Source organism: Dasypus novemcinctus, chromosome 13, assembly GCF_030445035.2.
Source record: "Dasypus novemcinctus isolate mDasNov1 chromosome 13, mDasNov1.1.hap2, whole genome shotgun sequence".
Classification (NCBI taxonomy): domain Eukaryota; kingdom Metazoa; phylum Chordata; class Mammalia; order Cingulata; family Dasypodidae; genus Dasypus; species Dasypus novemcinctus.
The window spans coordinates 48,862,386-48,934,474 of NC_080685.1; the positions used below are offsets into that span (position 1 = coordinate 48,862,386).

At 37.7% G+C, this 72,089-nt stretch overlaps 1 protein-coding gene and 1 long non-coding RNA gene across 2 annotated transcripts; one reads left to right on the forward strand and one right to left on the reverse strand.

Annotated features, from left to right (window-relative positions):
- Positions 1-6,899: 6,899 nt before the first annotated feature.
- LOC131280921 (uncharacterized) lies at positions 6,900-9,775 on the reverse strand. Its single transcript, XR_009188625.2, has 2 exons — positions 7,798-9,775; positions 6,900-7,065 (listed from the first exon to the last, which is right to left on the reverse strand). It is a non-coding gene; the product is annotated as an uncharacterized lncRNA (long non-coding RNA).
- A 34-nt stretch (positions 9,776-9,809) lies between these two features.
- Positions 9,810-40,386, forward strand: GORAB (golgin, RAB6 interacting). Its single transcript, XM_058310107.2, has 5 exons — positions 9,810-9,961; positions 17,406-17,760; positions 20,261-20,362; positions 23,042-23,182; positions 38,986-40,386. The coding sequence occupies exons 1-5, from the start codon at positions 9,901-9,903 to the stop codon at positions 39,434-39,436; spliced, it is 1,110 nt and encodes a 369-aa protein (XP_058166090.1). The 5' UTR covers positions 9,810-9,900; the 3' UTR covers positions 39,437-40,386.
- The last annotated feature ends 31,703 nt before the right edge of the window (positions 40,387-72,089 follow it).

A 72,089-nucleotide genomic window follows, 5' to 3' on the forward strand; every position in this document is an offset into this window, starting at 1 on the left:
TCTTGCAACAAATCAAAAGACTAGGGGAAACAGATATGGCTCATCCAATTGGGCTCCTGCCTACCATATAGGCAGTCCAGGATTTGATGCCCAGGGCCTCCTGGTGAGAGCAAGCTAGCCCATGTGGTGAGCTGGCCCATGTGGGGTGCTGGCTGACATGGAGAGCAGCAAGATGATGCAACAAGAGACACAGGGGAGAGAGAACAAGAAGATACAGCAGAGCAGGGGAGCTGAGGTGGCACAAGAGAGTAATCACTTCTCTCCCACTCCAGAAGGTCCCAGGATAGTTCCTGGAGCTGCCTGATGAGAATACAAGCAGACACATAGGAACAGAGAGCAGAAGGGGGTGGGGGGAGTGGTGGGAGGTGGAGAAATAAATAAAATAAATCTTAAAAAAAAAAAAAAAGACTAGGGAGCAGATGTGGCTCAAGCACATAGGCACCTCCCTCTCACATGGGAGGTCTGGGTTTGGCTCCCAGTGCCTCCTAAAAAAGAAAAGCTGACAAACAAGCAGACACAATGAGAAAGGAGCAGATGTGGCTCAAGTGGTTGGATACCTGCCTGTCACATGGGAGGCCCCAGGTTCAGTTCCCAGTGCCTCCTAAAGAAGAACAGACAGGGAAGCGGACTTGGCCCAGTGGTTAGGGTGTCCATCTACCACATGGAAGGTCCGCACTTCAAACCCTGGGCCTCCTTTACCTGTGTGGAGCTGGCCATGTGCAGTGCTGATGCACGCAAGGCATGCCATGCCACGCATGGGTGTCCCCCGCGTAGGGGAGCCCCATGTGCAAGGAGTGTGCCCCAGAAGGAGAGCTGCCCAGCGCGAAAGAAAGTGCAGCCTGCCCAGGAATGGTGCCTCACACACGGAGAGCTGACACAACAAGATGATGCAACAAAAAGATACACAGATTCCTGTGATACACAGATTCCCTTGCCACTGACAAAAACAGAAGCAGACAAAGAAGAAGATGCAGCAAATAGACACACAGAACAGACAACTAGGGAAGGAGGGAAGGGGAGAGAAATAAATAAATAAATAAATCTTCTTAAAAAATGCCTGGAAAAATATATTATAAAAAAAAAGAAGAAGAAGAACAGACACAGTGAGCAGACACAATGAGCAAAGACAACAAGTAGACACAGGGAGAAGACAATGAGCACACAGACAAAGGAGCCATCTCGAGGCGGGGAGGGGGTGGCAGGGAGCAGACTACCAGCCATGCAAAGAAGCAGGAAAATATGAATCATGATGGAGAGAAAAAATAATCAATTAAAACTGATGCTGAAATAATGTTAGAATCAACAGTCAATGCCATTAATAGTTAGCCCTACTTGTAGCAGCTTGATATTATGAATTTAAAAAATAGATAATGGATTGTGTTTGTAAACTAGTATGTTCCTCTGGGCATATTAGGTTGTATTAGATTCAGAGGTTTCACTTTTACTTTATTAAATCAAGATTAGGGCTTTTATTTGACCACATCATTAGGGCATGAAGGGTTGAGTCCCGATTCACTTGGTGGGGATAAAACAGACTCTCACATGGAATTAAATATACAGAGAAGAACACAGAGAAAGAGAGACAGCACATTAGACATGGCAGTGGCCCCAGGAAGAGAGATGAACCTGATAGTGTACAGCTGATCTTATAAAGTGACCAGAACAGCTGAGCCTGGAAAGAAATGAGCCTCAGGGAAAGAGATGAGCCTTATGCCTGCCTACAGCTGCAACAGGAAGAAGCTGGGTTCACAGAGCCTTAAGAGGAAAGAGGAAGGCTGAACCCTGCAGACAGTGCCCATCATCTTGCTTCAACATGTGGCAACAGAGTTTGGTGAGGGAGTAACTTTGAATTGGACTCTTTAAGGCCATGTAACTGTAAACTACCCCCCAAATAAATACCCTTTATTAAAGCCAACAGATTTCTGGTACTTTGCATCATCACTCCTTTTAGCTGACTAATACAGAATTTGGTGCTGGAGAATGGGGTGAGATCACATTCTGGGCCATAAAACAAGTCTCAATAAATTTAATTCCAGTCATGCATAGTACTTCTTAGACCATAATGGAATTAAATTAGGAATCAATTCCCAATCAAATATTTGGGAAATCATCAAATATTTGGAAATTAAATAATATAATTCTAAATAATTCATGAGTCTAAGAAAAAAATAATACAGAAAACTAGAATTAAATAAAAACACAGCATATAAAAATTAATGGGATAGCACCAAACACTAACATTAGAAAGGAAGAAAGGTTTTAAATCAGTGGCCTCATATTTCCACCTTAAGAAACCATAAAAAAAGAACAGTAGTGAAACCCAAAGTAAACAGAAAAAAAAAAAAAAAAAAGAGGTACAGGAGCAGTAATAAATGAAATAGAAAACTAATAAACAATGGAAAATTTTAGCAAAACCAAGAGGTGATTGCTTGATAAAAAGTAATAAAAATGATTAAACTCAAGGGAATAAAGAGACAAAACAAAAAATTCCTGTATTAGGAATTAGATACATGACATCACTATAGATTCTATGGGCATTAAAATAAATAATAAGTGTGCTGGGGGTCCCCAAGACCATCCTCAGATTTACTAGTTTATTAGAAAGACTCACAGAATTCAGAAAAGTTACTATATTCCTGGTTGGAATTTTTTAGTTTCACTTCAGTAGGGCATGACCCAGGGCAGGTCTTAATCATCTTATGTGTTCTTTATAAATGAGAAATAAAAATTGCAGACACGGGGAAAAAAGTGGAAGTGACAGAGAAAAGCCTTCAGAAGTTGAAGTCAATGAGTCTAGGAGAGAAGAAAGCCACAGATAGAGCAGCCCACAGCAAAACTAGCAATAAGGTCTGGAGGAAAGGGGAGAGATGAGCAGACATAGTCATATGCCTGATCATCCACAGCTAAGCTCAGGGAGAAAGTGAGCCTGGAGAATAAGGCAGAGACCAGCAGAGTTGCCATTGTGCCCTGCCACATCACAGGAGTCCAGAATCACTAGCTGCTGACCTTCAGGGAGAGAGCTTCACCTTATGTATTGATTTGAACATTTTTCCCAGCCACAGAATTATAAGTTTTTAACCTAATAAATTCCCATTATAAAAGCCAATCCATTTCTGGAAATTGCATTGGAAGCCTTTAGTAAAATAAAACAACAAAATGACTCCCTATTTTCCACCACCACCCCCCAGCCCATGGTAACCTATAATCTATTTTCTGTCTCTATGTTTTTGCTTATTATAGATCTTTTATTTACAATTTGTCCTTTTGTGTCTAATTTCACTCAACATGACATCTTTGAGGTTCACCCATGGTGTAGCATGTGTCAGAACCTACTTCATTTTTATGACTAAATAATATTCCACATTAAGTGTATGCCATATTTTATTTATCCATTCAATTATTAATGGACACTTGACTTGCTTTCACTTTTTTGCTCTTATGAATAATGCTACTTTGAACATTAGTGTACAAATATCCATTCAAGTCCCTGTTTTCAATTCTTTTGTGTATAAATTAAGAAATGGAATTTCTGTGTCTTATGGTAAATCTATGTTTAACTTTCTGAGGAACTGCCAAACTTTTCTATAGTGGCTGCACAATTTTACATTTCTACCAGCAACGCATAAGGGTTTCCCTTTCTTTGTATACTTGCCTACACTTGTTATTTTCCATTTTTTCAAATAATATATACATCAGTGAGTGTACAATGGTACTTCATTGTGGTTTTGGTTTGCATTTGTCTTATGGCTAACGATGTTGAGCATCTTTTCATGTGCTTCTTGGCCATTTGTATATCTTTGGAGAAATATCTATTTAAATCCTTTGCTCAATTTAAAATTTTCTATTAATTATCCATTCTGCTGATCTCTGACTTTTGTTTGGAGAATTTAATCCATCTACATTTAAAGTAATTACCGATAATGCAGGATTTACTTCTACCATTCTGTACTTTGGTTATTGTAAGTCACTGTGATGGTTAGGCTCATTTTTCAGGTTGGCCAGTTAATGGCACCCAGTTTTTTGGTCAAGCAAGCACTGGCCTAATTGTTACTGTGAGGATATTTCATGGACCTATATCATTAATAAGTTGATTGCATCTATGGCTGAATACATCCACCATCAACTGAGGAGACTGCTTTCAGCAATAAGAGATTTCAATTGAAGGTCTTAAAAGGAGAAGTAATGATTTCAGCAGTCAGAAAAGAGAATTTCCATCTCCTCTTCAGCCTGCCAGTTTCTCCTGGAGAACTCCTCAAAAACATTTATCAGAGTTCTCAGTTTACAGCCTGCCCTATGGAATTTGGACTCATTCATCCCCCCAATCATGTGAAACAATTTTATAAAATCTCATATTTATAGATATCTCTTGGTTCTGTTTCCTTACAGAACCCTATACAGTAATATACCTTTTAATATATCTCATTTTTTCCATTACTGCTTATGTGCTTACTTGATCTTTTGAAGTGAACCCTTTAGAATCCCTTTTCATTTCCTTTTTTTTAAATTAATTTTTTTAGATATTTTCTTTTTAGCTACCACTGGGCATAAATTTAACATTCTAAGTCTATGACAATTTTGTTTGATAACAACTTCAGTAGTATACAAAAACTATTCCTATACTCTTCCGCCCTCACACTTTCATGCTGTTCTTGTCTCAAATTACATTTTTACACATTGTGTGCTCAACACCAAAATTACTTTATGTGCATTTGTAGTTTAGATCATGCAAGAAGTAAAAAGTAGAGTTATAATGAAAAAATGCAAAAGTCCTAGCATTTATATTTATCCATTTAATTAACTTTACTGAAGATCTGTATTTCTTCATGCATCTTGACGTACTTTATAGTGCCCTTTCCTTTCTACCTTAAGAATACCCTGGAGTATTTCTTTTAGTGAAAGTCTAATGGTGACTAACTTCCTCAACTTTGTTTATTCAGGAATGTGTGAATCTCTCCATCATTTTTGAAGGAAGTTTGCCTATAGACGTCTTCATTAGTAATCTTTTCTTTAGTGCTTTAAATATGCCATCCCACCGCCTTTTCAGCTCCATGGTTTCTCATAAGAAATCAACAGTTAATCTTAGTTAGGCTCTATTGTAGATGGCCAGTTGTCTCTTGCTGTCTTTGGCATTAAGTAGTTTGATTATAACTACTTAAGTGTGGATCACTTTGTGTTTATCCTGTTCGCATTTCTTTGAGTTTCTTGGAGGTGTGTATTTGTGTCTTTTGTTAAATGTGGGAGGTTTTCAGCCATTGTTTCCTCAAACAGTCTTTCTGCTCCATTCTTTCTTTTCCTTTTTGGATTCCCATAATACATATATTTGAATGCTTGGTGTTATCCCACAGATCTCTTAAGCTCTGTTCAGTTTTCTTTCCTTAGACTGGAAAATTTCCATTATCTTATCTCCAAGTTCACTGATTCTTTCCTCTGCCAGATCCTATCTGTTCTTTAACCCCTCTAGGGAATTTTTATTTTAGTTACTGTAACTTTTTGCACCAGTATTTGTTTAGGTACTTTAAAAAATTTCTATCTCATTGAAATTCACATTTTATTCATGTATCATTATCCTAATTTCCTTAAGTGCTTTGTGTTTTCCTCTAGCTCTTTGAATTCTTTTAAGAGCTTTTCTTTAAAAGTTTTTGACTCCTATACCCAATGTCATCATCTTTATTGATTTATTTTGCTTCTTTGCATGGACCACTTCTTCCAGATTCTTTGTATACAATGTGATTTTTCTGGTTGAAATCTGGATATATGAATATTCAAATGTGTCAACTCTGGAAATTAAAATCTTTCCCTACTCCAAGGTTTGCTGTGTTTCTCTCCCTGCCCACCCCTCTTCTTATTGTTGAAGGCTATAATAATCTGTCTGGTGATTTTTTCCAAACAATTTACATAAGGACTGTATTACTTGACATATACAGTTACTGAAGTCTCTGTTCTTTACATTTGCTTTCAGTTAGTGTTTGACGATTATTACCCTGAATCTCAGGAGCTAAAAATTTAAAAAAAGTAAGAAGAAAACACTTTTCCCTATATTTGCAGATTCTGTGCTTGTGCTGTCCTTTAGTAGTGGCCTAAAGAATAGCCCAAGGCAAAAGCAGAGGGTCCTCTTAAGTATTTTTGAGCATGCATCTTGCCCTGGACATGTGTACATGGCCTGATCAATTTCTCCTTATGCACTGAGAGTATAAAACAAACTTCCCCCAGGAAGTTCAGAGTCTTTCTTACCGGTCCTGCACACTGTTATATATCTCAACTAATAATCTTTTGCCCCAGGCAGCTGTGGACTGATTGTTTTCTTATGGTGTTTTAGCAGCCCTATCAGTTGCTGTGTATGTCCACAGAAAGTTCTGGGACCAGTGAAACAAAGAAAAATGTCCTGGATCAGTACTTCAGGCTGCCACCTCATGGACTGGTACAGACTGATATGAACCCCAACATGTATATAAGGGTTATTGTGCTCATTCTGGAAACTGGGACCAGGGATTCACACTGGGAACTCAAACTGTCACAACACCAAGCTCGAGAGTGGATGGTGGAAGGACTAGTAAAAGTACCTCAAGGTTTTCCTACCCTTTTTAAGTTAGTATTATTTTTTGCCTAGTTACTACACCCTTTTAATACTTTTCCATAGCTCTGAGGAAGTTGATTTTGCCAGTATCTGCTGGTTTTCCAATGTTGCTGTGGGATGTGAAACCTGGGAATTTTTCAATCTACCATCTTGCTGACATCTTCCTCAACCTATTTTAATGATGTTTATTAACCAATGCATTCAGAGCTGCAAGTACCCAATAAATAATAAATGGGTTCAATGTTATTCACTGTCATTGAAATTCACACTAGAAAGTAAGTAATCTCAAAATACAATAAATGTGTAGATGAATTTCAAGTCAATATTTGATTTAGAGAAGCTTACTCTTTAAATATATGAGTGCTTAGTAGGCATCAATATTCTGTTACACATTGGCTGAATAAAAGATGCAATCCACAGGGAGATGTGGCTCAAGCAGTTGAGCACCTGCTTCCCACATGGGAGGTCTCCAGTTCAATTTCCAGTGCCTCCTAAAAACAAAAACAAAAACAAAAGGACTGACTTAGGAGAGCTGATGTGATTCAAGTGATTGAGTGCTGGCTTCCTACATACGAGGTCCCAGGTTCAATCCCCAGCCTGGTACCTCAAAAAAAAAAAAAGATTCAATTCTTGAACTTATGGACCTATTGCCTAATTGAGAGAGCCATTACCTAAAATAAATAAGTAAACAAATTTTAAACTGTGATTAGTACTATAAAAGCAATAGAGAACATAGAAATGGAAAAATAGGGGTGCTATTTGGATAAGGTTTTCAAAAAAGACTAAGTAAACATTTAAGTAAAAACCTGAAAAATTAGAAGGAACCAGTCAGATAAGGAAAGTATTATCATGGACCAATGGACCATTTGGGAAGGCTAATTTGGATGGAGAGTAGAAAGTATGGTTTAAAGAGAAAGAAAGCCCAATGGTCACATAAGACTGGTAGGTAATGGTTGTATCATGCAGGATCATGTAGGAACTGGGATTCTATTCAAAGCATGATGGGAAACCATAACAGTTTTAGACATAATTAGATTTTTATTTTTAAAAGATTATATTATGCTATGGTCGAGAATCAACTGGAGGCAATAAAATAGTCTAAGTTGTCACACATAGTCCTCATCATGCCATAAACACATAAAAATGCTGAATATATAATAATATATAATATTAATTTTTTAATAAAAATCTCATAAAGCAAGCAAAAGCAAAGGGTACTCTACCTGAATATAGGCACTGGGCGCTAATATTTCTACATACATCTGAAGATGAGATGGCTGTAATGAAGTTGAGAACCTGGAAGTGATGGCCCATTTGATAAAAAGAGGATTGAAAAAGCCAGCCTATCAGTGAAAAGCAGTAAGGAAGTCTATAATCTGTAATACGATTTTTTTTATAAAGACAGCTATAAAAAATTGACACCCGAGGCTTGTATTATATATGAGAATGGCATCCAGATTTATACCCCAAGTAGAGAATTTTACCTGAAAACAGGTTTTAGGGCAACTGATACTTCTAAGGCCCAGCAAAACCACAGTGTAGAGACAGTTTCTCAACCTAGGGCACAGAAGACTCCCACATAATAAAGAAATTCTTTTAAGATAAGCTCCCAATAAAATATTATCCATCATTTGAAGAAACCAGCCACCTTGAGGCAGAGCCAACAGAAACAACAAACAAGATTTAAAACCTTGCAAACTGGAAATTATAATTTTAAACAGATGGTTTTTATTATTGTTTAACATATCTCACCCACACTTTGGTTCTCATTCAGGGCCAACACAAAATCTTTTAAAAGACCACAATTTCCACCTCTATTAAGATTATTTTTAATTCTTGAAATTCACTCAAAGTGAGCGAAAGGAAATTTAGATACATATGAATTTCAACATGAGGCACACAAGGTAGTTTAATATTGTGATTAGGTGAGCTAGAGGGCTGTTGTCTGTAAATGGAAAACCGGACTGCCACTGATCGCTACCTATTTTGGAGCTAGAAAATCTATATTTTGTCTATGTTCAAAAAAATGAAATTGTCTTCTCCAATCCTTTCGGATAGCATTTTAGTTTTTAAATGTTATGAAAAATGACCCTATGTTTAAAATGAAGCCTCTGTGACATCCCCAATTTTCAAAAATCACTTTAGGTTTAAAAGCCCAGAGTTTACAAGGGAGATTCCACATGTCCTTCACCTCTGATCACCTAACTAAACCTGAAAAATTCACTTCAACTCTTTTCCCTGGGTATTATTTTAGTTTTCAGTCTACTCCCTTTTTCAATATATAAGAACATGTACACACTAGAGGCAAAATTAGTTTTTAAATGCAAGCCAAAAAAAAATTTTTAATGAAAAGGTGACAACGACAGGATGGGGCTGAGCTCTTTTAAATCATTTTTGCAAAACCTGCTTAAAATGAGGAAAGAGAAGCCCGCAGAGGTTAAGTGTTCAAAGCAAACCAGAACTCTGAAATCTTTGAATTTCGAATCAGGACTCAAGGCAGGAGAATTTAAGAAATGTTTCCCATTCTCCGCTGATGTTTTATACAATCTTCTCCGAACATAGTAACATGCCAGAAACTTAAATTCCTTAGGATAAAGGTTGCAGGTTAGCGAAAATCGTTTACAAAGAAACATCAAGGAAACAACCCACAAACAAAAGAAATCTGGGGTACGCCAGGGCCTGCGCGAGTCTTGGGTATGCAGAGAAATCTGTTAAACATGCCTGCTCCCTTTTACTAACTATTCCCCAGCCCTCTTAAGTACTTAAAAGGCTAAATGTGATCACTTTCTTGAGTTATTCTGAAGGACTACTCCAACGCACTCTTCTAATCAAACACACGGATTTTAAACCAATTCACACTATCGACCGCACGTACCCATCAACGAAGACCAGATACAAAACTCCGCCCTACAGATTTTATACAGGACCCCCTAGAAGCAGTTACGCCTGCCTCTTTTCGCTACCAACTCGTAGCCACTTCCTAACTGCCTGTTTACTTCACCCTATCCCCATCAACATTTACCCCTTGTCCCTTGAATCGATTAACCCAAGGAGAATGAGAAACAGGGAGATAAAGCAGAACCATGTCAGAGGATATAAATGTCTGCTTGGCCAAGATTTCTTCACGCAGTTTGTCCGGCACCGCTGGAGGCAGCCTCCGAGGCAGCCGGGCTCACAACACGGGAGGGGGACCTTGTGTCCGGAGCCCGAAACGCTGATTGGCTGACCGGCCGCGTCCTGGTAAAACCCGGATGAGCCTGGGCAGTCGCGTTGGCAGTGTGGGAGCCGAGGCTTGGGCACGTCGGGGTAGCTGGTGGCGAGGGTGAATGGCGAGGGGTTGGGCCGGCTTCTCTGAGGAGGAGCTGAGGAGGCTAAAGCAGACTAAAGGTAATGGGATGTGCGTAGGTTCCATTGTTGAGTCTGTTAAGGGAAAGAAAGGAGGACTGGAGTTTTCAGAGGAGAAGGGGGGTGGGGGAAGAGGGTGTGTGTGTTGAGAAGGGAACTTCGGGGTGGGGAGACACAAAGAAGGAATTTAGGATTGAGGGTGTTCCATAGTTGGAGATAAGTGGGAGCACGGGGGGAGGAGCAGACCCAGGCAGCTGGGGTCTCCTTGTAAGAAAGAAGGCTCAGGAATCTATTTCAGGGATTTGACTTTCTACTGTGAAAGGAATGGAATTTGGGAGAGTAAGTGAGCCTAAAAGCCTAAATGTCCCCTATAGAGAGCATTTTTTCATGGATCAGTGGCTGAAAGGTTTGGGATCAGTGTAAGGGAAGGAGGAGGGGCACACACCATATTAGAATTGTGATGAACTTACACAAGCAGATAATGACTGGAAAAAGGGAAGCATAGAGCTATGAATAAACGTAAAAATTGGGTGCGGTGCTTTATCATAATATATCTAGAGTATTATATACTTCGCTAGATGATTTTTGCAGTACTTTGCAACTCCGAGAGTCAACAAACCTAATAGCTCTTTGAGTGGTTAGATGTGATATATATACGTGTATGTGTGGTGTCTGGGTGTGTACATCCCAGACTTAGGAGTAAGCTAAAAATTTTTGCTTCCCCCTCCTGCTTAATGAAGTAATCATTGAATGGGCTTATCTTTTGAGGAAGGAATTAAGTTTGCCTAAATTTTGGAGGGAAAACTATTAGTGATAAAAAACCATGCTTTGCTATTCCATAGAGATCCTTATGTTAAGCCTGGTAGTGCACATCACTTCTGTGCACAGTTTTCGCCACTCTTTATACCATAATTTATTTTTAGTTCTTTCTCAGAAACACTTTGGCACTGTTTAAACAGGCATAGAAATAATTTACTTTGCTGTAAGGTCAGAATACATTTTTATGTTCTAGCCTCTGCTTTATACCTTGGAAAGAGTTTCTCCGTAGTGTTTTTTTTTGGTTTGTGATCATATGAATGATAGTGATAACTATCCTTTTGATTAAGTATATTTATAGTATCCTTATAATTTTTGCACCTGGTCTAGGAGCTTTGATAGGGTTTACTTTGAAAGAAAATTAAATAAACCTTGCCATTCCTTTTATTAGAGTTGTGAGAATACTGGATATTGCTCAGGTAGGTTGTGCTTTTTTAGCGTAGATGTGAGATTGATCTAGTAGGGCTGACAAGTGGAAAAGGAAGTAAATTTGTAATGTAGAGCAATGTAATTTATATAGGTGGGGGAAATTTTGTCTGGTCCAAAAGCCTTTAAAATGTCATGAAGGTTATACTACAGTGTATGGTTAATTAACTGACTCTGTCTAATTTGATGTATTGAAATTCTGTGGTTTCAACATCCATTTATTCAGATGTACAAAGTATAGATACTGTTGCTTCTAATCTGGCCCCAAATTCCAGGTATCAGCTTCTGCATGGTTATACAAAAATGAACAAGATATCCCAGGCTTCAAAGAGCTTATAGTCTAGCAAGGAGACTAACAATTAAACAACCATAAAATAATGTGATAGTAGATGTTATAAAATAGCTTGTTACATAGGTGGGAGGAACCTCACTATGCTGGAGGTTGGGGAAGCTTGATTTCCCAGAGGTTATACATTAGCAAAAGTGAGTTTACCAAGGGAAATGCCCCTCGTTTGATAGCAAGACCTTGGAGGCTGGGCACCAGCTTACTAGTTTATGATCACCTTGAGAACAGAGAAAACATCTTAGCATCTTTATAACAAACTGTAATAACAATGGTTGGCATATTATCATACGAAGTGTAATAACACAATGTTTGGCATATAGACCTCCCAGCTTTGCTCCTAAATCTTTTTGTAAATGAGAACAGTTGGATCTTTAATTTATAAGGCCCCTTCCAGCTGTTCTTTAACCTTAAAAAAGTAGGTAATTAAATAATATAAGAGGATGGTTGCCAGCAAAAATAAGGACAGCAATACTCTAGAGCAGGGGTTCTTAACAAGAGGGTCCATGAGCTTGAATTGAAATTCAAAAAAAACCATCCTTGTGGGGACTTGATGGTGTGGGTGTGATATATTTATTAACTAATACACAGTATAGTATTGACTTAGTAAGGAGTCCATGGTTTTCATGTGATTGGCAAAGGGTTCTTTGGAACAAAGAAAGTTAAGAAGCCCTGCTCTAGAGAAACTCCTATGTACATTGGGAAACATAATCAAGAATGTTTTTAACAGTGTTTTTAAAATAATATTAGAAAGCTGGAAATGACCCAACTGTTTATTAACAAGAAAGCAGATAAATAAATTGTGGTCTAATTATCTAGTAGACTGGTGGAAATACATGAACTGTAACTTCATATAGTCATATGTATGCATATGAAATGTATACATTTCATAAATGTATGAAAACAGCAAGTTGCAGGATTATATATGGTCTGATACCATTTATATAGGGCAGGAGCATATAAAACATATTCTTTTAGGGATATAGGAAAAGTAAAAAAGTCAGGAGATTGAAACACAAAATTCAGGGTAGTAGGCAGATGGGAATATGAAAAGGGAGACCCAAATAGACAGGAAATTTCAAAGGTATTGGTAATTACAAAATCAGGTTAAACCAAGTTAATTTGCAGTAACAGCCCTAAAATAGCCTTGGTTTAAAATAACAAAGATTTATTTTTGCTTTAGCATGGGTTGGCAGGTGGTCCACATAGTCACTCCATACCATCTTTTGGTGCTGAGTTCACCATGGCAGAAGGAAAGGAAGGTTGAGAATTGAGCATTGGCACTTAAATGCTTCAGCCAGTAAGTGTCATGTCACTTCTACTTAAATTTTAAATTTCTTTCAACAAAAGTAAGTAATATCACTTGGGGAGCAGGAAGTACAATTCTCTTGTGTATTCCAAAGGAGGGGCAAAATATTTGTCCTTGAACAGTAATTCTGTTTACTACAATCATGTTTTATTTTTTAAGCTGGATTTTTGTTATTACAACCCATACAGGTGGATTATGTATACACATACATACATGTTCATATATATGTATTTGATGTATGATCTATTTCATAATGAAAAAAATTGCAAGTGAAATATTGAGGGCAGGCACAATTTTAAGGAAAGCAGTCATAAGGATTTTTTATTCTTAATACTAGTTCTTTGCCAATTATATCTTCTCCCAGTTTGTAACTTGTCTTTCTTTTAAAGTACTTTATTTTTTAGAATAGTTTTAAATTTACTGAAAATTTGAGCAGATAGTACAGAGTTCCCATGTACTTCTCACACAAGTTTCCCCTCTTATTAATATCTTACATTAGTATTACCCATTTGTTAAACTTAATGAACCAGTATTGATATATTGCTAACTAAAGTCCATAGTTTATTCATATTTCCTTAGTATTTGCCTAATGTACTTTTTCTATTCCAAGATCCTATCCAGGACACTACATTACATTTAGTTGTCATGTCTTGTTAGGCTGCTCTTGGCTGTTACAGTTTCTTAGACTTGTTTTTGACAACCTTTATAGTTTTGAGGAATACTGGCCAGGTATGTTTTTGTATGTCCCTATATTGGAATTTCTCTGATGACTTTTTTCCTCATGGTTACACTGCAGTTGTAGGAAGGAAGACTACAGAAATAACATGCCATTTTCATTGCATCTTATCAGGAGTATTCCAGTATAAATATTTAGCAGTATCAGAATTGTTAACCAGTACCCTAATGGGAAACAGCTTTGTCAACTACAATACAGTACTTATTTGTAGTTCTTATTGCCATTAGTCTTTCAGATTCCATTCATCCATTACAAAATTACATAGGTCAGTACCTTTTCCCCCACCCCATTCAGTGAGATTGTTTCATACATTTGTAATGCAGTCATATTCTCTTGTCACAGTCTACATTCTTTCCTAGGATCCTTCAACCACTTAAGTGATTTTTAAAAAAAATTGTATGTACATTTAAGCTCACTCTTTATTTTATAAGTTTCTATAGGTTTAAACAAAAGCATAGTACTGTGTGTCCACCATCACTGTATCATACAAAATAATATCACCTAAAAATCTGCAGCTTTCCTGTTCCTTCCTTCCTTCCACAAACTCCTGGCAACTACTGATACTTTGTGTCTCAATCGTTTTGCCTATTACAGAATGCCATATAAATGGAATCGTACAGTATATATTCTTTTCAGAACAAGTTCTTTCACTTAGATATTTGCATTTAAGTTTCTTCCCTGTTTCTGTGTAGCTTGGTAGGTCCTTTTTTTCTTTGACTAGTATTCTACTGTATGGATGTACCACAGTTGGTTTATCAGTTCACCTATAAAGGATATACAGGTTGCTTTCAGTTTGGGGCAACTGAAAATAAAGTTGTTATAAACATGTGTTTGCACAATTTTGTGTGGATTTAAATTTCATTAGTTTGTTTATTTTGAGAAGTTGTAGGTTTACGAAACAGTCATTCATACCATATGGGATTGCCATAATTGTCCTACCATCAACACCTTACTTTTTTGTGATACATTTGTTACAAATGATGAAAGAACATCGTCATAGTATTACTGTTATCAATGGTCCATAGCTTATATTTGGTGAATTTTTCCCACAAACCATTCTATTAACACCATGTATTAGAATTGTGTGTTGGTTAAAGTATGTGAGAGAGCATTCTCATGTTGTACTGTTAACCAATCATTTACCACAGGGTTCATTGTGTTACAGCCTTACTCCATCCAAAGTGTACCTTCAGTGACTCTTAGTTCTATCATAGGGTTGTGCTCATCAGTTCAAACCATTTCAGAATGTTTTCATTACTCCAAACTATCAGCTCAAACTATTTCAGAATGTTTTTATTTCTCCAAAAGGAAAAATCCTATATCCCCACTATTGACTCTTAGCACTGATATAGTACTTCTTTGCCATTGCTGTAGATATATTACAATATTATTGTTAACTATAGACTATTCGTTACATTTATTGTATTTTTCCATGTATTTCAATTCTTAACACCTTGTAGTAGAGAATCATTCTTGTGTTTGTACTGTTAACCACAGTCATCATCCACCACTGAAATCATAAAAATTTTAAACTCAATCTTGTAAATACCTAGGACCATGATGGCTGGATCATAAGGTAAGACTCTGTTTAGCTATTTTTTTTAAGATTTATTTATTTCTCCCTCCTGACCCCCTTACCCCCATTGTCCACTCTCTCTGTCCGTTCGCTGTGTGTTCTCCTGTGTCTACTTGTATTCTATTAGGTGGCTCTGGGAACCGATCCTGGGACGTTTAAGAGTGGGAGAGAAGCAATTACTGTCTTGTGCCACTTCAACTCCCTATTCTGCTGTGTCGTCTTCTTTTCTTTCCTCTGTGTCTCTTGTTGCATCATCTTGCTGTGCCAGCTCTCCATGTTGGCTGGCACTCCCGCATGGGACTTTCCCGCATGGGCCAGCACTCCATGTGGGCCAGCTCACCGCATGGGCCAGCTCATCCTCACCAGGAGGCCCTGGGCATTGAACCCTGGACCTCCTACAGGGTAGACAGGAGCCCAATTGGTTAAGCCACATCCATTTCCCTATTTAGCTTTGTAAAAAAGAAAAAAATGACGTATTAGCTTCCAAAGTTGATATATCATTTTGCATTCCCACCAGCAATGTAAGAGAGATGCTGTTGTTCTTCATCCTCACCAGCAAATGGTATTACCCATTTTTTTGGATGTTAGCTCTTCTAATAGGTGTGTAGTACTAGCACATTGTTTCAATTTACAATTACCTATAAAAAATGATGTTGAGAATCTTTTCATATGCTTATTTTTCATATGTATGTCTTCGTTGAGATGTCTATTCAGATCTTTTGCCCATTATTTAATTGGGTTGTTTTCTTATTGTTGAGTTTTAAGTCTTTTGTATATTTTAAATATAAATGCTTTATCAAATGGATGTTTTGAGATATTTTCTCCTGCTCTATACCTTCTCTTGTCATTGTCTTAACTTGTCTTTTTAACTTTATCTTTTGCTGAGCTAAGTATTTAATTTTAATATATTCTAGTTTGTCAGGATCTTTTTTTTAGAGTCAATGTTTTCTGTATCCTGAGAAACCAGGCCCTCCCTTACTCTAAGGTCTAAGGATATTCATCTTTATTTTCTGTAAGAAGCAAAACTATCGAGACAAAGGAGTTTGTGGAAGGAGGGAAGGAATGAAGAGGAAAACCACAGGGGATTTTTAGGTGATAGTATTGTATGATACTGTGATGGTGGACACACAGAGCTATGCTTTTGTCTAAACCTATAGAAATTTATAGCAAAGAATGAGCCTTAATGTGTACAAAATTTTTAAAAAATCACTTAGGAGGTTAAAGGATATTAAATAATTAATTGATTTGATTGAGATTACTGAGCTGGACAAAAGCAAAGCCAGGACTCTGACTCCTGATATTTTAACTCTCTGTTGGGAAATTTAAATAATAAGCTTGTGTTGTTTCCAAGTTCAATATACATAAGTTAAAAGTCCTATTTGAATTGTTCGTTTACAAGGACATCATAATTTCATTTCCCAGTCATTCCATAGAACATACGTTTTATAGAGCTTATTAATTATGTGAATGTAGATTAACTTCTTCAGTTGTCTGCCCTAAGAGGCTAACAAAGGCATGGAGAATCCAAAAAGTACAATAAAAGAAGTATTTTTATTTAGTTTTAGAATATTTTTTATTTTCTCTCAATTGTTTTATCTTCTTGTATTGCTTTGCTCAGGCTTCTATTGAAATTAGATTCCGTACATTAATTAGAGGTTGACTGGACTTTGGATAATACAATTTTGGATTGTTCTGGAAGATTTTTTGAAAAGGAGAGGATTCCAGTATAACTAGAATTCCTAGAAATAAGAGACTTCACTCAATTACATTTTTGTGTACATTTACGTATGTATCTGCTTGCTTTAAAATCTTAAAATTTAAGAGAGGAGAAGCTCATTTGAAAACTCAGCCACAATCGTGTTTCAGGAAAGCAGACAGAACTGTAAATCAAATTTAAGACTATCAGAGAATGTAATTATCTGCCTAATTGATCAAAATCAGTTGTTTGTATTTTTTTACCAAAAATTGAGTTAAAACATAAAACAGAGACCTTGTTTTGTGTCCTAAGGCCTAATCCATAAACAGTTTGACATCCTCTAAATACAAATTTAGAACTAGGGCAGTTTTTATTCAATATTAACAGTATGATCTGAGAACTGGTGAAAGTATAGGTAGATGGCTGTTTTTTTCTGGGCTTTCAAGATAGAGAACAGAGTGGGGAAAACTCTCTAGAGTTGTTTTATTATCAAAGTTTAGTGTTGTTAATGCTTTGTTTTCTTAAATTGTAATTATTTGCTGCTAACACATAAGAATTTTTCCCTCATTCCTTCTTTCATATAGATCCGTTTGAAGCACAGCGGCGTCCTGTGAAGAAAAGCCGCCAGCAACTTCAGCGGGAGAAAGCTCTTCAGGAGCAAAGCCAAAAACTTGGGCTTCAAGATGGATCAACCTCATTACCTCCAGAACAGCTTGTTTCTACACCAAATCAAAGATTTAATTCCCAGAAAAGACATTCTACTCCCCCTACTCCTCCTAGTCCTCTTAAAATCACTTCTTCTCTTGGTGATGGGAAACAAGAGGGTATTGAAAGTCCACCAAGGGAACTGGGACTTGAGGATTCTCATGATATACGCAAAAAAGTTGAGGCTCTTCCTTCAAAGACAGATTGCAAATTGGAGAAAAAGAAAATGGAATTGTTAGTAAGTCTATATACCCATTTTTTTTTTTTCCATTTTACCATTTTTTCCCCATTGGGCTTTGGGAAATAAATTTTTTTTTAACATTTTCTCTTTTATATTCAAGCCTAGAAATATGTTGAATAAACTGTTGAGAATTAGATACCTCCTGGGGAAGCGGACTTGGCCTAGTGGTTAGGGTGTCTGTCTACCACATGGGAGGTCTGTGGTTCAAATCCCAGGCCTCATTGACCCGTGTGGAGCTGGCCTATGCACAGTGCTGATGCGCGCAAGGAGTGCTGTGCCACCAGGGTGTCCCCCGTGTAGGGGACCCCCACGTGCAAGGAGTGCGCCCTGTAAGGAGAGCCACCCTGCACTACAGAAAGTGCAGCCTGCCTAAGAATGGTGCCGCCCACAGGGAGAGCTGACACAACAAGATGACACAACGAAAAGAAACACAGATTCCCGTGCCGCTGACAACAGAAGCGGACAAAGAAGACGACGCAGCAAATAGACACAGAACGGACAACCAGGGCGGGTGTGGGGAAGGGGAGAGAAATAAATAAATCTTAAAAAAAAAAAATAGATACCTCCTAAATGTATTAATATATGCCAGGCAGTACTAGGCAGTTTATGTATCATGTCATCTAGGCTTCACAGTAGCCTTGCGACACATATTTTCCTAGTACAGAGAGGTATCAGGGACGTAAAAAAGATATTTTCTCAATGATAATAAGTAGTAAAATTGGGTTCACATGTAAGTATGTCTGGGTCCAAAATCTCTGCCCTCTCCATTCTCCAAAAGTAGCTTTTCCTATGTATTTTGAGCCTGTTTTTAAGCTTCCAGATTGGGTCTCCAGTGACCCAGGAAAGGGTACTTGTGAAAAAATTTAAAGAAGGAATGGTTAAGGGAAAAGTGTAGAAAGTTGTGGGGACTAATTATATGATTCACCTGCATCCTTAGATTTTTTAATCCTATATTTAACATTATATTTGTATCAGAAATCACCTATATGTTTTAGTTTAGCCATACACTTACGGAATTTGCCATTCTATGACTTGCTATTATCAGAATTAGTTTTTTTTAAATTTTATAGCTTATGTTCTAATATCTACTCTTTATTTCTTCCTGATTTATAGCTCATAAGTGAGGAAGAATGGCATTTGTTTCTGTTTTCCATTTCTTGAGTTTTTCATTTCCAAAGTGTCTTACTTTTTTTCTCATTTCTGCTGATCTGCACTGTGAGTTTAAATAGTTCCTTACCCAAGAATTTACAACTAAGAAATCATTTTGACAAAAGATATAAATCACATGACTTATAAAATAAACGTTTAACAAGTACATACATGTAAATGTCTTTAAGTATAGTTTACCAGCAAAGGCCTGAGAGGAGTAGTGGATAAGTTTCAATGAAGCTGGATGATTTACATCCAATGTCATTAGGAAAATGATATTCTTTTTAGGTAACGGGGAAAATTGTTAGAGAAGGGCGTTAATCTGAGGAGCCACTGATGAGAAATTTGGAGGTTTAAGAAGGGGAAAGGAAAGCTATATCCTAGAGAATGTTCAGCAATGACAATAGCTTAGTACTCTGGGTGAGGCAAAGGATAGGCCAGAAAATAGTAGAGAATTAAGGAAATGAGAAGGGATGTGGAAGCAAAGGATGCCTGCCTAGCCAATTCCCAAAACAGTAGAATACCATGGAGGCCTTTGAGGCATAGGTGACCGAATCAGAATATTGGTTGGAGAAAACCTAGGTGTCAACATTGAAGACCGATTGGGATAGAGCCGTGGGTGGGCTGGAACTAAGGTGACTGGAGGAGATGCCTCCACTAGTAAAAAAGACCATGAAGAAATGACCATAGTAGGAATGGTTTTACCATTACCCTGTTTGAATTGACATGAAGTTCTTAAATTTATGGGAAAATTCAATATGCTTCTTTCAGAGTTTGGCAGATTTGAAGATAATTCATATTTTTAGATCTTTGAGTATTTTTGTTAGGCCAGCATTCAAGTCTCAGATCGCAGTGCATCACTCTGTTTAGAAGAGTTCAAAAGTTATAAATAAGTTAGCAAATTGAAAGAAAATTATGAAGTAAACTGATTATTATCTTAAGGATATTAAGATGGTAGAGACTCCTTATAAAACTCTAAAAGGTAAGAGTATAACAGCTAACATCAGTTACCAGTTTATTTTGACCTCCATTTTACATATAATAGAAACAACTCACACAACTTGCTTTGTGTAAGAAAAGAGGCACAGCACCCTGGCTTCCAGTCAGGGTTCCTACATTATATATATATAATGGATTTCAAGGACCAATTTATGTAAGTCTTAGATCAGTCTGTTCCTATTAGAACAAAATAGTGAGCAGCAGATGGGTTCCTGTAAGGATTTTTACAAGAAAATACACATGATCTTGTTTATTAAACTTTATTCTTATGTGACTGAGACTGATAAGGTGTGGGATGGGATAGTAGTCTCTCTCAACTCGTTTTATACTTTTTTTGCTCCTCAGACAAGAAAAATCTCGCTGGGAAGTCCTCCAACAAGAACAACGGCTAATGGAAGAGAAAAACAAACGTAAAAAAGCTTTTTTGGCCAAAGCTATTGCAGAAAGGTGAGGTACCTGAACCAGGAAATGTTGATTATAACTTGCAATCAGTTCTTTTGTGTTTTACATTTATTTTGCCAGGGCTGTCCTAATCAACTGATATTTTGTCCCTACAAACATTACTTTAAGGCTAAATTGTTTCATAAGTGATATCTTAATTCCAGTTTTCTTTAACTTATTAAGTAGGACTTCATAGACATAGGTCTTAATGAATTTATGAATACAAATGCAATTAAAACTTAAGGATCAGTATCAGCATTTTCAGTGTTAACCATCTACACATTCATAGAAGAAGCAGTAAATAACAAACATGTAAACTGTAACAAATTCAAGTTTTAATTTTGTAGGTATGCCTTAATTATCTAGTGTGTAGAGAAATAAGGTATTGCAGGTAAGTGTCTTATACTCCAACAAATCTTGTGTTTCCCTACAGACATTTTTCTTAAAGAATTTATCCCGTTGCCATTAATAGAAAATACATGATGTAATTTAACCCTATGTTGATGACTAGGGGCACCATTATGAGCACTGCCCCATACTGTGAGATTCAGTTTTTCTTTCTCACATACTGAGTATCAGTTTGTCAGTGATCCCTACTCCTCTACTGTCATTTTGAAAGTTAGAACAGCAACATTACCATTAGAGCCACTTTTTCCATCTACGCCCACTTTCTGAACTTTTAGTTTGTAGTTTCTAATCTTCTATATCCTTAGGAAGCAAAGCTTACTCAATAAGGGAACGGTTGTGAAAATGAGAACTAAATACAGACAAGTACTCAGTGGCGTTTTCTGTTTAGATCTCTAGAAAAGGCTGGCAAAGCTATTATTGATTAGAAGGGCTAGGATGTATATCAGGGGAGAGGGAAGGGTTGGTGAGAGAAGTAGGCGGGCATAACAGTAATTCAGAATTTTATCTTTCAGGGGACTGTATATACTTGAAAGTAATCATTCTTTCCTACTGGTATACCTTGGTCACGAAGCATAAGGAATATACAACTTACTGAAATTCTTACTGTGTTTCAAGAAAAAGAACAACATATTAAAAAAGTAGTGCCCTCTTTTTTCCCCCCATATAAGTGATTATTGAAAAGTATTTACTAAAATACTAAATCCTTAATGTGAAAGAGAGAAGAAGGAGGCTCTTTGCTGAAAATTGTACAAACTGATTTACAGGTACAGCACTTACATCTTCCCTGAGTGCTTCTGATTTAAGACAGAAAGCAATGATATAGGCAGAAACATAGCGAAATATATCATGATTGGAGTCTTAATAATAAATGGACAATGCAGTTTAAGTAAAAGAGTCGTATTAGAAAGTGAACTTATGTAGGCAGAAGCCAAAGGCAAATATATAATGGAATAGAAATCAGGGGAAGGCTCTTGATCATTTCATGACAAGGCAGAGCAGAAATAGGACATACTGTTGGATTGTGTCTGTCAGTAATTTTTGAGTACTGTAAAGGGACAGAATTCATTCTTTTTTTTAAATTTTTTATTATTTTTTATTTTTTTAATTGATTTTGTAAAAATATTACATTAAAAAAATATATGAGGACCCCTTCAACCCCACCACCCCCACCCCACCACTCCCCCCCCAGCAACACTCATTCCCATCATCATGACACATCCATTGCATTTGGTAAGTACGTCTCTGGGCACCTCTGCACCTCATGGTCAATGGTCCACATCATGGCCCATACTCTCCCCCATTCCATCCAGTGGGCCCTGTGAGGATTTACAATGTCCGGTGATTGCCCCTGAAGCACCATCCAGGGCAGCTCCAAGTCCCTAAGACGCCTCCACATCTCGTCTCTTCCTGCCATTCCCCATACCCATTAGCCACCATGTCCACTTTTCCCACTCCAATGCCACCTTTTCTCTGTGGACATTGGATTGGTTGTGTCCATTGCACCTCTATGTCAAGAGGAGGCTCAGATTCCTCATGGATACTGGATGCAATCCTCTCGCTTTCAGTTGTAGGCACTCTAGGTTCCATGTTGTGGTGGTTGTCCCAGAATTCATTCTTAATGTAAGTTACAATGGAATGATTTTATGTGGGAGTTTTCTTTTCCCTGGAGGATGTGTGTGAAATTTTGAGATGAGTGAAATCGTGATAAAGTTTGATTTTATATTTGTTCTGTTAATTCTTAAGTATAAATTGTACTTGGGAGGTGGTGAGGAGTCTCAGAAATGATGAGGCTGGATATGCTTCTAAACAAGCAAAGGAAAGAGTTTTTGGTGTGGAGCCCTCAATAATTTTGAAGACATGTAGTTTTGCCTGTAGGCAAAGCAAAGCAATAAAAGTTTATGGAAATGAATCCTAAGGAATTAAAAAACCAAATAAATGTTCTCATATAAAGAAATGGTATGTGTTAATGATGGCATCCATTCTTGATGTCTGCTGAGTATAGACAAATATGTGCTTAGCAGGAAGAATAAGGGAAAAATTCTTAAATGCAGTTTCTGAGAAATATACCAGAAAGGTACCACCAATTTTTCTGATTTTCTCTAGTTTTTAAAAACTTTTAAATTATAATCAATACAGTATATACAATATACAATGAGTATATATGGTGTATTAATAGTATACATATGTGTATACATATATTACTTCTTTCACTTGTATTATATATGGATACATGGTTTACAAATGTTTTTTCCCTCATTCATGTCCTTCACTTTCTAGATCTAAAAGAACTCAGGCAGAAACCATGAAACTAAAGCGGATCCAGAAGGAGTTACAGGCTTTAGATGACATGGTGTCAGCTGACATTGGAATCCTCAGGAACCGTATTGATCAGGCCAGCCTAGACTATTCGTATGCTCGGTGCGTTGGGAAAATTCAACTCTGAACAAGGAGTCCAATTTAATTAATGTCCATTGATAGCTGGGTCAGGAGCTTTTATGTATCATCATTTAAATCTCACAACAACCCCATTAGGTGCTGTATTTATTCCTTTTTCATGCTAATTCAAGTATTCCCTCTTCTGTAAAGACTTTATTAAATCTTTCCTACTGGTTTACCTTGTTAGAACATTTCTTATATTATTTACAATTTAGTCTTCCTATTTAAGGTTTGGGACTCTGCTTTATTAATCTTCCAGGATCTGGCAAAGTAGGTGTCACATAGCACTCTCTCAGTGTCTGAGTAACTTGCCCCCAAGGCACATAGGTATATTAAGTCCCAGAACCATGATTAAGACTCTTATTATTATAATTATATAAAACTCTATTATTGTAATGCCAAGTCTTTCCATTTAGAAATTTTGATTATTTGAGACTGATCTTAAGTAATTGAAGCCTAGTTCTCATTTCAGTTTTCATCAAAGTAAGACGATCTAGTTTATTTTATAAAAACGCGAGTATTTTAAAGAAAATGCAACTGTCTTAGAAACTTAAAACTTTTCCTCTCATTTTTTTTTCTTTCTGATTATACTTGTACAAATTGGTTTGATATATGTTCCTTGGTTTCAACCATTGGCTTTTTTTTTTCAGAGAAAAAAATTATCATGGAATTTTTTTAATGAATTAAACATATGTAAAGAATTACATGGACTTTGCAGGCAGATAAAAGGGCAAAAAATTAAGTCTAATTTCAGAGTTTTCAGTCCTCAACATTGCTTTAATCATCCTAGTTTGTTTTTTTCACAAGGAATTGTTGTGTTAATGACTCAGTTTTGCATCTTTCTAATACTAGAAATCAATCAGAATACCTCATTAGTCCAGGGTAAACCACAGCATCAGAATGTTTATATAACATTTTAATAAAGCGGAAATACTTGGTCATCATTTTCAATTCACTGTTTAGTGTTTGTGAAAGAGTTTGTGGTTATCCTTGGGATTTTTGGGATTTTTATAATTGTTGTTTTACCATTTGCTGTTATACTTAGTGGGTTGTATTTATTAATTAACTTCTTAAACTAATAGCATCAGTAGTTGGAAACTGAAAGTTTCAGATTTCCGTTAATAGGGTTAATAAGGTCACTGAGGAAGTAGCAAAGATTTTAAGATTGAATTAAGCCTCCATTTGTAGCACATTTTGTCATCTATAATGTGAGTTGACCAGAGGGATATTTTTATTCCTTTGTGGTCCTTTATGTGAATTATTCAGATGTATGGTACAGTACTGGGTACCTCAATAGAAAAACAGTCTTATTATGTTTTAAATCTGTTTTAGTGGAGCTGAAGAACACTACCTTTGCTTTTGAATATTATATATGAGAAATGTCATAGTTTTAGCACTCAAAGAACCACAGAGGCGGTGAGATTACTAATTAAAGGAGAAAACAGTCCATTATATATAGATAAATATTCTTAATAAAATTTTAGTATGTTTTTATATAGTTGATTTTGCTTAATGAGTTTAAGATGGCAGTTTCTCATACTGGCATAGATATAGTTGTCTGTGAATGGATATTTTGTGAGGCTATTTTAAAAGCCTAAGCTTTTTCAGTTAACTCAAAGAGAAGCCAAAAAGAATTGTGACTAAAACCAGGGTTGTGTCTTTCTGTTCATACTTAAAATTGAGGCCATTTTCCTGTACTTGCTTTTGTGGTTATTGAGAAATTAGAGATTTGTGAAATAACATCATTGTCCAGAAACCTAAAAGAAGGTAATCCCCAGGACAGTCAGTTTCTGTGGGAGAGTTTCTTGATTTTTTAAAAATAAAAAATTATCTTAGTTCTGTAGATAGTACAGTACAATGTCCCTGGGTTTTTTGGTTATGGAATAGGCCAGAATTCACTTTTAAATTGGCCTCTATAGAGGATTGTCAGGGTGCACATCTCTGAGGAGACCAACATTTTGAACAAGCCAGCTTGAGAGAGTTGGTGCTGCTGGTGCTGCTGCTGTTTTCAGCTACAATATCATTACTGCCATATGCTATGCAGACCAGATTTTAATATTGAGAATGCCTGCATATGGAACATAGCTATTGTGTTTTGGAGGGTTTTTTTTTTTTGTTTTTTGTTTTAAATAGAGAAGTTGTGAGTTTAAAGAGAAATCATACAAAAAAAAAAAATGCAAGGTTTGCATATACCATCCTATTATTAACACCTTGCATTGGTGTGATACATTTGTTATTGATGAAAGCACATTTTTATAAGTGTGCTATTAACTGTAGTCCATGGTTTAATTTAGAACTTACTGTTGGTGTTGTGCAGTTCCATGAACTTTCTTTTTCAAATTTTTCTTTTGACACATGCAACCTGAAATTTCCCGTTAGCCACATACAAATATATTAATTCAGTCTTGTTAATTACATTCACAGTGTTGTGCTACTATCACCATCATCCATTACCAGAGCTTTTCCATCACCCCATAAAGAAATTCTGTGCAATTTAAGCCTTATCTCCCTACTTCCTATTCCCTACCTCCACCCATTCCCCTGGGAAACTGTATTCTAGATTCTGACTCTATGAGTTTGCTTATTCTAATTATTTAATAAGAATGACATCATACAATATATATCCTTTTGTGTCTTGCTTATTCACTTAACATGATATCTTCAAGGTTCATCTGTGTTGTCGCATGTATCAGAACTTCATTCCTTTTTACAGCTGAGTAATATTCCATTGTGTGTATCTACCACATTTATTCATTCATTGGTTGACAGACCTTTGGGTTGCTTCCATCTTTTGCCATTTGTGAATAATTCTGCTAAGAACATCAGTGTGCAAATATATGTTTGAGTCCATGCTTTCAATTATTTGGATATAAGTCCTTAGAAGTGGGATTGCTGGGACATATGGTAAATCTATAAATTCTATACTTAAGTTTCTGAAGGGCTGCCAAACTGTCTTCCGCAGCAACTGCACCATTTTACCTTGCCACCAGCAGTGAATGAGTATTCCTATTTCTCCACATTCTCTCCAGCCTTTGTAATTTTCTGTTTTTTAATACTAGCCATTCTAGTTAGTGTGAAATGATATCTCATTGTGGCTTTGATTTGCATTTCCCTAATGGCTAATGATGTTGAGCATCTTTCATCTACTTTTTGTCCATTTGCATTTCTTCTTTGGAAAAATGTCTATTCAGGTCTTTTGCCCGTGTATTAAGTTGGGTTGTTTTTTGTTGTTGATATTAATCCCTTAACAGATATGTGATTTCCAGTTATTTTCTCCTAATGTATAGGTAGGTTGTCATTTTGCTTTCATGATAAAGTCCTTTAAGGCACAAAAGTTTTTAATTTTGGTGAGGTTCCATTTATCTTTTTCTTTTCTGTTGTTGCTTGTGCATTAGACATAAAGTCCAGAATCCATTGCCTAACACAAGGTCCTGAAGATGTGTTTTCTTCTAACAGTTTTAGAATACTGGCTCTTATATTTAGGTCTTTAATCCATTTTTAAATAATTTATTGCAGTGTAACACTCATTCGTGAATGTACATAAACAATAAGTGAATAGTAATAGTTGTGAACTTAGAAAACCAACATAACCAATGTAACATCATACAGTGCTCTCATACTTCATCCTACCACCAATACCTTGCATTGTTGTGAAACATTTTTAATTAATGATTAAAGAGTATCCTCAAAATATTGCTAGTAACCAAAGTATTTTTCTCCCAACCCACCCTATTATTATTATTTTTATATCATTTTTACATGAACATACATAAACAATAAGTGTATAGTAAAAGTTGTGGACTTACAGAGCAAACAGACATAACATTATACAAGGACCCATACATCAACCCACCACCAACACCTTGCATTGTTGCGAGACATTTGCTACAAATTATGAAAGAATATTGTCAGAATCTTACTACTAACTATAGTCCTTTTCTTATATTTGATGTATTTTTCCCCTAACCTACCCTATATTATTTTTATATATATTTTTATGATATAAGTTGTAAACTTACAAATCATCCACATGTGCAGAATTCCTAAACAGCACCCCTTTATCAAAACACTAAACCATGGTGGAACATTTGTTACAGATTATGAGATAATATCATCAGATTATTACCATGTCCATAGTGTACATTTGGAATACTTTTTCCATACTCCCTCATCATCAACACAGTATGTCTTTGGCATAGATGCATGAATATTACATTATTACTCTTAACCACAGTCCATAGGTCACTCCAGTGGTTTTTTTCCCATGCTTCTCCACATTCCCACCACCCTGCAATAGTGATATACATCTGCTGTGCTCACAAAGGACACTTGCATCTGTACCCTCAACCACAATTCTCATACACTTCTGGGTTTTCTGTGCTATTCAGTCCCTAGATTATTTTCTAGCTTTTCTCAACTGGTATTACATCCCTAGACTACCATTTTCAGCCACATTCCCATTTATAAACCAGCTGTTACTCACTACAATGTGTTCCAATCAACTCTGTACATTTCCACACTTTTACAGTAAAGCTAATTAAAACTTCTACATACATTAAATCAGTAGTCATCTCAGTCCTCTTCTTAACCTCCTTTAAGAGTCCACAACCTACTACTGGGTCTTGAAAATATTTTCCTACATTTTTTTCTGGAAGCTTTATGATTCTTTTATATTTAAATTTTTTATCCATTTTGAGAGTTAATTTTTGTATAAGGTGTGAGATAGGGGTTCTCTTTCCTTCTTTTGGCTATGGATATCCAGTTCTGTCAGAACCATTTGTTGAATGGACTTCTGCCCGAGCTGGGTGGGTTTGACAGGCTAGTCAGAAATCACTTGACCATAGATGTGTGCTTTTGTTTCTGAACCATCAGTTTGGTTCCACTGGTTTATGTGTCTGTCTTTATACCATTACCATGTTCTTTTTACTACAATGGCTAGGTAATATGACTTAAAGTTCAGAACTGAGAGTCCTTCAACTTTGCTTTTCCTTTTTAAGATGTTTCTGGGTATTCAGGACCCCTTACCCTTCCAAATAAATTTGATAAATGTGTTTTTCGTTTCTTTTTAAAATGCCAGTGGAATTTTTATCGGGATTGTATTGAATCTGTATATCAATTTGAGTAGAATTGACATCTTAATGGTATTAATGATATTTAGTCGTCCAGTCCATGAGCATGGAATGTTCTTCCAGTTATCTAGGTCTTCTTAAATTTCTGTTAGCAATGAGTTGTAGTTCTCTCAATACAAGTGCTTTACATCATTGGTTACGTTTATTCCTGAATATTTGGGTTTGATCTGACATATTTTATTTTCACCGCTCTTTTGACACTTAATTACTTTTATTGATATAATCTTCATTTCTAGACTCTCTCCCAGGCCTTTCTCTCCTGTCTTTTTTTTCCCCCTAAGATTTAGTACTCCCTTTAGTATTTCCTGCACAGCTGGTCTCTTTTTTACAAACTCTCTCAGTTTCTGCTTATCTGTGATTGTCTTTTTGAAAGATAATCTTGCCGGATATAAGATTCTTGGCTGGAAGTTTTTCTCTTGCAGTGTCTTAAATATATCATACCACTGTCTTGTTGCCTCCATGGTTTCTGATCAAAAATCAGTACTCTAATCTTCTTAGGTATACCGTGTTTGTTATACATTGCTTTTCTCTTGCTGCTCTTAGAATTCTGTCTGTGGAATTTGACATTCTGATTAGTATGGGTCTTGGAGTTGTTCCATTCGAATTTATTTGGATAGGAGTACTTTGTGCTTCTTGGACCTAGATGTCTATATCCTTCAATAGGGTTGGGAAATTTTCTGTCATTGTTTCTTCACATATTCCTTCTGCCCCATTTCCCTTCTTTTCTTCTTTGACACCCATGACACACGTTTGTATGTCTCTTACTGTCGTTTACTTCCCTAAGACCTTGTTCAGTTTTTTCCATTCATTTGTTCTTTTGTAACTTTGCTTTCAGAGACCATTTCTTCAAGCTCACCAATCTTTTCTTCTGCCTCCTCAAATATTCTATTATATGAGTCCATTGTATTTTTAAGTTCATTTATTGTGCCTTTCATTCCCATAAGGTCTGCTATTTTTCTGTACATACTTTCAAATTCTTCTTTGTGCTTATCCAGTGTCGTCTTAATATCCTTCATCTCTAGTCAGTTCCTTAAGGAGGTTTGTTTGAACATCTGTGATTAGTTGTCTCAGCTCCACTATGTCACCTGGAGGCTTATCTTGGTTCTTTAACTGGGCCATATCTTCCTGTTTTTTTGGTGTGGATTGTAATTTTTTGTTGGTGTCTTGGCATCTGGCTTACTAATGTATTTATTCTCGGTGTAGTTTCTCTCTTTAGTTTAGGGCTTTCTTGCTCTTTCTCCCTTGCTGGTTGTGTAGTAGGAGCCAAGGATGTAATTGGTCTTTCTAAGCTGTGGAGAGTCAAGCTGCCATCATTGCCCTAGGGATCAATGAAGCTCCTCCGACTTTCTCCTTTGCCAAGGGTAGAGACAGATTCACAGCTGTGTGGAATAATCCAAGGTGTGCAGGCCTAGACTATAGTTGCCCAGAGATACTGATGAAGCTTCACACCCCTTTCCCCCGCTGCCTGGGGCAGGCAGGTGTGAGCAGCTGTCTATGCTGTGTGGGTCCAGAGAGTGCAGTTGCCCCAGTAGACTTCCAGTTATTCAGTCTGTACAAGCTGAATATACCTGCAGTTTTCCAGAGAGGTTGGTGCAGGGCCTGCCAGCTTCCTCCCTGCTAGAGGTGGGGCTGAAGCCTAGGTTAGAGCTGCAGGCCAATCTGGGTGAAAGAACCCGGTCTCTACCATTACTGTGATTTTCAGTCAGCCTGGTTTTCCCCCATGCTGGTGGCAGAGTCAAAATGGCCGATACCAGCCTCTTTCTAACTTGGACAGTTCAAACTGTAGCTGTTCTTAGGGTTATAGTTTAGCCAGCTGAATTTACTAATTAGTAGTTGAAATCGGTGGCCAACCGTCTCTTCCTCCACTGTTTTTGGGAAATGGAGCTTTCAATTCCAGCTACAGAATTGCTCCTGGTGGCTTGCTTTACCAAAGTAGGATGATCACCAGCCTCTGTCGTGTGGCCTATATTTTCCCAGAGAGGCTGGCACAGTTTCCTCCCTGCTGGAGATGGGGCTGGGGCTTATGCTAGAGCTACAGTTGATATGGATGGAAGGAGCCAGTCCCTACCAGCACTGCGATTTTCAGTCAGCCCTGCTTCCCCTTATGTGAGGGGCTTGGAGAGGTTCAAACTTTAGTTGTTCTTAGGATTATACTTTATTCTGCTTAATTTACTAATCAGTAGCTGGAGTTGGTGCCCAACCATCTCTTCCTCTCCCATTTTTGGGAAGTGGAGCTTCCAATTCCAGCTGCAGAATAGTTTCTGAGGCAGCTTGTGGCGCCAATGGAAGATGGGCACTGGCCTCCAAGGTGTGGAGTGCTCTACTTATGAATTTTCTCTGCAGATGGGCAGTCTCCTCCTTCCATTCTTTGAAGGATGTTGCAGGATGCTCTTCTGGTCTCCTGGAGCCCCCAAACAGGTGCTTTAGATAGCTCTGAGTGATTACTAACTGCCCTGTAGCATGAGCTGACTCTAGGAACCCCTTACTTTGCCACCATTATGCTCCCTCTCTTTGATCCATTTTGAGTTTGCTTTGTATATGGTGTTAGGTAGGGTTCCACCTTCAGTCTTTGATCGTGAAGATCCAGTTCTTGCAGCACTGTTTGTTGAAGAGAATATTCTTTCCTTATTGAGTGGTCTTTTTCTGTAAGTTGCTCTGGGTAGAATAGACATTTTCATAATATTTAATCTTCAATCCATGAACATAGAATGTCCTGCCATTTATTTAAGTCTTCTTTAATTTCTTTTCGCAGTGTTTCATAGTTCTCTTTGTAAAAGTCCTTTACAACCTTGGTTATATTCATTCCTAGATATGTGATTCTTTGAATTGTTTAAGAATGGAATCTTTGCTTTTGTAAATGGAGTTTTTTTTTTCCTTTGATTTCTTCTTTTGTTTTTTTGTTACTCATGTTAGAAACACAACTGATCTTGAGCTATTAATCTTGTACCCTCCCATTTTGCTGAATTCATTTATTAACTCTAGGAATTTTGTTTTGGATTTTTCAGGATTTTCTGTATATAGGACCATGAACGCTGCAAATAGTGAACGTTTTACTTCTTTTCCTATTTGGATGCCGTTTATTTCTTATTTTTGCCTAATTGCTCTGGCTAGAATTTTCAGGACACTGTTGAATAACAGTGATGACAGTGGACATCCTTGTCTTACTCTATATCTTAGAGGGAAAGATTTTAGTCTTTCACCATTAAGTAGGATGTTAGTTGTGGATTTTTCATATATTCCCTGTATCATGTTAAGGAAGTTTCCTTCTATTCCTAATTTTCTAAGTGTTTATCTCAGGAATGGATGCTGGGTTTTGTCAAATGCCTTTTCTGTGCCAACTGAGATGATCATGTGTTTTTTTTCCCTTTCATTCTGTTAATTGGTGTACTGTATTATTTTCTAACGTTGAACCACCGTTGCATACCTGGGATAAATCTCAATCATAGGTCTTTATTTCTTTATGACACTTTCAACCACTATCAAGTGTCCTTTCCTTTTAGTCTGAAGAACTCCCATCAGCCATGTTTATAGAACAAGTTTAGTGGTGATGAACCCCTTCAGCTTTTATTTTGCTGGGAATGTCTTAATCTCTCCCTCATTTTTGAAAGAAAGTCTTGTCAGGTAAAAATACTTGGTTGGCAGTTGTTTTCTTGCAGTATTTTAAGTATTAGAATCCACTGCCTTTTTGCCTCCATGTTTTCTGAGAGAAATTGACACTTACTCTAATTGGAACTCCCTTAAATATAACATGCTTTTCTCTTGAAGCTTTCAGAATTTTCTTCTTATCCTTTGCATTCAACAGTTGGATCAGTATGTGATGAGATAATGTTTTCTTCAAGTTTATTCTATTTGGTGTTCTCTGGGCTTCTTGGATGTGCACATTCACATCTTTTACTAAGTTTGGGAATTTTTTTGTCATTATTTCTTTGAGTATTTCTTCTGCTTCTTTCTTTGTTCTCCTTCTTGGACTACTATAATACATATATGGGTACACTTGATGGTGTCCCAGAGGTCCTTTTTTTTTACTTTTTATAATTTTTTTTTTCTTTCTGTTCCTCATTTAATTGTCATTTAGTTTGCTAATTCTTTCTTCTGCCACCTTCAATCTGCTCTTGCAACCCTCCTGGGAATTTTTCATTTCATTTATTGTGGTTTTCAATTCTAGTTGTTCTGTTTGGTTCCCTTTTAACATTTCTATCTCTTTATTTAGAGTCTCATATTGTGCATTCATCGTTTTCTTGATATCCTTTAGTTCTTTCTCTGTATCTTCCTTCTTGAGCTTATTGATGATCATTTTTTTATAGTCTTTATCTGGTTTGTCCACATTCTGGTCTTGTTTGTTGATGCTTGCTGGATTTTTATCCTCTTCCTTTGGGTAGTCCATCATTTTCTGTTTCTCTGCTTGTCTTGAAATCTTTTGTTGCACACTGTTCATTTTAATAGAAAAATTAAAATGTTGAGTCTGTGATTTATTCCTTCATATGTCTATTTCTTGAGTCTCTAACCAGCTGGAGATAATGATAGAGATTTTCTTGAGGGCCAAGTCTTTCCTGTCTTTTCTGGGCCTGTTTCTTGTCCTGGGCTTGTGCTTGCTACTGGCCTTAGGAAGTTCCCTGTTCACAGGAGTTTGAATGTCACCCTATTTCTGGGAAACAGACCTTCATCCTCTTCCAGGTGTTGCATGGTAGGACTAAGGCAGGTATAAGCCTTTGCCACAGGGCCTCTATGCCTTGATTATTTCTTTCACTGCTTTCATTGTCTCAAGCTGCTTTTGCCCTGTAGCACAAATTTGGGGGTCGGGAGGGGGGACAGGGACCTATAAAGGGAGCACTAGCTGGCTCCAAATTACCTTGGAAAAGGGATGAGGGGCGGGATCAGGAAGGGCCCTAGGAAATTCTTTCACAGCTCCTGAAAACTATGCTTTCTTGACTTACCCAACAAATGTAGCCTTTCAGCTATCCTCTGCAACTCTGAAACAGTGGACCGTTAAGTCTCCTCTGCTGCTTTTGTCCAGGGTGGGTTGAAACACTGGCCACCCTCAGAGCCAGACCCCCGGCAATCTTAAATAGCTAATCAAAAAACCTTAAACATCAGTCCTACCCTGGATCTTGGAGAATGGAATTGTATGTCCCTTTCTGGCACTAGCAAGGTGTGTAGGGGCTGGATCCCGCTGCTGCCTGCCACAAGAGTGGGGGGTGTGTGGTGTTAACTGCTGGCGTAGAGGGCAATTTACTGGTCCTAACCATAATTTACTATCCCTTTCCCAACTCTTCCCAGGATGCTGTTCTGCTGCACCCCAGAGTTTCAAAATAGTTGATTCAGAAATTTTCCCTTGTTTTGTTTACATGTCCTTCTGGTGGAGGGACTGATTACTGGAGCTTCCTACTCTTCCATCTTCCCACATTCAGAACATAATTTTTTTAACTCTTAGTATACCAGAGAAAATAATTATCACTGTTTACCATTTAAATTTACTAGGCCTCCCTTTATGTACAATATATACATACATACATACATACAGATATGTCATTTTATGAGTGATTTGCTGAAATGAAACTAAGAGGAATTGTGGGAATACATTATTAGAAATTTATTAAGAATTTCAGCAACCTCATTGTATCAAGTTATTTTTTACTCCAAACATTATTAAAAAACTAAAACTATGCTGTCACATTTTAAAATTTAATTTAATTTTTTATTTTTGTTAGAGAAGTTGTAGGTTTATAGAACAGTCAAGCAGGATTCCCATATACTATATTATTAGCACTTTGTTCCATCCTATTTTTAAACCTTGCATCGATGTGATATATTTGTCTCAATTGATAAAAGTTTATTTTTACAATTATACTATTAACTATAATCCTTGGTTTAACTTAGGGTTCATTTTGTTGTTCAGTTTCATGGATTTTTTAAAAAAATTTTATTCTAGTTACATATATACAAACTAAAAATTTCCCTTTAAACTACATTTAGATATGTAATTCAGTGTTAATTACATTCACAATGTTGTGCTACCATCACCACCATCCATTACCAAACTTTTCCATTGTCTTAAGAGAAACTCTTTATTTTAAGCCTTAACTCTCTTTCCTACCCCACCCACTCTATTCCCTGGTAACCTATATTCTAGATTCTGACTCTGAATTTGCTTATCCTAACTATTTCATGGGAATGAGATCATACAAGATTTACCTTTATGTATGTGGCTTATTTCACTCAACATGATGTCTCTAAGGTTCATGTTGTCACATGTATCAGCATTTCATTCTTTTTAACAATATGGAATGGTTCAGGTTCTTGTAAACTCTTTTGTGAATCCCTGTTAAAATGATTAACTGGATGAGAATACCGTATTTCCTTTTTATCCTTACAAATATATTTTTCACTCATTGATTCTTGTGTTTGAGAAAATTCCCCTAGGATATCTTTTTCTGAAGACTCATAGTCTGAGATTTCACTTATATGATCAGTTTCACTGTTAAAATCCATAGCGTCTGTTTCTTCATTTGTTTTAGTGTCCTAGGGCTGTCCTAACAAATTACCACAAACTGGGTAATTCAAAATAATAGAAATTAATTCTCTTTCAGTTTCAAGTGCCAAAAGTCCTAAATCAAGATGTCAGCAGGGGCATAGTCTTTCCAGAGGCTCTAGGGGAGAATCTGTTCTTGTTTCTTCTAAGTCTAGTTGTATGTTTTCATTGGCTTGTGGCCTCATCACTCCATTCCCTGCCTCCATGGTCACATTACTGCCCTCTCTTCTCTCTCAAAACTCCCTCTGCCTCTCATGAAGATGTATGTGATTGTATTTAGGGCCCACCCTGATAGTCCAGAATAAATGCCACCTCTCAAGATCCTTAATTTAATCACATCTTTTACTAAGTACGGTAATATCCACTCTTTTGCCATTCATTAGGAAGTGAACATATCTTTGGAGGGCCATTCATTCTTCTGATTTTTTCTAATAACTATAAAATGTTCCTCTCGCAGTTTTCTTTACTTTGTCTTAATAGGCCAAAAATGAAAAAAATTCTCAATTGTTTTCAATAAAAGCTTAGGAGCAGATTATAAAGATAGTGTCTCCAGTTTTCTTTTATCCTTTTTTGAAAGATGATGCAATACTTTGGGATAACACAGTAAGGAAACTAAAGGAGGATTCTTTATTTCATCGTACTTTTAGGTCTTTCCCTCATCTTACTATTTAAATTTTTTAGCATAGATGGAAGTAATTGGTGAGTAATGAAATAATTCCTAGGGTGATGAAATGACAAAATAAATTTCATGGTATAGGAAATATTATATTTCTGCAATCCCATAATGTATCAAAGATTTATTAAAGGGTCCAGTGGACCCTTATGGTAATTGAAAAATTGGATTAGCTTTATTTTATTTTTCAAAATGTAAATTTTCTCTTTGTCCTTTGAAAGACTTTTCAGAAAGGTAAAAGTCTTAAAATATTAATCCTTACAAATAGAACTGTTTAGAAAAGGAACTGAAGACTGAAATTGGGCCAGTGGACCCTTATGGTATACTGAGGGTTAATAATTGAGGTTTTTAAAATTTTGGGGGAATACCAAAATCAAGAGACAGTTTCTAGAATCTGTTAAATAACATTCATTAAATCATTCAGGGTCTCTAAAATAGCAAAGTAATTCTATAATTACATTTCCAGTTCAATTTGTCTTAGTAGGTTATATATAATACTCTCATTATTCTGTTTCAAAATATATCAGCATACTCTGAATTTTATATTATCCATCTGACTCTCAGACTTGTAGTGCAATTTGTGAAAATAATCAATATTTTAAATATAAATCCCTCTGTACAAGAATATATATGTACATTTCTGGCCAGAAGGACTTTAAATAAATAAACAAAATGCAGAATCTTCAATGATTTATCCAGAGAAAAGTTCAGTGGAAGCCTAGGGACCTATTTGCAAATATTAATTTCAATTCAGTATTCATGAGCACAATCAGCAAGTCTATATACTAACTTTGACTGGCGAAGTAATAGCACAGACTTGCAAAGAAGGGAAGTTGGGGGGTAGGGAGGACAAGATATTTATGTACCTATAGAGGATGTTACAAGAGCTCTTATGCTTGGCTCAAGAACATTTATAAAAACGGGGTATATGAAAAAGTATGGAAATAAGGGATTCGGGTACCAAACAGAGCTCCTTTAGAACAATTCTTTTAAGATAAGGAATTTTTGAAAACAGCTACTTCTCTCATTCTTATATTTACTAGGTGACAGGAAAAAATGAAATATGATAAATGAACATTACATGCATAAGACTTTTCAAGTATAAAACCACGTCCCTAAATTTTGCATAATCTTAATTCTATATACATGTTTACTGATGTACTAGCAATACCTTCAGATTCTGGTGCTGTGAAGGGGAAGATCTGTTTTTTGAGTGTCTACCAGTTATAGGAATAGACATTTTTCCTGTTTGTTTAATTCTTAACTCTGTATATGTTATCATCATCATCATCATCATCATTTTACACAAGAGAAACCTGAAGTAACTGCCTGGGATCACTGTACTAGAGTTGTCAGTCATTGCATGCTTCTCCCTCATCCCCTTCTGGAGGAGTCTGGCTGTGTTTGGTACTCATGTACTGACCCTGGGGCACCTCTGATTAGAACAGAGTTTGGCTACTGACTTCAGAACATTTAATCCATAGGCTAAACAGTGACCATGGCATGGCCTGGCACTAAGGTCTCTGAACTGAAATGAGCCAATCCAGCCCAATTCTTCCCTCTGGAATTTTCCATTTGAAACACTGAGAGGTTGAATGGAGGGGATTTGTTGTATTAGAGCCATAACTGGTGGCCATATTGGGTTGTGAATATGATGGGAAAGCACAGGTGAGAGAAACTATGTGGCTTCTGAGCATTGAAGAGCATTGCCTTTGAATCTCATGTTACGCCTGTGAGGTTGCCTCTTGTATCCTACAATGAAACCCACTCCTTTTTTTTTTTAAGATTTATTTATTTATTTATCTCCCCCCCCCCCCCCCGCTTCTGTTCTCTGTGTATATTTGCTGCGTCTTCTTTGTCCGCTTCTGTTGTTGTCAGTGGCATGGGAATCTGTGTTTCTTTTTTTGTTGTTGTTGCGTCATCTTGTGTCAGCTCTCTGTATGTGCGGCACCATTCCTGGGCAGGCTGCACTTTCTTTCACGCTGGGCAGCTCTCCTTACAGGGCACACTCCTTGCGCGTGGGGCTCCCCTACGCAGGGGACACCCCTGTGTGGCACGACACTCCTTGCGCGCATCAGCACTGCGCATGGGCCAGCTCCACATGGGTCAAGGAGGTCCGGGGTTTGAACTGCAGACCTCCCATGTGGTAGACAGACGCCCTAACCACTGGGCCAAGTCCGCCGCCAAAACCCACTCTTTCTTAAGCTAGTTTTACTGGATGTCTTTTGTTTGCCAATAAGGTTTTGACCAAAATAGATACATACATCTTAAAAAGTGAAGGTAGGTTTTGAACCCAGGACTCTCTAAAATCAAAAGCCTTTTTTCTTCTTCTTTATTTTCTTTAAAATGTTACATTAAAAAAAATATGAGGTCCCCATATACCCCCCATCCCACCCACCCCACCTTTTCATTTTTTACTGAACTTCCTTCTAAGACAGAGAATCTGACTGTTTTTAGCTTACCAGGGCTGCTTATAAATACCACAGAATGGGTTGGTTTAAACAAGAGAAATGTATTGGCTCAAAGTTTGGGAGGCTAGAAGTCCAAAATCAAGGTGTCACCAGCTCAGTGGTTTCTCCCAAAGTCTGTAGCATTCAGGTGCTGGCTTGCCTCAATCCTTGGCTTATATCCTTGCCTCCATCACATGGTGATCTGCCTCATTCTCTGGCTTCTGCTGACTTCTGACTTGTACATCTCTGCTCAGTCATCTGTGTCTCTGTCTAGATTTCCTTTCCTTAAAAGGATACCAGTCATATGGATTAAGGCTCACCCTTATTCAGTTTGGCCTTATCTAAATAGGATCTTTGAAGATCCTATTTATAAATGAGTGTCTCACAGCTGTGGTGTGCTTTGTCCTGTTTGTATTCACCTCCCAACACTGTCCATATCCTTCTCCCAATTTTTTCTTGCTTTTCTAATGCATTTAATCAAGAGATAGAAATTTTTAATTTCTCCATCTCTTGTTTTGCCTCTCATAAATTTAATGAATCATGTGCTCGAGCTGGCTTGCATTGGCTTATGAGCAAATTTTGTACATCTCTTCCCAAGCCTCTGTTCAGTGATGTCACATTGGTAGCTTGCAGTTGACCATGGAGGTAGTATTTATACCTCAGAAACGGGCAAACACTGTAAATCATGGCTCTCCAACTCAGAGCTAGCACACACCTGAACTAACCCTCCTTATCCTTCTTTCACTCAAGCATAGCATTTAAAGGAAATAAATGCAGCATATTGTCTCAGGAGGATCCAAATAAGGACATTGTGGAAGTTTTAGCAGCCATAGCCTAATTTGGCTAAGGTGTAGACAAACATTAGTAAAGTATTAATACCTGTATCTCCATTATTTATTTATATATTTTTTTTCTGATTTTGGAACTTATAAATTTCAAGATTCTCCTTTGAATTTCTTCTTCAATGGAAAACTAAGGATTAGTCTTTATACCTGTAATTACAGGAAGCGGTTTGACAAGGCCGAAGCAGAGTACATCACAGCAAAGCTAGATCTGCAGCGCAAGACTGAGATTAAAGAGCAACTCACTGAACACCTTTGTACAATCATACAACAAAATGAGCTACGAAAGGCTAAGAAGTTGGAGGAATTGATGCAACAACTGGATGTACAAGCTGATGAGGAAACATTGGAGCTTGAAGTAGAAGTGGAAAGATTGCTGCAGGAACAAGAAGCAGGGAAACAATTGGTTCATTTAGAGAAGCCATGTCAGCCCTCTGAGGAGAATGCGACATTAGAATTTGTTAAAGAGAACAAAAAACATCAAGAAGATGCTCCTACCACAAAGGTAGATGAATCGTGTGAAAATTCCAAAACCAATCCCCTTCTTAGTCCAGACTGCAAAAATCAAGTTAAAACTACTATAAATAACATGTCAAATGCTCTGGCCATGTGAAATGCCAATGTTAATCTTTTCATTAATACAGTGTATGGTAAAGTTTACTTTCTGCTATTGATCATGCTGACCTCTGATAAAAACCCCTTTAAAACTGTGTTAATTTTTGAATCTATAATTGGTTTTAATTTTTTAACATGTTTGAGCATTCCAAAGTCCAGAATTATGATAATTTTATATATGAGGGCATATTTTAACTTGATTTTAGTCCAGTTCTTTCAGTGTATGTATCCTTACTTCTGAGTAAAAATAATTGACAGAGGGATGGAAGGAAAACTCCCATATTAGTGTGTTTTTAGACCAGGTAAATACAGAAAGGTAAAGTGAAAAATGATACTCAATATCTAATCAAACTGCTTTAACTTCTCCTGGGAAAAGTGTTACAAATGAGAGTACTCGTTTATATAATTAGTAAAAAGATGCAGAAACTACTATGTGAAAAAGAGACAGAAATAACTTAACAAAAGTAGGAAGTTGTATTATTTATCACATAAAACACAACTTCAAGGTAGTGGTTTATATAAAGAACTAGACACCTTAAGCTACAATAACCTTTGCCTGGAATTTGCCTTTTAAGTTTTGGTCAGTTGATACATGCACACACACACATATACTATGTATATAATTTTACTGTATATTGTCTTTTCTTTGATCAGGGTATTGATTAGTTAAATTTAGACAAGACATTTCTAATGTGAGGCTAAAAATAATATAGAAAATCTTATTCCTACTTTTGGTTATCCAAAAATATTGATGTATTTTCTTTCTGAAGTTATTTATAAATACATATTTATGTGCTGGACATAAATTTTCCTGTCAGAAAGCATTTAAATTGTTAAGAATGCTGATTTTTTCTTACCCCTTTATTAGTTTAATTACTTACTGTTATTACTTGACCACTACATTGTGCTATTTGTGAATGTGTAAATAAATATTGTAGTTTTGTCACAGAGTCTGTGCAAACCAATTAACTTATCTATTAATCAGAAATTCCAAAAAGCCTAAAGATTACATTTTAAATCTTAAAAACAAAGAGCTGTTACAAAAGAAGATAAGAACAAGTATAGTACTGTATTCATACTAGTTTCTGAAAAAGTTAGGAACGTCCTATTTTTAAATTAGTTTGTTCAAGGGCATTATCTTCTAGGATAGTATGTGGCCTTTTATTTTATATTATTTAATTTGAGTTGAATTTATACGTCTCTCTAAACAAACATTTATATAAAAGTTACATTTTTATTTGTGGATGGTATACATAAAAATCGAAAGCCTTATTGTCTAAGGCAGTCTTATTTTTTTCTAAGGAATAAACAATCAGAAGCATTTATAGCATCATTTTTCATTTACCTAAAAAAAAAAATTACAGTTTAGTATGCATTCCCTAATGGTGTACGGCAATAGTGCATCTTAAATCTCAGTGTGATTGGTACAGTTATATACTTTTGTGCAAGTCACCGTTGGGTAAAATTCATCAAAAATGAGGTGCCATAATAATAGTAAATAAAAATAAATGCAATCTAATTCTCAGTCGAAGTACTTATAAGGTGTATTGAGAAATGAGAACAGTGAAGTAAATGAGTTGGATGGAACCTGAGAGATCATCTCATTTAATCATCCTATTTTGTACATGAGGGCTTTGAGAGCCAGAGATGAGCCAACTGGCTCATTTTAAACTTAAAAGTGCTAGTAAAGTTGCAGTTCTACACAGTTGATATATCTCTTACATGTTGTAGGCCATGAAATTTACTGCCTTCCTCCACTTGAAAATTTTACTTCATAACCAGTTCAGAGATTTTATTTTATGAAATGCTTTTTTAAAAAAGCATTAAAAAAAAAAAAACGTTTACTGAAAGTATTATTTTGAAAAGCCTTATCTTGCTTAGTTTTCCCAAGGTGGTATCTGAGTGCTCAGGTGATGATATAAATGACAAAATTATATTGCAACAGTTTTATACAATGGCAGCTGTATCCCATGTGTGGGAGGAACAAGAGCAAATGAATGAGAATGGGGCTCATTGGTATGAGGACCATATGTACTGTTTCTCCAGGATTTTTTTAAAAATTACAAAATACATTTGAAAGGCTTTTGATATTTGAGTTCACAAATCCACAGTAATTGTGTCTGAGAACAAAATTATTAGTTCAAAATTACTGTTTACTGGGGAATTTTTTTAGAGCTATGCCCTTCTGGTGTTAAACTCCTCTTGCTTCCATTTCTCAGGTAGTTGAAGCATAGTATTATCAGGGCTCTTAATGATGTGTGCTGTAAATTTGGGAGTTAAATATTTTGGGTTCTTATTTGTTCAACTTAAAATATATATCCTAACACATTGTAGTAATTTTCATTTATTATCTTACAAGAGCATACTTTTATCTAAGGTAAACATGAATTCCTGTCTTTTTAAGGATCCTTATGTCTAGATTCCCTGCTATCTTTAAACTAGAGCTAATTTTATAGGTTACAGAGAGAATTTCTTAGAGTATAGTTCTCATTGCATTAAAAATAAAAATTTGGCATTTTTGTCAAGGCACTTTTCACCTCTGCATAATTCTGCTGAATTACAGCACTTGAAGGTGGTAAATCTTTGTACTTACTGAGAGTACAGGTGGTTTCCAAGTCAGATGATGAAAATCTCTGATTAGAATTCCTAGAGCAGATTTCATTGCTGGATTGGCAGTGGAATTAAAAAGTAAAAACTGATCTGTAAACCCCTCTCATTCTTTCTTTAGATTTAGCAACATAGGGCTCTCAAGGAGCTTATCTAAGTATTCGGTGACTTCCTCTTCTATGGTATTGGCACAAAATTGGACTCAAGTTATTCTGACCCAGGCCATTGCCAGTGACCTTTATAAATGATGTTTTGTGTTTTGTATTTCTAAGGAGCTAGGTCAGCATTTTAAAAGGCCCTGATAGATATAACTCAGCCTGCCAGACAAGACCTGGGGCCATTATGAACCCAGGATAATTATACCCCTTCTCAACATAGATCTACCCCAGGCCTGACTTGAACTACTCTCTGGAGGATGAAGCAGGATACCATTCTCCAATCTGCCTTTACCTTAATAGCAGGCTACTTCTGCCAAGCTCCTAATCCCAAACAGCTGTCTTGAAATTGCAATATAAGCTATTTGGGCAACTGATCAGACTATATGTTAGCTACCTATATGGATAGAGCTATATAAGAGGTAGATGATTTGTGCCTTTTGTCCTAAAGAACCTTATAGTTTAAGGAAGGAACTAAGATTTCTACTCATAAAACGAAGGCCAATACAGATGTATCTTATTAATGGGGCGCAAAATTAGTGATTGGAACAACAAACATGCGTGCATCTGAAAATACCAAAGTTTTGGAACACTCATAATTTTAAATATTCTTTCTAGTTCTACAACCAATTCGTGGGATTAGGACCTGCTATATCTTTCGGTTTGTCTTTAGCACAAGGGAACAACACACAACTAAAAGGGAAAACAAATCAAAAACCTCTGTCAGTAGGTTCAAATTTTGAGTGAGAAAAGTTAAGTCACCAGAGCAAGAAGGAACTGGAAAGGAGGTTTTTGCGTGATTTAAAATAGGGATCCACTGAGATTTATCAGTGCAAACTCCCAACAAGTATTAGGAAAATTAACTTTTAAGAGCATGCTTTTCTGACAGAGGGTTGGTAGTATCTTATGTGAAAATAGCATAAATATAAGAGCTTATAACAGTTTTTCAAGGTGTTGCAGAATCAAGGGGGCAGTAATTATTGCCCAGACTGAGAATAAGTTGGAAATGGAATAGACTGGTGTGAGCTCAGGGATAACTCAACACGGAGTCATGTTCAAAGATCATACATTAAGATGGTCTTGCCAAGCCAAATGATTCTAGGAGCCTAAAATAGAGCCATATATTAAGCAATAAGACATGACAGGGCGCACATTTCTCAGTGATTATAGCATGCCTCAAGGGATAAATCTCTAAGCCAGAGGTTCATATGAGTCGTGAAATAATAACCCTGCAATGTGTAGTGTCACTGCTGTTAGAAGAGAAAAATGAGTAATGAGAGAAGAGTCATTTCATGAGCTTTGTTGCAGTTGTTGGGTAATACTGCCATGTGTATAGTACATATGGCCATTAGTTGTAGCCAGCATTCTGATGCTGTGCATTTATACCTGTACCATCACTTATTTAAGCCCTTGATTTTTTAGCTAAGCAAAAAACAGGCAGTTAAAACAAAGTTGAAAGACCATAGCCATATATATGGAAGTTAAATGTGGTAAGAGCATAAGTACAGTTGCTTAGTCCTGGCTTTTATAACTGAAAAATTACTGATGCAATCACAATTGAGGCTTTTCATTTTGGTCTCATTTATCTTACATACATTTCCTCAGAAATTAACAATAGTGTCATGTAGATCCATAAACATTTCCAGCCTTTTAGTCTGAGCTTTCCCTTCCCCACTGCTGTGCTGCTGCGGAACGAGAGGGCGGACCTTAGGGTTAGTGAACAACTAACCCCCAACAATGATGGGGGCAGATCTTCCTTCAACCAGGATAAGAGGTGCAATACCCATTTATCCACAGGGTAGGGCAAGAAATTTCCAAACTCTGAAAAGCCCTGGAGATAGAGGCAAGTATCTTTATTGTTGGATTCTTCTCCATGTTTTTGCAATTCTTATTTATCACTTCAGAAAACACTTAAAAATCTTCTGAGTCAAACTCAGTGGTCACTGTTTTCTGTGGGTCTTAATATTTCCCATGATCCAGGGCAGGACTGTATCCTGCACATAAGTCAGGGTAAATGGTAGCTTGTCTTAGACAGCCCAGTCAAATTTTCGATGACTGTACACTCATTCTCTCTCAAAATTTGCCCTTAGGAAAACAGCTACTTAAGTCGGGATTACTTCTCCCAAGAGAGTCTGCATTTTAATGCAAGGGAATGTTTTAAAGTAATGTATTTTAAATTCTGTAATGAAAATCTTAATCTCCAGTTAAGGTGCAAGATGTGGGGAAGCAGCACTGCCTGGAGATGTTTGGGGAACACCCTCAAATAATACACTACTGCATGGGCTGAGAAAAGATTCTCTAAAACCTTAGTTGTCTATGCTATAATAATCACCATTTAAGGAAAATAACCCCAATCTGTCTTTCTCAAATTTCCTATTATTAGTGCAATGTGCTGTTAAAAGAAGTGAAACCAACCTGCCATTCCAATTATGTATATTAGTTGTTTGTGCTGTGTGACAAACTACCTCATAGCTTAGTGTCTTAAAAACTGCTTTTATTTGCTCATAATTCTTTGTCTATGCTCAACTGGGAAGTCCTGCTGGTCTTGCTGGGGACCACTCATGGCTGCAGTAATCTGGTAGCTTCCCTGGCTCTGCATTGTCTAAGATGGCTGAGATGGCCCCACTCACATTCTGACAGATGTGTTGCCTGTTATCTGGGCCTTTCTCTCCATTTGGTCTCTCATCCTCAAAGGGCCTAAGAGCGAAAGCTGCAGGACCTCTTGAGGTCCAAGCTCAGCAATCACATAAAGTCACTTCTACTGCATTTCACTAGTCGAAGCAAGTCACAGGATCAGCCCAGAATCAAGTGGTGGGGAAATGAACTCTAAGTCTTGACAGGAGGAGCAGAAAAGTCACATTGCTAAGGGGCATCCATAGAGGGATGGGAGGAATCATGATCATCTCTACAATCTACCACATCCACCCCCTGGCTACAATCATCCACATCCATTACACATACAAAATGTACTCACCTTCTCCCCCACAAAAATCTCATCCCATTACAGTTTCAGGCCTAAAATATAGGATTTCATGTAACCAACTCCAGATGCAAATCAGACTCCTCAAATACAACACCTTGATTGTGGTGTCTCATAACCTAAAGGCCTGCAAACTATAAAGTTAGCCAACCCCCAACACATCAACATACAGTGGTATAGCTTCAGTAGATACTTCCTTTTAAACAGAAGAGGGACAGGAGGCACATAGAAGGCACTGGTCTGTAGAAATTCTGAAACCTACCCTGGGACATGTCAGGTGCTGCTTTTCTGGGGGCAGGGAGTGTCCTTTGATTTAGCTCCCTGGGAATGGTTTACTAGTTCCAAAGCCAAGGACATGTTTTAGGTTTTGTTAGAACATCCCACTTCTAGGTATCAATTTATGTATCAGTTATCTATCGGTATGTAACAAACATTCCCCAAACTCAATGACTTATGCAAAAGTGTACCCCTAAAAGGGATAAATTTTAGTTTATATGAATCATGCTTCAATACATCTGACTAGGGAAAACTGATGACTTAAAAACTAACCACTTTTATTTGCTTGCAATTCTGTGAGTCAGCAGTTTGGGCTGGGATCAGATGGGCCGTCCTGCTGGTCTATCCATAGAATCAGCAACAAAATGGTGATTGTTTTAAGACCCTATGTTTTGGGGTAGTTTGTGAAACATAGATAGTTATGAAACAATAGATAACATAACTCACAGTAGATTGAATCAGGAGTTCTTGCACGTTCTGGAGACAACTACTAAATATGAGATAACCATAAGAGAGGTCAGCCACTTTGGGATGATTAAAAGGAACTCTGTTCCATAGAGGTGTGTTCCATGCCTAAACCATCCAATCAGAGCCTCCATTTGGGAAAGTGCTCAGTGCAGACCAGAGTGTTGTGGGTCATGCAAGTTCACATTGCTACCCGAAGTGAGGCTGAACTATGTTCCTAGAACTATACAAGGTCTTCATCATGTTCAGGGTCTGGTCCTTGGTTATCATCTACACAGGCAGGCATCCTCTAATTGTATATGGAGGGAGCAGATGTGGCTCAAGCAGTTGGGAGCCCACTTCCCACATGGGAGGTCGAGGGTTCAGTTCCCAGTGCCTCCTAAAGATAAGCAAAACAGTGAGCTGAGGCAGTGAACTGACGTGACGGGCTGGTGCAGCAAGATAATGCAACAAGATGGTGCAACGAGGAGACACAATGATAGAGACAAGAAGCAGAGAACAGGTGTAGATCAAGCGATTGGGTCTCTTTCTCTGACATGGGAGGTCCTGGATTCAGTTCCTGGGACCTTCTTAAAGAAGACACGCAGAGCAAATAGCAAGCGCAAACCACAAGGGGTGGGGAAGGAGAGACATGCATACAGACATACATATATACATAATTGTATATGGTATCAGTTAGTGCCTGGTATTCAATCCATGTGGATTAAATCTTCATTATCTCTTAGACCAGATTGTGGAATCTCCAAGTTTGGCTCTCTCGGCTACATCTTTACCTTTCTCAGGGTATGTATTACCCTCACCACTCTGTAAGTCAGTCCCAGGCCCTCTGCTCAGATATGCCAGGAAGCTTCTCTGGCACAATGCAAGGTATAGGGGATCTCTCTGAGGTTTGCCATCTCTCTGGATTCCTACCAGAAAGCAAGGCACAGATCTTGTTCTCAGAATCTGAAAACCCCAAACTCATGTCAGGACTCAGCGTGGGGGGACCAGGAGGAGAGTGCAGGAGGCCCTTCTCAGGCATTGGGCAGCATCTAACCCTCTTGCTTTGCCTTAAAATCTCCTCTTGTCTTCCAGCCAGGGGAATTTTTATCTCTTGTGGGCAGGAAAAAAAAAAAAAAACTGGCTCAAATTGATCAAATATTCTTCCAGATCTTTTATGTCTGAAGTCTGAAGTTCAGCTTTTTAAACTCAAAAGCCAAGAATTTGTCTTTTTGTTCTCTGGTTCTGCTGTGACAACCCTCCCTTGAGGCAATGAATGACTCATGGTCTAGCTGCCTGAATCCGGGAGGGTCATGGGTAACAGGAAATCACCGGGAAAAACACATTGGTTAATACAGCAAAATACTATCCTGCTACACTGGATTTCTATTCTTTCTGTTATTCTCGGTTAAATGGAAATGAACCATCCTTCTCCTTTCTTACAAAACCTTCTGCATTCTATAGGGTTCACTGGGATGTAATAAAAATCAATTCTTTGTCTCTCCTCCCACCCCAAGAAAATGAAATGCAGGTCCTGGGAGTAGGGGTTGGAAGGACAGGAATCTGAGACAGAAATGGTATGTAGGTACCAAAGATCTGAATTTCTATCAGCTCAGTGCTTTCCTTGGTCCCAGCTCTTCTCTGCATGTTGAGGTCATTTACTCACTTCATGCTTTCTCTGGCTCCTCTGTTGATTAAGGCCTAATATTGTACCCTTCTCCTGTCATGCTGAGAATGAAATCTCTTGCTCTGGTTTCTGAATTCTGATGGAAGGGAGTGTGATTGAGCCAGCCTGGTCAATGAGCAATCAACTGTAGCTGAGGAAAGCATGTAGGGGAGGGCAGAATTCCATTTTACAAAATAGCTGCAAAGTGTCCACAACCTAAGGAAGAAAGGAAAATTTTTAATGAAGCAGAGGTTGGGCAGACAACCCCTTAGATGTCCAGTTCTCTAAATAGAAAAGATTTTACCTTTATTGAACTAACTAAGCACCTTAAATGTACCTCCCACTTAGCTCTTATACTTCTTTCTTTTATGTCTGTGTATGGATAGTGCTCTCTCTTCTAATCAACCACCAGTAGCTTGAGGGCAAGTGCTTAGTTCCCCTTCCCTGCTAAGGCAAACATGTACCCTACACACGACTGACATTCAACAGTATCCATTGAATGATCAAATGAGTCAATGTGTGAAAATGAAGGAAAGAGTTAATAGATCAATAAGCCTGAGCAATCAAAGTACACTATAAAGAGAGGAATATAAGTTATACATTTTTTCAAAATACCTAGGTACTTTCAAATATGCAGTGCACTAGGAATTTTCTCTCAGCAGACAAAGAGTTAAGCTGTTTTGCAGTGTTCATGGACTACTGACATGATATAAAACACCACAATTTTGGGTTTTCCATTTTAGCTGACATAGTTTAAGTTGATGAATATTTTGATTTGTGCCAGTCTCCAGCAGTTTTAAATGCTATCCCTGCAGGAGTCAAGAAGTCCAGTCATAATCATAACAATATGCTTGTCAGTCAAAAGCACCGGAAGACTGTTTAGGTGCAAAAAAAAAGCATTTTCCCCTGGAAGGAAGCAGGGCAATTGAAATCACCTACTTTTCAAGGCACTGAAGTCAAAACTGTTACCAGCTTCATGGTGTGAAAATCCAGGTCTAGGCAACCTCTTGGTCAGACTCCAGCGTGCCCCAGGGCTATCTAGCTAAAAAACAAGTTACAGTTTAAAGTTCAGAAGAAATTAGAGTGAAGGAAAAGCACAGCGATCAAGGTTGATTTCCCCATCATTATTTGCAGGTCACTATTTCAGCAGGGAATGTATAATGAGTTCCCTCCATCTCTGCACTTGTAGTGCACCTTGGGATAGATCTGCAGAGCCAACTAAATCAGAGAATTCTGGCAATTACATAAGATCCAGGCAGGAGAAAGTGATATATTTTTTTCTTACCTGAGCAGATTGAGCAATTAATACTTGGGAGAATTGACCTAAAGTTTATATACCATAGAAACTTCATTATAGCAGGTAAAAATTAAAATGCATGTAGAATCATGTTCATAAGAAAAAGGGGGAAAGTCAGAGAACAATGTGGGAGAAAAAAATAAAGGAAGAAATAGCCTGGATAAATGGATTTAAAAATTGGAGGCAGCCCAGAATTATTCAGATCTTTGGGTATGTTGATGTCAGGACCTTTTCTTTTTTTTTCCAAAATAGTGTGACCTTAACAATTCCAGCTGCTTAACAAATTTGCTCAGCAACTTTGCCCCATCAGAAGAAAATTAAAAAACAAATCTGGTATGTCCCTTCTAATTTTATTGTATCAATAAATTTTTTGCATGGAAGTGAACTAGTTAAATAAAAGTTACTATAATGGAAAGAACACCTTTCACCCCCTAAAGAATTCTATATACCCCATGCTGATATCAAAAGAATCTCCTCATGGGAAAGAGCAATGTGGAAAGCAGAGGGGAACAAAAATCTGGTGTTTAGAGTCCACTGGGAGCTTCAGAAAAATATGAAACAATGACTTCATGTAGCAGATAAATTTCTCACATTCTTCCCCCAGTTTTATTGGCTAAATACTCAAGCATTCAGTTGTATGAATACCAAGCCTGTCCAAAGAAGAATCTGCGTTGGTATTAAAAAATATATCCAGGTTGAAAATCTAATCATATGCTGGTCCTTTTGTCCAGCAATTGACCAATATTTCTTAGTTGGTCATTCTTAAGTTCATCTAAAAATATGTCCAAGATAATCCTCTAAAACAGAGGTTAGAAACTGATACCTTTGGAAAGGTTAAACTCCTCTAGAAATAGTAGGAGAGGAGGATGGTTAGTATCAGATTGTCTAATTCCAGCCTTCCAAGATGCAGACAAATCTGGTATTCAAGGCACGCCCTGATTTCCCTCTTTGTCTCTGTCTTCAGATTCTTTCCTATGAGAATCTTCCTTTTCATTTAAGCTGCTTCTATTCATTGTCCCTAAATGGGCCACACACATCTGCCTCTGTACCTTCTTGTGCCTTGTTTCCTCTCTCCCTTCCCTTGTCTAAGCCCTGTCTGTCTTTCAGAATTGGTGCCTCCATGAAACTCTCAAGGCTCTGCCAGCCCTTTGCCAGATCTCTTTTATCTGGATTCCTCTCCATTGGCACTTAGCATGGTCTACCTTGCTCTGAGTCTCTTTTACAATCACATTAGTCTCTCAAAGCCGTGTGGTATACTAGAAAGTCCACAGGTTTTGGAATCAGAGAGACTTTGGTTTGAAATCCATACTTTCCCCCTAGCAAACTGATAATTTAGCCTCTCTGAAGTTTCATTTTTCCCATGTGTGAACTGGGAATAATAAAATCTAGCTTGCATAGTTCTTCAGAGCCTTAAATAAAGTTACACATACAAAGTGCCAAGTCCTTTGCACAACGAAGTAAGGCAAGGCTTTTGTCTCTTTTGTTCACTGTTTTATCTCTGGCACCCAGAAGAGTTTCTAGCACATAGTAGGTACTCAGTAAGTGCTTACTGAGTGAATTAAAGAATACTTGGTGCTTAATAAACAGTGGTTCTCATTTGTCTTCTTTTCTCCACTAACTTTAATTCCTTGGAGGATAGGGCTTATGCCTATCCCTCTTGGTATATTTGCTGTGAGGAAATTGGATGAAGGTTTTCTCATGAGTCCTCACAAGTCCTTGGTTTCCCTATTCCCTTGATAACTCCCAAAGACATATAAAGACCCATCTATCATGGCAGTTAGCCCATTTGTCTATGAACTTCAAATGCTGCTCCCCACTGATGGAAACAGTAGCAGAGTAAAAAAATAATCTTAGAAAAAACAAAGGAGCCAGAGAAAGGCATTTGAAAAATACAAATAACTTCTTAACCTTTTCCACCTGTCCTGCGTGCTGAAAAATATACCATAAAACTCAAAAATAAAAGCCAAACCATTAATAATAAAGGTACTGAAGAAGGTAAGAAGGAAAGAGAAGAGGGTAGGAAGGAAAGCAGGAGGGGAGGGAAGGAGGGAAGAAAGGAAGAAAGAAAGGAAAGAAGGGAAGGAAGATGGGGGACAGAAGGAGGGAAGGAGAGAAGGGAAAAAAGAAGAAAATAAAACTGTTAACATATTGCAGTTGCCTTAAGTTTGCATGTGCTGTGTTTGTTCCCAGGATTCACGTGACCACTCTGGCTCTGGCTGGGAACAGCCTCAGAGGAGTTCTGAAATCCCAAAAGGATAGTGGTATGTAAAGTCCAGAAAATTCCATAACAGATTCTCTTCTTCAGGGTCCATGCCAAGCCACCATACATTTCCCATACCATCAGCCCCTTCTCTTTTTCTATATGAATAAGAAACTAGATTGAGGTCCGTCCTAGGAGATCCTTCTTGATTTTCACCTAGGAACTCTCCAGATTTTTTGTGTGTGTGGTGGGGTCAACTTTCCCAAAGGAGAGGCTGTGATGTCATACATCAGAGAGACAGTTTGGGGCTGTTAGGACTGGCTTTCCCTTGGCATAATGGAAACCACATGCACCACTATGGATTTCTAACGCTCCACTGAGGTTGGTACATGTTGCTTTGAAGAAAAGGAAGCCATTCCTACTACATTTCTCCTGATTTATGTGCCAGCCCCAGAAGGTCCAGACAGGTTGGAAAAGATTTGGTAACTGGAGAAGTGAAAGGGGGTGAGAAAGTATACTTTGTAAAAGACTGCAAACTTGACTCTGACTTTAAATCCTTGCCTTGGGCAATGTGTTCATTACAGAGCCTAAATCATGTTAGTGGTTTAAGTCAGATTGAAGGTGAAAGACTACACAGCTCTATGACTTAGGACAGGATTGGTTTGGTAAAAACATTTTCTCAGTTGGCCAAACATAAATCAGTCATAACGAGGCACCTGTAAGCCCAGGCAGGTTTAAGGCCGCTCACCACTATCTACCCATTTTCATTCCTCTCCCATTTGCACCTTTTTCCCCAAACAGAAAAACAGAAAGGAATGAGTTTTCTTCTTTTTTTGAACACACACTCAGCCCCAAAAGGGAACAGAGTCAACCAGAATGACACGAGGCCAGAGCCCAGTACACAGGTGGCAGCACAGGTCTTAGCAAGGAAGTAGAATGAGGACTGCTTTACATCAGATAGAAGGCAATAGAAGTCCCAGACATCAGCAAAATGCCCAAAAACTTGTGTGAGCTGTCACCTGGCAGCAGACACACCACACTTCTGCCCCTGCAGCCTCCAGAACTAATGTGTAAACTGCTTACGTGCACCCGGTCCTCACCCTTCTCCTTCTCTTACTCTTCTGCTTGGTTCAGGGGATTCTAGTCCTCCATCTTTTCAGGTGACTTGGTTATCTGTGGAAATCTTCAGAATTATTTTCTTATTAAACCTTGGATTTTGACCTTAGTATATTTTTCCAAGGTTATGTTACTCTCCCTTATTATATCATGAAAAATGGTCTCACGTTTGAACCACTACTCTATTTCCATTAGCAAATGCCTTTCTTCTTCCAGCCCTACCAGAAAGAGAATAACACCAAAACAAACAAAACAAAAGCTATCAGGATTATACTACCCTTTGCAAACCTTGTAAACTAGTCAGATACCTTTTTGTCACTAAATGCAAAGGTCCTGGGAAAAAGCTAAATGTGAGACTTTCCATTTATTTATTTATTTTAAATACTTGATTTAAGTTTCCTGAACATACCATATTCTCTCCTATTTATAGACATCTTTATAATAAGCTTAATCTTATTTTTGCTGTTAGTCACTAACCAAAGAAAATTCACTTTTTCCATTGATTAGTACTGAATATTTAATGTTCCATATCAACTGCTGCTCGGGTTAGTTACTGAGTTCTGAAAGCTAATGCAAAATAACTGTTCTATTTGTGAGCGTCAGTTGATTAGGTACTGCTAATTGGTGGGAATGTCTTGAGTTCTTCTGGATCTCATCTTCAGTCAGAAAACAGATTACGGTGCCCTCATCTTCGGGGAATTAATACAGTTTGCCTTACATATTTTATATAGTGCATAATAGTTTACATTGGTTTTAATAAGTAAATGACAATGTCCATTTTGTCAAACTCTGAAGCATTAAAAAATGATCACATTTTAAAACCAAACATGCATGAACAAGGTATTCAAGTGCTGTATCTTGCAACATGATGGCCTTTTGTTGTTACATCAGCCCTGATATTTAGGAATAGCCACATTTTCAAATAAGAACTGAGCTCAGAAAGAGGATGTATTAGTTAGCCAAAAGGGTGCTGATGCAAAATACCAGAAATTGGTTGGTTTTAAAAGGGTATTTATTTGCGGTAGAAGCTTACAGATATCAGGCCATAAAGCGTAAGTTACTTCCCTCACCAAAGTCTATTGCCATGTGTTGGAGCAAGATGGCTGCCGATGTCTGCCAGGGTTCAGGCTTCCTGGGTTCCTCTCTTCACAGGGCTCATTTCTCTTTGGGTTCAGCTGCTCCACTTTCTCCACAAGGCCAGCTGTAGACTTTCAGGTGAACGGCTCTGTCTCTCTTCCCAAGGCCTCTGCAGTGTCTTAATAAAGCCTTCTTTTTGTTCCTCTGTGTGCTTTCTTCCCATGCTCCAGCATTAAAACTCCAACATCACAATAGTTCTATAGTAGAATACCAGTAAGTACTATAGAACTATTTTGAGTCTAGCAATGGAAGAAATTGTATCACTGATGTGGAGTGGCCACAGGAGTTGCTGAGGGCAGAGAGAGTCGGGAAGAAGAGGTGTGATGTGGGGGCATTTTCAGGACTTGGAGTATTCCTGAATGATATTGCAGGGACAGATGCAGGACATTTACATCCTTCCATATCCCACTGAATGGACTGGGGGAGAGTGTAAACTACAATGTAAACTATAATCCATGCTGTGTAGCAGTGCTCCAAAATGTATTCACCAAATGTAATGAATGTGCCACACTGATGAAAGAGGTTGTTGATGTGGGAGGAGAAGGGTTGAGTGGGGTGTGGGGTATATGGCAACCTCTTATGTTTATTAATGTAACATTTTTTGTGATCTATGTATCTTTTTTTAAAAAAAAGACAAATAAAAATTTAAAAATTAAGAAAAAACAAGAAACTCCAACTAACTCCTCTGGTCTGCCACATAATTTTATCTGAGTCCGCAGCCTCCAAGGGCCCAGTCAAAGCCCTAATCATAATTTAATCAAGCCTAGGTACAGACCAGTTTACAAACATAATCCAATATCTATTTTTTAATTCACTGCTCCAAGTCTATATAGCTCTGAAGTGGGGGACCTAAGATTTGAACTCATATCTGTCTGACTCTAATATCCTGTTACCTCCTAAATAGAGGGTTACATGAATAATAATAATACATTATTGCCATGCAAAACTTCAGAATTCTTGAATTAGTTTCCTAAGGTTGCTGCAACACATTTCCACAAACTTGGTGGCTTAAAACAACAGAAATTTATTCTCTCACTGTTCTGGAGGCCAGAAATCCAAAATCAAGGTACTGGCAGAGCCACATTCCCTCTGAAGGTTCCAGGGGAAAACCCTTCTGTATTTGTTTCTAGGCTGATGTAACAAATTATCATAAACATGGTGGCTTGTAACAAAAATAGATTTTCTCACAGTGCTGGTGGCTAGAAATTGAAATCAAGATGTCAGAAGAGCTATGCTCTGTCTTAAGGTTCTAAGGGTACATCTTTCCCTGCCTGTTCCTCGTTTCTAGGTGTTGGGAGTAACCTTTGGCCTTCCTCTCCAATCTCTGCCTCCATTTTCAGATGGCCTTCTTCCCTCTGTGTATGTTGCATTTCTCCAAATCTCCAGTCCCAGTCATTGGATTTTAGGGTCTACCCTAGTCCAGTATGACCTCATCTTAATGATTACATCTGCAATGACATATTTCCAAATAAGGGCACGTTCATGAGTACCAGAGTTCAGGGCTGTCCCATATCTTTGGGGAACACAGTTCAACCCAGTACACCTCCCTTGCCTCTTCCAGCTTCTGGTGGCTCCTGGCATTCCTTGGCTTGTGGATGCATCACTCTAATCTCTGCCTCCATCTTCATATCTTTTCTTCTGTGTCTCTTTCTGTGTCCTCTCCTCTTCTTATAAGGATGCCAGTCATCCCTAAATCCAGGATGATTTCATCTTGATATCCCTAACTACTTAAATCTGCACAGATCCCATTTCCAAATAAGGTCACATTCTGAGGCTCAAAGTGGATATAAATTTTAGGGGGACCCTATTCAACTCACTACAGTTCTCAAGTACTGATTTCATTGGATATTCCTTACAATGAGATGGATCAGCAAAACCATTGTAATCTTCATTTTATAGCTGAGAAAACAGAGGGTCAACTGGTTAAGTAATTTATCAAAGACTTCAGTCCCCCAATTCCTATAATAGTACCTTTTTCTAGTACATTCTACCATTTCCTGAAGCTTCTTATTTGTCACCACCTTTGCATTTTCCCTACTTCTCTCTGTGGTGTTTATTAGTCCACAAAGGATGATGAAGATGGGAAAAAACACATTGATGATGAAGATATTGCCCTGTTATGCAGAAAAGCTGCACATACTATGAAAAATTATATAATTGCTCTCATTTTATGGTTATACTTGTGGCTTTTTAGCCTGTTTGACTGGGGTGACTATTCAGGGTAAATGAAGAAAAAGGAATAAATATTAGGTCTCAATATTATGTGCTTCATATAGCTTAGCATATAGTCTAAGAGTCAAACCTGTTTAAATTTTTCAGAATAGAAGATGGTTTTAAGAGATTTAATCTACTAGGGTGATCCTTTTCAATAAATAAATTCTTTGAACATAAATTTCTTGAATATCTACCATGTGCTAAGTGCTAGAGATAGTATATAGAGATACAGCAATGAAAATCAATAAAATTTTATCCCTGAGTTGAAATAAAACAAAGGCATATAGACAAATGGGAGAGATTAAGGGAAGGGGAGAAAATGAACAGCAATGGATAATAACTCATTTGATATTTGGTATTTGTGTATACATAAAAATGTATATACAAACATGTACCCCATTTTACTCTCCACCAGAATAAAACAGTAGGAGATCTACTGTCAATGAGATAGATCTTGAACCTTAAATCTTGTGATATGTGTAATAATTCTCAGATCTTTTATTGTGCTATTATTTGTTATTTTTATTTTAAAATTAAAATAATATTCATCCCTCTACTCAAAGAAAGGGCTAGAAGAAAAATCAAATAATGCTTCCAAAAATAGGAATTTTGTCAGTAGAGTTGATATGGACTTTTAAGCCAACTTGACTAGGTTGTGGAAAGTATGTTTATGACTGCACTTATATTAGTCTCCTTGGTGTACAGACACCAACTGGGAAGGTCCTTTAACTATTCCTGCATTTAGAAATTGTGATACAGATATTTTAAGATTTAAGGGGAGAAGTCATTGGTTCTGCCCTTAGTCTTACCTAGCTGTTGGTATTTGCTCTTTCTTATAGTCACTTTTTTACTCTTTTCTCAAGTTTATACGTAAAGCATAATTTGAAAGTTTCTGGAAGCTTTCAATCATAGGTAGAGGGTTTGGAATAAGGAGCCCTCCCTATAACATATTATCTTTTCTAGTGTTAAGTTCTCTATCCCTCTTCACTCACAGCTAACATCTGAGAAGAATTTAACTTTGAGTATAACTTGAAAGTCCTAGTTAAGAAAGCTTGAGGTTATGGCGTTGTATGATTGTTTGCAAGAGGATTGATTACTGGGCTTAGGATGCAGAAAAACAGTAAAGTAGAGCCAATCATGGCACAGCCCATTAGTAAATGGGCCTGGTTATCACCACTGTCAACATAGCAAGGGCTTACAGCAAATGGTTGTCACAAAGTGGCTAGTTCATGTATAATGCCATTAGTCATTCTAACTCAACAACTACATTATAAAAGTTGGATTTGGTCCAGCTGGTATTTCAGAACCTTCAACTCTTCCCCCTACCCTGTACTTGTCTCTCCTTCCCAAATTTCCAACTAGTTCTAAAACTTCTAAGAGTTGGCTCATAGGTTCTTCTGAACAAGCTCTCTGAAAACACCACACTATACCCACCATACTCCCTCCTCCTCTGTCCACTTCCCTTTAGTGGTTTGCCCATGAAGCCATGTGAAGTGGCTCCATCACAGCTGCTCATCCCCAGCTACTTCCTCCTGCTGGCGTTGCCACCCCATTTGTCTTCAGGGCACACTGTGCCCTCACTGCCATGCAGAGCTGCTGCTGTAAGGAAATAGAGAAACCCCTTCGCCCTTGCTCTTACAGATGTGCATTTGTACCACACCTGTTTCCATGATCTTAAAGGGATTCCATCTTATAGTCCTAATTCTCCAGAGGGATTTCTTATTTGCATACCCTCTTCCTAAGATTCGGAAAGTAGTTCATGGGAGTTGGTGAGAAGAACTGGTTCTCGTAAGACTTCATGCTGCTGCTCCATCCTGTCTTTGCCCAGGACTTCTCCCCTAGAGAACAGATTCTTAAGCAAGGATTAGCTGCTGATGCTTTACTTGGGAGGTCAGCAGGAGTGAAGTAAAAGAGAGGCAGGGAAGGAATAGGAAGCAATATTTCACTGACATCTGCTTTGTATTGATGGTAAAGAGACATAGCTGGGTCTCATACAGGTATGTCCAGTTGGAACTTCTACAGATAGATAAGCTCTATTAAGAAACAATGCTTCAGAGCAGCCTGTGGATGTAAGGAAGAAGAGGGAATTGATCTGGCCATCTGCCAACTATTTCGTCTTTCCCTAATCTTGGTGGCCACTGGGATTTCAGCTACTAGGCCATGGTATACTCTCTTACCCAAGTTTGGAAGTGGTAGGAAAAGCAAGAAACTCTGGGCCTATCAGAGTCAGCTAAGGTGAGGGATTTGGCATTCACAAAGCAAGGGACTTCTCACCCAGGAGGTGAACCACTAGGCCAAGCTGAGCTGGTAGGCTGTTGTGGACAAGGCAAAGTAACAGGTGGAAGGTCCAGAAAACAAGAGTCTTCAAAGTAATCTCAACAGATACATAGGATGTATATATATATAAGACCTCCAAGTTTCTTCCCTCATGCCTCCATCCCATTCTTCCCATCTGCCCCCAATCTTGTAATCATTCAGTATTCTCCTAGAACTTCATAATTCAGGATAAGACTTGGTTTGCTTTGAAGTTTGTGCTACATAAATATGGTCCATTAAATTTTGACAAACTCTCAGGTATAAATAAGTTATGAGGCCACTGACCATCTCTTCAGCAAAACTGATGTGCTAATATGAATAGAGTTTTAACTGAATAATATTTCTCAGGGACTTGTTACATCCTTTTTAAAAAGAGGACCAGAAAGGCATCTGACATCTTGTAAAATAATCAAAATGGCACAATGAAAACTAATATAAATAACTTAGAAAACCTCATTTCCATCCCTAAAACACCTTGTACTCCTTTAAAGAGAGGCAAAGTGGATGTCTAAATGTAAATAAACTAAAATAAAAACCAATATACCCTGAGGGATGGGATTGTTTAGCTCACACAGTGGAACGAAAAGTGGTTTTTGTTTGTTTGGATCTTTCTTGTTTGTTTTATTGTTATGGTTTTAAGTTCTCTGTGGTTAGGGCTCAAGTAATTTTCTTCTTTGCTATTATAAGTTGCTAGCGGGCTGGTAAAGATTTGGTTTCATTCTAATGTTTGGAGAAAATTATCTTCCTGTTCCATATTCAAAGATAAAAATATCTCCCAGCTAAAGGGATTGTGAATGCCAGGCCCAGGTACCTTCTCAGGAATTTCCTCCCTGGACTTGGCCCTTCAACTTCCAAAATAACAATTGTTTTTCAGCTTTTCTGAAATCAAAATATTTACCAACAGGGTTTGGTTTTATGACATTTCATCTCCTTCTTTGGCCTGCCGTGATAGTTACATCAGACTAGCTGATGCTGAGCAGGGGAAAAGTCAGAAGAAAGCCTCTATTGGTGAAGGAAGGAGAGAAGGCGAGAGTAAGCAAGAAGGAGGAACAAGCCGTGGCTATTTGACATGCACACCAGAATATCAAACAGGCCACTGGGTCAGATATCCAAATAGAGAGGAAATGTGTATCAGATGAAATGCCCATACTTTAATCTTAGAATGTACTTTTTTTTGGCAAAATCCTTTCTCCTCCATGCCCAGTACAGAGACTATCTTGTTGCCATTCAACAAGAAGAAAGCAACAATATTAACACCTCCCAAAAGGAAAGCAGCTTACTGGAAACTGTGTATATGATCTGCTTTAGGCTTGTTTTCATATTTAAAAAAAAAAAAAAGATTTGGTAAAATAATGAAATGCTTCAGTCTACCTTCCCTCTCTATCTTACTTGACCCTCTGCATAAATTGATGTCAGAGTAATTTGGCAGGATACTTAGTTATAGCTCTTAAGATTAAGGCATATGGAGGATAGAAGTAGCTTTTCAGGAGGATACTCCAATCCCAGTATCTAATGCATTCACAATGGTGATCTGGAACACTGCTAGAGCCTGTGATGGTGCTGAGGATGAGCAGGGCTGGGGGGAGAGTGCAGATTCCATCATTTCAGTGTGTGCTCTTCTAACAAAAGAGATGTCTTTCAGGTGGCAGAAAGTGTAATCCAGATCCAAAATGTCAGCTCTTCTTGGAGAACAAGGCAGTTTACAGCAGGAAACCATTTTCATTTGTAGACTAATGTCAGGGACAATCTTTATTCTAGCTATTCCTTCTTTTTAGAAACTATTCTTAGACATGAAGAAGGATTATAATTTGGTAAAAGAGGAAGGTGAAACAAACCTTTGACAAGAGCCCATTACATGTCAGGCACTCTGCTACACACTTCACCAATGTTATTTCTTTAGTCTTCCAGATAATTTTACCTGGTGCCATTACTATCCCCAGTTTGGGAATGAGGAAACTACGGATTTCAACCTCAAAAAATTAAGTAACTTGTCTAAAGCGAATAAGGGAGAAATGACAATAAGAACCATGAGAACAAAGACTCTAATTGTCCTTGTAATGGATACTGTGGTGTGTACCCAGATGACCATCTCAGGACTGAGGCACTCCTTCCCCCAGCCTTGGGAAGTGTTGAGGGCTAATGGGTCACCAGTGCGTCCTTTGCCAGGAATTGCCCTAGGCTGAAGAGAACTGCCTTGCAAAAGTTTGTGTGCCCTTCCTGGGGGCAGCCTGCAACTAAAGACCAATAGATGTGTGGGTTGTTACTGACGACTTGCCCCCTTGCCTCCCTTGGGAACAGCTAGCCTGACCATCGCAGCTCCAGAACTTACCATGGGATTGGCCAAGGCTTTTGTCATGACTGCATCAAAACCCAATCTCTCTCTGCCCAGTCTGGCTTCTTGAACATAACCCCCAATAAATTTCTGCTCACAAATCTCCATCTCAGAGTCTGTTTCTTGGGAGACCTGACCAATGACAGCCTTCTAGGTATGGAATGCGCATTAAAATGAAAACAAAACAAAACAAAAACAATCTAAATGGCAGTACACAGGAAAAAAAACAAAAAAACAAAAAACCTTCCTCTATCATTACAGTCTAGTGGCTCTAGTACTCCATATAAAGGTATCCAGAAATGTCTCTATTATTCCAGGTAAAAGTTCATAAATCATAGTAATGTACACATTCTAGAAGCAAAAGGAATGTTAAGGAATCTTCCTTTCCTATCCCACCCCCATACGCCTTCAAATTATAGTTTAAAAAATAAATAGGGGCGGGGGGGGGGGAATGGGGTATATGGGAACCTCTCATATTTTTAAATTAACATTTTGTGTCATCTATGTATCTTTTAAATAAAAGATGAAAGATTAAATAAATAGAGAAACGGACTTGGCCCAGTGGTTAGGGCATCCATCTACCACATGGGAGGTCCGCGGTTCAAACCCCGGGCCTCGTTGACCCGTGTGGAGCTGGCCCATGCGCAGTGCTGATGCACGCAAGGAGTGCCGTGCCACGCAAGGGTGTCCCCCGCATAGGGGAGCCCCACGCGCAAGGAGTGCACCCTGTAAGGAGAGCCGCCCAGCGCGAAAGAAAGGGCAGCCTGCCCAGGAATGGCGTCACACACACTTCCCGTGCCGCTGACGACAACATAAGCGGACAAAGAAACAAGACGCAGCAAATAGACACAGAGAACAGACAACCGGGGGAGAGGAGGGGAATTAAATAAATAAATCTTTAAAAATAAATAAAAGGCCTATAAAAAGGAAATTCCTTGGCCATGATCACTCAGTTATTTGGTAGTTTTGAACCTCATGCTGAATTCAAGAAGACATCACTGCATAGAACATAGTCAAGTTTATATTAAACTTTTAATTTGATCAAATTAAAATGTTTTTATGGTGCATACTATGTGAAAGTACTCAACTCAGAAGTGCTAACTCCCCCATCCTAATTTTACAGTTAGTGATATGTAACTATTTTCATAAAAATAGAATAAAGGACTTTTATTATCATGGCAACAAACATTATTTATCCTCTGCTTTAACTGAACCATACTCAATTCTACTTATTTTAACTGAGTAGTGGTTTTTATGCAGTCAGTTGAAACCACTTTAATTCCTACAGAACTTTAAGCAACACATTTGTACTTTTTCTCTCTCTTTCATCTTATGCTAATTTTAATTAACATTTTACCTTATCACATGATAAATTGTTTATTTTCCTAAAAAGGAACAACTTCAAGTGTTCTTACAGAGTCCTGGGAGTTCTTTTTACCTTAAGTTGCTTAGTTTACAGTGGGGCTCTCTGATACTCAAAGAAGATTCGGTCACAGAAGGGAAATCCTTTCCCTCCCTGACTCTAAGCCCCTCCCATACATGCACGCATCCCAACCCCCATCCTCCACCAAGAAGTTAAAGGACCGTGGCCTTTTGTTTCATGGGTGGATTAACATCGCTGGGTTGCTAGGAAGGAGAGAGGACTTTCCAAGCTGTAACACGCTGGATGTGTTGAGAGTGCATGGTTATGTAACACCATATTTTTTAATACAACTGACAGTCTGTCTTGAGATTTAAGTGTTTTTTGACAGTTTTTATGCACCTGTTAATTCAAAGCTCTTAACATATGCCAGTTAAAAAGAGTCAGGCACTAAAACATCTAGCTTTAAAGGCTAAATATGGCTCAGCTGCAATCCCAGGCAGGCAGGCAGGAGGCAAGCAGGCTGACGGGAATAATTCCTACTTCCAAGATGGAAATCAGCTGTAGTCTCCTCCTCGACCTGAACAAACCTTTTCTCAGTGGGGTGGCTGGCAACTCCATTTGATTTCTCAAGAAATGGTTATCAAGGCCAACTGAGATCTTCCACACAGTTGGTTATCCTGAATGGTGTTCTGTTGTGTTCAGATGGCGAAGTCAGGATTTGAAAAGAATTTTATGATTATCATGGATGTTTTCGGTGGTACCTGATGACCCTTAGACCATAAGTCTGTTTAGTACAGCCTGTCCCCTGTCCTCTGTTCCACACCTCCCTTCCATACCCATACTATTCCAGCTAAACTAAGATCAAATGCCTTAAGTTTTCCAATGCTTTCTCTGTGCATTTTAAAGGATAAGGCTGTGCATTTGCCTATAACATAAAGAGCAGTAATTCTGGAGTGCATGAAGAAATAATTCTCATCAATATTAAATAAGAAAGATTAAAGAATATTCACTTTGGCCCTAGCCACAAGCTAAAAGATAGGCGATATTCCTGCACGTATAAAGTACCTTTTACTCATAGCAATAAAACAGCATAGGGTAGGGGATAAATAAGCATTTGTTTCTATTGTTCCCTGAGGCTATATGGGGTAAAGTGTGGATTTGATACATTTCAAACATCTGGTACATTCCACTCTTGAAGGTCTAGATAGCAATGCTGTCTGATGGAAATATACTGCGAGCTGCAAATGCAAGCCACATATGTAACCTTAAATTTTCTACCAGCCATATTTTTAACGGTAAAAAAAAAGCAGGTGAATTTAAATTTAATAATGGATTTCATTTAGCTCATATCCCAAATATTATCATTTCAGTGTGTAATCAGTACAAAGCATTATTAAAGAGATGTTTCACATTTTTCCTTTTGGTACTAGGTCTTCAAAATCCAGTGTGTATTTTACATGTACAGCACACTTCAATTTGGACAAGTCACATTTCAAGTGCTCAGTAGCCACCTGTGGCTTACCCCTAAAATGTGGCAGCTCTAGAATGTCTGGCATGGAGAAGTTCCAACAAATGAAAGATAAGACAATGGCTCTGGGGATTATTACCAGTAACTGAATAATGGCCAGGGGCCTGTTGAGAATTCAGCAGCTTCTCTTTTTGACCCCAGATTACACATTTATTTTCAAACAATTGTTTAAATGTCCCTCTTGGCTTCACAGTGATGATCACCAGATTCATAGTAAAGAATTGTTAAAAATAAAAAGAGCTATTAAACAAGTGGAATGAGTTATCTACATCGAAAAGTGAACTCCATGTCACCTGCATAATTGAACAGAGTCTGAGTGATTATCTAAAGTGATTCTATGATGGAACTTTGTACTATGTGGTCGAATAGCACAAGGCAGTATGCACAGTCATTAAGAGCTTGGGGTTTAGAGCAAAACAGACCTGGACTTGAATCTCATCCCTACTATTTGTATAGTGGCAAAATTTTTATGTCTTTGAGCCTGGATTTCCTCATTTGTGAACTATGACTATCCAAGTCATAATATTGTTGAGAAATAAATGAAATAATATATCTAAAGCACTCAGCACAATGTTTTTAAAAAGTTATTGTAGTATAAGAAAACAAGATGTCTATGGATATTTGGTTCTTAAGGGAAGTTTCAGACTATATTCAGCATTCAGGACATTGGCAATCAAGTCACCTATAACTTCTACAACTGCACTACTCTCTCGTGATCTGGTAAACCTCTCATGAAGAGCAAGAACATCAACTATTAAAGAGAGACGATAACTAGATTTTAAAATGATTTCCAATAAAAGAGTTCACTTTTAAAATGTTGTTTTGTTTTTAGGGGAGAAGAAAGAACTAACCTTCACTGAAGTTTCTTTTTTCACATACCCAGGATGTTTTGTTTAAGTCCCTTGACATAATATTCATGGTAGAGGTAAGGAAATTGAGGCTCAGGGAGGTCAAGTGACATACCCAGGGTCACACAGTTAATGCACAGTGTAGTTAATATGTGGGTTCAGATCTATCTGATGTTAATGCTCATGCTATTTCGACAAATGGGAGTGGCAAGATGTGACTTTCACTTATCCAGAACTTTCGATCAATAGTAGAAATTGATAGAAATAGTATTTCGGTACACAAAAGAGAACGCCCTATTCTACCCACATTCAGGTTGCTTGACATTTGACTGTGGTTAAGATGCATCTCCCCCAGGTGCCCCCGTCTACTCCAGAAAGGGGATTAGAGATGGATCTATGGATCATCCTGTTATCCACTTCACATTTTGCATGGGTGTGCTCTTCTTGCTGCACCACTGAAAGTTCCACTTGAGGAGCTCACTTCTGATATTAAAAAAAAAAATACTGCAAATGGGGACACGAGATGGAAAATGCATTTATTTATTTATTTTTAAGATTTATTTTATTTATTTCTCTCCCCTTCCCCTCTCACTCCCGTTGTCTGCTCTCTGTGTCCAATCACTGTATGTTCTTCTGCGTCCACTTGCATTATCAGGCGGCGCTGGGAAACTGCATCTCTTTTTTTGTTGCATCTTGCTGTGTCAGCTCTCCACTTGTGCGGCGCCACTCCTGGGTGGGCTGTACTTTTTCCATGGCAGGTGGCTCTCCTTGTAGGGTGAACTCCTTGCATGTGGGGCACCCCTATGCGGGGACGCCCCTGCATGGCACAGCATTCCTTGCACACAGCAGCACTGCACGTGGACCAACTCACCACATGGGTCAGGAGGCCCTGGGGATCGAACCCTGGACCCTCCATATGGTAGATGGACGCTCTCTCAGTTGAGCCACATCCACTTCCCCAGAAAATGCATTTAAAGAGCGTTCTCACGGAGGCACAGGGAAATCACGTGCTACGCAAATGTTCTCAGGGGAGTAGTGGTGCCCGCCCTAGAAGTGGGAGTCATCTACATACTTCACCAAAGTGATTTTCAAGGTTTGTCTATCCTGACACAGCTTGGTTAGAGTCATTGCATGGGGGTAAGAATGGAAAATAGGTGCTTTGAATGCTACTCTTTTGGACAATCACTGCTATCTATCATTTTTATGATCAGTTACTTACCAGTGACTTTAGAACACATCTACTGTAGAAGAAAATAAAAGTCCTTGGCAGCTCTTCTAAGGGTCTTTGCTTTCTCCAGTTTAGACTTGCAGGGAGAGGTCCAAGTAAGAATGTCCACAGAGTTGCCCTGACTTTCACAGTAGGTCAAACCTGCAGTACTTTAATCCCAGGCAGAAGGGAATTCAGTTTAAACCGTACTGGCATTTCTTATCGAAAAGTTATTCATTTGATTTAACTTAAACAAACTTCCATGTTTCCTCATTCCAGAAGGACTGTTTCTACAAATTATATATAATTGCCCTTCCTGGTCAAAGGTGAGAGGGAAATTAGCATCACGATAGCATGCTTTCTCTCTGGGTGTCCCTGGCTCACACAGTTCCATGCATGATTTGAGTGTGTTAAGCCTCCATTTACAAGGAGGAAAGTACAGCAGAGCCCATGAGGACAGCATTAAAAATTCCTAATTGTAGACATGCATTTCAGACATTCATTACCACACAAGCCATCAATGGATTAGATCTAATACGCCAAAGACATAGACCTTAGCCTGGGGGCTGCTCAAACTAGTCAAAGTAATGCAGAATCAAAATTGGCCCATATATGCCATGTTCTTTTGGAATAACTGCTCTGTTTTTGTAAAAATGGACTGAAGGAAACAAGCCAAGTGGTCCCCTATCTCCTCACCAGGGGGTGTTAGTAAACTAATTAAAAGACATTAGGTCCAGGCATTTTGGTTTTTGGGCTCTATTTGGTTAGAGACCTTAAGAAGTAATCCAGTGATTCATCCATGAAAACATTTTAAAGCAGCATTAAGTTAAAGGAGAGAGACTTTTGGTGGGGGAGTGGGTCTCTCCAGTATTCTAAAAGAAGGAAATTAACTTCTTTTTTTCGGTAAGAAGACATTTCAAAATATTTTTCTAGAAATATAAATGAAAAACTATATACCCACCCACACCCTACCTCCACACAGATCTCTGAGTAGATGCCAAGTACTGTTTTGAAACCATGTGAATTTTTCTCTCGTGCATTTGTCAGCCTGACTCCAAACCATTTTATTCTTTCCTCATTTCTCATCTCTGTTTGTCTGTTTTTGGTTAGTTGCTTCTTGGCATAGCTTCTGTTGGAGCTGAGAGTGCCTGTTCTTTCTACCCCCTCCCTATTTTCTTTTCTTTCCTTTAAAAAAAATTATTTTTCTTTTTAGTGTTTTTTTCCTTCAGGGCTCTGCAGTGGCTCTGCAAAGGATGCCAAGGCCAGAGCCAACAGGAGATGCGTCTCTGAAGCCTGCCCTGTCCACCTCAATCAGGCCTTCTTCCAATGTGTAAGAGCAGGCACTGAGACATGGTCATGAATGTGAATGTACGCCACCCATGACCCACTTCCCTGCAAGAATCTGCAAGTTTCCCCAAACTTTCCCTTGTGAACAAAAGGCTTACCGACACTGACATTTTTTGGTGGAGGACTTCCTTCAGAAGAGTCTTCCAAGTTGCTTTTAACAACTAGTCTTCTGAGGCCCAGGGAGTAGAGGTTACTATATCCATTAATTTACAGAACTACATTAAGCATTTATAGAATTTTATTTTAAACTGGCTTTGTCACAATTTGTTTGAAGTTGTGGAAAAATGAAGAATAGAATCAAACTAGTCATGCAGTTACATATAGACCTGGAATGAGGAAAGTTGCTTTTTCTAATTTAAGCAAACAAGTTTTCAGTGTCTATGGAGTAAGTTTTGAACATCACGAATACACAAAATATAAAGTGAAAAACACTGTTAGAACACATTACCACTTTCATCCTTTAGGTTTGGGGATTGGTGTGCATTTTAGCTGATTGCAGCTGATATATAATTAGACTTTTGGAAGACCAACTTGACACCAGGACATACCAGGCATGTAGGAAAAAAAGGCAGAGTCGATACCTCTAACAACCTGAGAATTACTTAAACTTGAATTAGCCCTGCATCTAACGGGATGGTAGAAACTGGACTATTTCTTTCTGTCTAGGCACTGCCCAAATGTATGGACCTTCATCCTTTGAAAGACTAATGGGTGAAGCAGGAAGTCTACTCTGTCTTCAGGGAACATTTGAAATAGACTCTTTCCCTCTCTATTAGGAGTTTTTTTCAAGAGCCATAGAAACACAGCACCTCTTTCTTGATGATGTACATAGGATATACAAACAATATTTCAATCTCATTTGTATGCAATTTTTTAAAATGGTAACATTAATTTCAGTAATCAAAAATAAAGGAATTACTGCCCACTAGGACAAAGACAGATGTGAGACAAAATCTTCTCAGGTATAAGATAAGAGATCTGAATTGGAATGACTTGCCTTGGCTGCCTGCAAGAAAAAATCTTCAAACCTTCTCCTCTCTTAAGTATGCAGCCTGGAGAATGTCATTTCAATCACTTCTGCAGTTACCTTGCCCAGTACTCTTGAAATATCCCGTGTCTATGAATGACAAGCACCGTCAGCAGAGAGGGAACAGAGCCTGTGGCTGTGTCTACATGATGCCAAACACCTGGATAAAAATGGAAACCATTAGGCCAGTACCTAGATGATTTTCAGACACACAGCTCTTTGACATTGTAAACGGAAACCATCCAGATAGTTGACTAGATTTGTCAGTTTTCATTCTGTCATTGTGTATCTATTGTCAATGGCTACATAAGTGTATGTTTTCCCTTTTTTCCAAAAAGGAGCAAAAAAGTTATGTATATATTTATGACAGCTGGGTCTAAGAGAAGTAAATTACAGAGAAGACCTATACACACAAAATAAATGGCTAATTCACGGTACCATGGCCACCTATGTGTCCTCATTATAGACAAACATGTAAATTACACACATATATGCACACACTGACTCAGACAACATAAAAAAGCTCAGTTAAGCAAAATGTCCCCCTGAAACTTTAGTTATTTGATGTTACATTATCTCAGCCATTTTACTCATCCATAAGCCAGTCAACTCCTGCAAGAATAAAACTTTGCAGAAATACATGATTTTTCCTTGTAAATCTGTAAACCATTTTTCCTTCTATTACTTGAAATATTGTCGCTGTGATTTTATTATGTGCAGAATACATTTTAAAGGCGCTTCTCATGGCCAGAGTGCCCTGGATCTGCCTATTATTTTAGTGAACATATGGAATGCCGAAATACAAAATAATTTAGGTGCAAAAGATCTCCAGCTTTAGTTTCCAAAATATACTTGGGAGTTTTTCAACAGAAATGAAATCTTTATCCAAAGAACATATGGTTAATGCTTTCAAATGAAAAGATCCAAAATTAAGATGATGAGAATAAATAGTTTGTGTTTTGATAGCATAATGTATTTGTCAAGAGCCCTCCTACTTTACGTTAGTTAGGAGATAGAGAAATGAGTGTGTTTTAAATGAAGAACTACATTACAGTTGACTTATTTTAAGTGGATTTTAATGTTTTCTAAAATAAATGGAATAGAAAATGTTTTAAACTGTTTGATAAAAGCTGTTTTTGAGAAGCACATAGTGTGCTATTGACCTTTCCGCTGAGCCTAGCCTTGTCCAGAAATTCTAGCTCTAAGGCATATTCATAAACCACAGGCCATAGAAGCATACTCGTCACACCCAATCTACCTTATCTTCTCAGTAGTTCAATTTGCAGGAAGAATGTCTTCTCCGATTTTCTCAGTTTCAGAAGTGCAACTAACTCTAGGTGATATGCACATGAAATGACATTTATTCCCAACATAGTAAATGTCATATTTGAGCTCATTTTTAAGATTGGAAAGATCCAGCATTTTTGAGACAATGCATTTGAATTATCTATGCAAAGGCATACATTAGAATTGTATGGAATTATCTGGAAAATTATAAATTACAGTGAGAAAATACTTGAAATAATAATTGAAAGCATTTGAGTATTCCCAGGTTAGTGTAAATGGCCTCACAGAAATAGATTTCATGTTTTCCTTTTAATGACGATAAACTATTTTGTTTATGTACACTCACTTTAAAACTCAATGTAAAAATTATAGCATATATAGCATCTATGCACGTTTATCCTATATATAAAGACAGATCTTAACGAAACAGGGCTAGATATCCATAAAGGTTGCATGTCAACAGTGGTTCTATCATAGAAAATATTTTCCTTCCTCTATTTCATTTCTAAAAATATGAAATGTTTGGAGAACGTGGAGGGTAAGGGGGAAGACGTACTTTAGATTCTAAAGGTGGGTTGGTTTTTCTTTCATTTTCCTTTCTTTTCCTTTCCTTTCTTTTCTTTTCTTGCTCTCCTTTTTTATATCACAAACAAGAATGAATACATTTATGGTGAAATTACACAAAAAATGAGATGTAGAATGCAACAGTATTGCTTTGGTAATGTAGAGATGCTGTTAGCAGCTCAGTGCTCTATTGCTTATGGACATTTAGAATGTCCTTGGCTTATTTGCTGGGTCAAATAAACTTTTGAAAATCATTATTTATCTATTTGTCAGAATTTAGAGCATCACACTTTTGACCAAGGAAATTTAGACAGGTTGCAAAGCAAATATTTTGGTAAAAACAAACATACAAAAATAAAAGTCAGAAAGAAAGAAAGGAAAGAGGTAAAGAGGGAGGGAGAAAGGGAGGAAGAGAAGGAAAGAAGAGGAGAGATGAAAATATAAATCGGGGATTGTATGGAAATAGAGAAATAATGGAGAAGGGCAAAGAGGACAAAGTTAAAATCAAGATCGAAAGTGTCTCACAGAAGATGAAACAAATTTTAAAAAATGTAAGCAGAATGTAATATTGCAAAATATGCCTTTAACAAACCCCAGTTCTGCAGGCTTTCCTGCTGCCATACAAAAGTATACTTTTCAAAGAAAATTGGTTACAGCAGTTTCTGTGCCTTTGAATAGCAGCGTGCTGAAATAAGGCAGTATGTCCGAAAGGGCTCTGTGTAGAGTTGCAATCTGCCTTTTCAATCCCTGCCTGGTTCTTCTGCTCCTAACCATATGGAATCCATCTCATTCAAGGACATAGACTAGAAGAGGGGTGCGAGGAAACTAGGGCTGCTGCTGACTGTTTTAACTGCATGCCGCAGTAGAGTTTTATTTCCAATTGATTGGTTACAAATCAGATAAATATCGCTTCTAATGAAAGCAGTTTTGAACTGCTGGAAATGTTATCTATAGGAGTCTGGGGTTTATCAAAAGTCATATGTAACTTTAATCACATCAACATGCTAATTACAGGCAACAATAAAAGCTTTAAGAAATGATTGCGCTAGTTTTATTACTATTGACAGTCGCTGAGGTATATTTATTTCAGGAGGTAATTGTCAGAAGACTTTAGCCAGAAAGACTTGTTTGTATAATTAAGTGTGTGTTATGCAAGCTTATCTGCTGATCAGCTCCTGCTAGTTATGTAGCTCCCCCAATGCCTCAGAACACAGAAGCAATTAAAAGAAAGGCTCAGGGAGATGGTTTTTAGTAGTTCACTTGGGAGGGATTAAGGGGGAAGAAAGCTAATATGCCTTGAAGAAATAGAAGTACTAGAAAGAGAAATGTTATTAAGTCACTAAAAATAAATGAATACAACAATAAAGGTAAGCAGAAAACTCATTATGATTGGTGATATAAAAACAGGAGGAAATTGGAATGGAACTTGGACAATTCCGTTTAGGGGTGGAAAGTGGAGGGCAGGAAAATTTCTTTTTTGTGTAGAAAAGATTATTCAAGGGAATGAGGTAATCCAACCTAAAAGTATGTGTGATGAGAATAAGACAAAATGGAAAATAACAAAAACAACAAAATGGCTACATATACCCAACGCCACTGGTTTCATTATTTTATTGTGAATTTATTATATAATTCCTGAAAGGGGCTAATTAGAAAAGTTTTTTTTCTAAAAGTTTGACAATATCTTTCCAAATCTCCTCAGCCACATATGCCTTTCCATACAAATAAACAACAAAGGCAAATTTACAGTTGCTGCCCTGAGCATTTTTATTTTAGTCCAGGGCACCTGAAACATATATATATATATATTTAAAGTTTCCATCTTATTTTTAATGACGAACTGACTGCATTGTGACTGGACTAGAGAGGGAAAAATAAACCTTTCAAACTATAAACTATTTTTGTGCCATAAAGAATCATTCAACTCTAAAGGGGAAAAACTCTAATTTAAAAATATCATTATTATAGTGAAAGGTGTTGGCCTGGAATTAATTCTTTCCATTCTCAAATGTTGGCCCCAGTTCAGTTTCCATTTCATTCAAAGCAATTAAAAATGTGGCAAATCCTTGATCAATTTTTTTACCCTTAAACAGGGTCAGTTCTGAAGTAGTTGTCACATTTTAATGGGTTCAGACTCAGTTTATGCAAGAGACAATCAAGTGTTTGCTTTTAAAAGCCCTATAAAAAGTAAGAGCTTTTAACCTTTTGAATGCATTAATAAAATCCTAATGACATCATGGCTAAGACCACATTTGGAGGTCCCCAAAAAACCTCCAAATGACCATTGTGAAAAGAAAACAGAATTTTAATCAAATGATCTGTTATTTTAATGGCCACTTACAAAACAGGAGATTTATTGAGAAGCATAAAGTTTGTTTGCATGAGTGAAAGCAAAGCTTTTAAGAGTTACCTTCTTCTGGGTAGTTTTCCCCCAGTTCCTTGCAACATAATACTGCCAAATATTTGTGAATTGTGACTCAAGTCTGCAGTCTTATTTCTCTCAGAAAATAGAAGAGAGGCTGGAGAGCAAAAAAAAAAAAAAAAAAAAGTGGTGCCAATTTGTCTGCCCAAGCTCTGATTATTGGATGCAGAATTTTTTTTCTTTCAGGGGAGAAGGATTTGGTGGGAATGTTTCTTCCTTCAGGGTGAGATATCTGATATCCATCCTGAGACCAGTCATAAGGCCAAATTTTCATGCAAAACTGCACAAAGGGAAAAAAAAATTGCCTCTGGATAAAAT

Bases quoted from the DNA above. Each gene is read 5' to 3' on its own strand.
- GORAB (XM_058310107.2), top strand. From the start codon at position 9,901: ATGGCGAGGGGTTGGGCCGGCTTCTCTGAGGAGGAGCTGAGGAGGCTA. The intron at 9,962-17,405 runs GTAATGGGATGT...TCTTTCATATAG, and splicing joins GAGGCTAAAGCAGACTAAAG to ATCCGTTTGAAGCACAGCGG. The intron at 23,183-38,985 runs GTGCGTTGGGAA...CTGTAATTACAG, and splicing joins CTAGACTATTCGTATGCTCG to GAAGCGGTTTGACAAGGCCG.